The sequence below is a fragment of the Epinephelus fuscoguttatus genome, linkage group LG11 (assembly GCF_011397635.1).
Source record: "Epinephelus fuscoguttatus linkage group LG11, E.fuscoguttatus.final_Chr_v1".
Classification (NCBI taxonomy): domain Eukaryota; kingdom Metazoa; phylum Chordata; class Actinopteri; order Perciformes; family Serranidae; genus Epinephelus; species Epinephelus fuscoguttatus.
Window position 1 is genome coordinate 20,335,395 of NC_064762.1, and position 72,089 is coordinate 20,407,483.

Consider the following 72,089-nt stretch of genomic DNA (forward strand, 5'->3'; position numbering starts at 1 on the left):
GACAGAGAGACAGACATCTCTTTTGCTCATGCAAACAATCAAATTCATTGCATAAGAGATAAATGGTTGCATAAACTCACAGTATGGAATTCCAAACATCCCACTCACAATTATACGCAGACACCTTTCTGCTTTTCCTGGCAGACTAAATGGTAATTTTTTTTACGTATTCAAATCTTCTGCATTACTTTCAGTGGTTTCTCTTCCATGCCCAAATCCTTAGAGTGGTTTTAATAGACAAATACTTGTTACAAAGGTCCTCAGCATCTACAGTAAGCCCTGTACAAATCCACCCTGCAGTAAAATGTTGCCACCTAAGCCTCTGTAAAACCCAGGGAAAAATCTGGATGTGGACCAGCAGATAGAGCGTCAGTGTGGAAACATAAAGAAGGGTTTGATCTCATTTATGCCCTCACTGTTCTGGAGGTGATGAAACGAGGCCGGTCTTGAGCTCGGCGAGGTCAGTCCTCTACTCTCCTCTCCTCTCTTCTACTCTCCTCTCCTCCTTCCCTCTCCCCCATTAATCACGTCTGTACACATGAAAATGAGCTTAACCCTTTTTCCCGTGCCGTGCTCTACTTCCACTCAAGGACACGTCGCAATAGCATGTATAAGAAGCATCTCTCTGTGCATATATTCCCCCTGCATTACCCCTTAATGGACACCCCTCAGTCTTAGCGAAACATGCTACACAAGGCTTTATCCTGCCTTGTTAAAGCTGTCACTCTTCCTCACGTTGCCTCATAACAATTAACACTCCCATAAACCCTTTTGTCAAATGCTTAATAGGGGAAAAAATGTAAATGAAGGACTTATCCATACCCCCTTGAGTCTAACATAATTTCACTGGCAACTAAACTATGTGAAAGGAGGTTGGTGTATTATATACTGTGTGTATGCTCATAAAAAAGAGAGGGATGAAGTGAAAGAGCGAGTAGATAGCGAGAAAGAAGATAATGTCGCCAAGGGAAAGGAAAGTAAGAGAAGTAGGTAGAGAATGAGTAAGGAAGAGAGAGGACGGGAAAAAAGAAAATGAGCTTGGTTCCCTGTGTGGCACAGTGCTTCACCACTTAATCATCCCCTGGTCTATAAATAGGCCGTCACAGCCATGGAATATTGGGAGATTAATGGAAGAGAATGGAACACCATAATGCTGTGAAGCTTCAACACTTCTGTTGAACTTCAGTCGTGCAGATTTCATTTTACTTCCCCCTCTCAGTTTTATCATTAAAAAAAAAAAAAAGTAAAGAGGGGAAGTTCCCCAGATTGCACCCACTTTACCCTTCCTCCTCTCCCCTGTCTTACTGGGCGACAGACGTGCATACTCGAAGGCAAATGCCACCAACGTATATAAGCACAGAAATATTGATGCAGTGCAACCATGCAAGCATTAGCAATACACCCCTACAGCAGACAGTGGAAAAAGTTTTCTCCCCTCATTTCACATTCTGTATGATGCACTGCAGAGTTTCTGTTCAGCACCTATCACAAGTGCTTATCTCCTGAGGAAATGTTGACAGTGTTGATGTAGCAGGAATCACCTTGTATCTCCCTGCACCCCTCACTGCGTGCGTGTGTGTGTCTGTGTACGTACGTGTCTGTGTGCATAACTGTGTACATTCAGGGGAACTTGTGCAGGGGTAGACTCACATCGGGAGCGTTTGACTTTGAGGGAAAAATGACAGAGGTGTGATTTAGGTCAGGGAAGAGAGAAGGGAGAAGGGGTTATGAGGACACTAAAGCTGTAGTGATGGGCCAAAACGAAAGAACAAATCTTTCTGACCGACTCTTTTTACAGAGTCAGCTTGTCGAATGTCTGTGCACTCATAAAATTCCAACTTTCCCCATTCACCCACTTGCTGTTATCGTAGGGTATTGCTCATGCTGCCTTCTACTGCCTATACTAAAACCCAACCTAGATGGAAATGCACTGACCAGCCAACCTTATATTCATTAGTAAGATACTTGAAAAAATAATTTCAGTGCAAATAAATTCCTTTCTTAGAGAGAATAGTATCCTGAAGGAATTTCAATCAGGCTTTAGAACACACCACAGCACTGAAACTGCTTTTACTAAATTAATCAGCGACTACAGACTAAATTATGAGGAAAATAACGCCTCAGTTCTTGTCCTCATAGACCTAAGCATAGCATTTGATGTGACCGACCTTGGCAGGATAATCAGTCGTCTTGAAAAGTTGGTTGGTCTTTCTCACTGTGTGTTAAACTGGTTCAAAACAAACATCAAACAGTTAACATGTGTCTGAGAAACATGACCTCTGTTCTGGGGTCGCATAAGGGAGCAGCCTTGGTCCATTATTATTCTCACTGTACATGCTGCCACTTGGTAACATCATTAGAGAACACAATGTTTGTTTCCACAGTTACGGAGATGACACGCAACTGTACATCTCTGCTGAACCAAACAATGCTGCAGCCATAAACTCCATCACTACCTGTCTTTTGGCAATGAAGAAATTAATGAGCACTAATAAGACAAAACTGAAATCAACTCCCTGGATTAAAGCTATGGTCTACGTTTAGAAAGACGATGAGAAAGATTTGAAAAAAGCATCCCATAAAAACGAAATATTACCTGTTCAACAAAAAGTCCGTTGTATCAGCATCACTTTTCAGGCCCAGGTCTTGCCGGAGCTTTCTCCATCAGTCAAAGGATGACCTGATGTTTACTCTGCCTTTTCAGAGGCAGACTTATGGTTCCTTTCGGCCTTTGCCAGTGGGGCAAGCAGAGGCCGCTTGCTGCTGTTGTTCTCTTTATTTTCCATATCGAAATTCGTTTAGCTGAATCGCTCAGGGCCTTACAAACCACTCGTACTTTCAAATGCGGAGGGGGGTTGGGACGAGGCGGGATGAGGAGTAGAGGAGTGTCAAAATGGAGCGAGGGGATTGGACGGAGGGTAAGAAAGAGAGAGTGCAAATTTGAGCAAGGAGTAACTCCCATGCGGACCAGATGGCTGTGATTGGTCAGTTTCTCTGCAGGCCTGCAGCCGCCGGAGAGAATGGATTTTTTTTGGTTCCTTTTGCTCTTCACATTGTGTAGCTAGCACCATTGGGCCATAACCACCATCTAAATGATGTTAATAATAATGATCAATCTTTCTAAATGTAGACCATAGCTTTAAATCTAAGGTTACAAGTCTAGGTGTGATTCTAGATTCAGATCTAAACTTCATGTCCAACATTAACAAGGTGACGAAAACATCATTTTTCCACCTCAGAAACATAGCCAAGGTATGACCATTTCCAAATGAAAATGATGCTGAGAAATTGATCCATGCCTTTATTTCAAGCCGCCTCGACTACTGTAACGCACCTTTCACTGAGAGATTCAGCTCATTCAAAACTCTGCAGCTCGGCTATAACCAGAACCAAGAGGAGAGAGTGCATCAGGCCAGTCTGAGCTGCTCTGCACTGACTTCCTGTTGCATTTAGAATTGATTTTAAGCTCCTCCTCCTTGTATACAAAGCCCTAAATTGGCTAGGACCGAGTGACATTGCTAACTCCCTTTGCCTCCAAGAACACTGCTATCATCTGCTGCTGGTTTATTGGAGGTTCCCATCAACAGCTGGAGGTAGATCTGGGATGCAACCTTTATCAATTACACCCCAAAGCTATGGAACACACTACTTATAGATATCAGGGAAGCGAGCTCGCCAAATATTTTTAAAAGAAAGCTAAAAATGCGTCTGTTCAGTTTAGCCTTTAACTAGCCCTGACTTCCTGACACAGGTCTGAAACACTTTGGATGCTTTTACTTTCTATTTACTCGTCACGCTGCTGCAACTCTTTTAAATTCTTACATGATTTAATGATTTATAGTTTTCCAACTCTTTATGAATCAGCTCTGTTTTATGTTCACTCAGTGCTCATACTGCCCTCATTGTAAAGCACTTTGTGCTGCATTTAGTGTATGAAAGGTGCTATATAAATAAAGTTTATTATTATTATTATTATTATTATTATTACTGTGAGAAGTGATTGAATCAGACATGAGTAAAGATCTGTATAGAGCCAAGGCCAACAGTGCAGTTATGTGCCCCTCTCTCTTCTTCTGACTGGTGTGTTCATGAGCTTCAAATTGTAATGTGGAAACAACTCTAGAGATAAAGAAGATGTGTTTAATTTACCACTCGGGGCATTTAAACAACATATTGTTGATGAAAAGCAAAGAAAACGGATCAGAAGAGCCATGAAATGTGATCAGAAACAAATTTTTCAGATTATTCCCAAACCACATGAATGCAGCACAAGGCAGAGTAGGTAACTAGGACGTCTGTTATTTGTCCCTTAAAGAAAGACTTCTTCTTCCATTGCTGTTGAAATGATATCCAGCACCTCCTACTGTCTGTGTATCAGCTCCCACCATATGCTGAAAACACATGAGTCTGCATTACTCACGGCAAATTAAACCCTTATGTGAGAATGTGAGCTCATGACTACAGGCCTACTGAGCTGGGCAAAGTTGTTATGAGTAAAATGTAATGACAAAAGGGATTTGCAGTTTTATTGCACTTTTATTTACCGTTGATTAATTACCTACAATAAAAGATGATGATCACGATAGACTGATAAAGCACATAATAAGCCCCTGTGTTCACAGAAGACATTTTGGCATAGTAAAAGCGCAGGCGTAAATAATTAAAACAATTAGAGTTGAATTCCATATTTAGCTGTTTAGGTGTCACGGTCCTGGTATTACACGTGCTGGCTGAGTCACACTGTCATGGCTCACTGGGACACTTGAATAGAACAGAGCCATTGTTATTGTTACCAGAAACACCTTTGCTTTTCTTAGAAGTCAAAATGTCTGCTGTGAAAAAGTGGTGTACAGTGCTTCTGTCATCAGGCACAGTGAGAAATAACATGTAATAGGAAAGAAAAAACAGACCAAAATTTAAGTGATAAAAATTTGAACGTTGCCTCTTCTTAAGCTTCTTGTGTTGGCTGTGGAGGCAGGGCTTAATTACTTGCATGGGCATCCGAAGCGAACTTTGTAGTCACGGCACGTGCCAGATTTCTGGTCCGTTTTGCGGCAAACAAATCCCTGAGTTGGATTGTAGCTGCAAAATGATACCAAACAGTCAGTGTGATATTTAAAGCAAGGGAATACTGAGAGAAAACAAGAACTTCTCAATAATGGGTTACATTGTTAAAACGATACATGTAATTGAGCATAGCGTTAATTCAGGCAGGATGTGATGTCAAGCTCAGCTCACACCCCAGCTACATCAGCTGATCTCAAACAGCCTGATTGATGGAAGGGAGTCAGCTGATAGACCACATGATTCCTCTCTATGCAACCAGTTGGCATAATCTCATTCAGGACACCCTATTAAACTGCTCTGGTCTGCCTACTGTTGCTGCGTCCTCTGCAAGCCGCTTTGCAACCTGCCTCCATCCCAGCTCCTACTTTTCATGTTGTGTCTGACTTATCAGTAATGTTGGTTCTGTTCTGTTCCTGGGGGGGTCTTTGCTGCTGCTCTCCCTGCCTTTGCCTTTCCATGTAGGCGCATGGAAGGGCAGGGAGGTTTGCATTTCTGCCTCAGGCTTTCCTCATTTGCACATGGAAGGGCAGAGCAGTTTGCTCTCTCTGCCTTAGGGTTTCCACGTAGGCGCACGATAGAGGCTCATTGTGTAGGCCCAAGGAAAGGCAGAGAGGCCCCAGAACAGAGCCTTACTGCCAAATATAATTCTGCAAATGGAAAGAAAGGGTTTTTGCCACAAGTGTTTTTGACTGTACTATAAAATACTGATCTGCAGCAGTGTTTCTCAAATGGTGTGCCGCGGGATTTTGTGGTAATACCCCACATAATATTTGCAATATTCAACTGGGCCTATACAAAAAGTTATGAATGAATTTCGAATTGACTTTATCAGAATGTTGTGCGCACTCATTTCCTAATAAAGAGGCAAACTAGTTAAAAAATGTAATTTAATTAAAAAAACCTTCACAGGGAACCTATTGGTGGCTGTTCACGCGTGGGAATTATAAGTGTGTGACACATGAAAAGCCCTGATTGGCAGCCAGTGCGAGGGATGGTAACATTTAAAAGGACAAAGCTGTGAATGGGACAATGGAACGTTTTATTGTATGGATCAAATTACAACAAAGCACCTGTCCTTTTTTCTTATTTTTATCATCTTATGTTGTGATAAAAGTGATAACACATGTTATAGAAGCTGTTGTGCACACATATAAATACAGATGTTGAGATTTTGGCTTGCCCTTTGGTTTGAAAAGTTTGAAAACCACTGATCTACAGTATTGTTACTCGGTCAAATTACAATTAAATCTGTTCTTAGCCTATCTATTCTCATGTTGTTCTTGGTGTCAGGCGTAACTTCTTGTGAAATATCTCAGATATCCAATGAAAATAGAATAATTAGTCAGAAATAATGAACACCAATAAACTGGCTTATTCATGTTTCTTACTCTTTAGACCACAAAAAGCTTTGTTTTCTCAGACAAAGCTGTTAGCAAAAGAATAAAGTAAAGCTCAGACATTATGTGCCTATTACCCAGTTTCCTCATGGGGCTCATTAAAATTTCATCTAATCTAATGTAAATGTGCATCTACAAAGTTTCGATTCACTGTTTAAGCAGTAGCTCCAGGCAGTACATCTTGGTGATTTGGAAAGTTTGGGAAAGAGTTTTTAATGTTGAAAAGAATTGATTTATTGTTGGGTTGTTGGGAGAAAAATTAGTACATGCAAACTTTTAAATTGTTTCCCTGTGAGGCAACTTACATATGGAGGATCTCCCCTGTAGAGATGGCTGGGGTCATTGTGTCAGTAGTAACAGCCTCAATGTAGAGTGGGTGCTCACAGATCTGTCCTGGGTTTTCTTTCTTCAGGTTACTCAAAAGTTCCCAGTCCCCTGTTCCACTGGGATCATCCCGGTCATACCACTTGGTCCAGCACACTGCAGGGAGCAATAAAGGAGAGACTGGGTGACTGGTGGGGAACTGTGTCACCTAAGTATTATTCTAAATGGATGCTCATATGCACACGAACAATGAAAGAGAAAGGGAAATCCACTTTGCATTAGCAGCTTAACACTGCACAAGAATATACGCATACAGTACCTCCTCCACCACAGAAAGGGGGGTGGCAGCTGAAACGAACACGATAATCATTGCACATCTTTTTGGATTGGTCCTGGTTTCTGCAGATGAACCCTGAAGTTGTGTCACTCCTGAAAAAAAACAACAAACAAACGCAGAAGCACACTTACTAAAAGCGATTTATATATAGTGGCATAGCTCCAGGGATGGCAAAGTCAGGTTTGCCACTTTGGCCCAAATTAAAATATCTCCAAACATTTTGTACAGACATTTATGCTCCCCAGATGATGACTTTTCCTGGCATTGGTGATCCCCTAAATTTTGATTTTTTAATCTAAAGTAGTCCATACCCATTGAGTGCACAGTTGCCCACGTACAGTTTCATATGGTGTGCGTTTGGGATACAGGTCATAGGAAATTGCAGATTAAATAGTCAGCTGAACCCATTAAGAAGAGCAATGTATTCAGACAGAGTTTTTGTGAATTTGATAGTACGATTGCTTTATTGAAAGTACAGTAGTGCCTTTGCCAATAGTGGGATAGTTAGTGGGCTAAAACTGTACATTAGTAGTTGAGGTAGCACGTTGAAAGGCAGATAGTTAAAGTCATTACCTTATAGAGGCTAAGTTTTAGTAAGTTTTCCAACTTTTGCCAAGAGGGAACTTTAGATATTGGTCCCTAGATTATGTTCACCGAGTTTCATGCAGATCAGTCAAACTACCTAGGACGAGATCGATTTTAAGTGTTTTTCAAAAAAATCAAAATGGCGGAAAATCTATATGACCGGAAGTTATGGGTTCTTGAGGCAAATTTGTTCCTCATGAGGAGAGGCATCTCTGTGCAAAGTTTCATGCATCTACAACATACGGGGCATGAGATATGCCCATTTACAGTTTGCAATTTCAATCGGTTGCTATAGTGCCCCCCTTTGGCCAATTGATGTAATGCTTCAATTGCATCCTCCCATGACCCTCTACCACTGTGCCAAATTTCACATGGATTGACCAAGTCAGTGAGGAGAAAAACATGGAACAGACACACCCACAGACAGACAGAGTTTTCATCATTATATAGTAAGATATAGTAAGATGCGAACACCTGCAAAGCTTCTGCTATTCCCATCAGTTAGTGCTAATTGGGTAACATTATATGTGCATAATATCAGCATGTCAACATTGCCATTGTCAGCATGGTAGCATGCTAATGTTAGCATTTAGCTCAAGCCCTCCGCTGTTCCTAAAAACAGCCTAATGTCTGCAAATAGAGATGGACAACACGTCTCCACTTCCTCCTACTGAACAAAAATAAGACCAAAATATCCCAGAAATGGTTGCTGCCATCTTGTGCCGGTGATCATTTGGAGCCAGAGACTGCGCAGTAGCGACCCCGCAGCATCAGGTACCCTCCCAAACACTGCTGATCGCGAGCAGCATCATCATTACAAGCACATGGTTTGGCACATTGCTCTCAATCATGACGTAAGCCACCCTTTTATAGCATTAAATAACTCAGTTAAAACCAGATATATCAGAAAAAATGAACACTTGAACATCGACATGATAAGAACTGCTGAAAATGCCAGAAACCATCTTTGGGAAAAATCTGACTGGCATGTACTTTAACAAATTCTCACCCTGACCTCATCACGTATTGGTGTTTAGTCATGGACTTGTTGGTTGTTAATGTTTTGGGACGCTGTGTCAAGTTCTACATGTTACATGCATTGTCTGCTTTCAAGATACACTTCCATTTTCACAGAACATTTAAGTTTACATACATTATTTTTCAAGATAAAGACACTACATCAGTACAACACCATAAATTGACTTTTTTTCTTCCAACAACACACACATGGTGAGGTTTAGGCAACAAAAGCACATGGTGAGGTTTAGGAAAATGAACAGGGTTTGGCTTTAGAATCTTATGGGACATGAACACTGCACTCTCGAGTAAAAGCCACTGTTTGCTGGACTAATCAACCACCCAAGGCGACTTTCAGCGCCTTAACTTTTGTCTTTGTCCCACAGCGTTTCTCCCTGATGCCGCCAACACCATTACACTATAACACCAACCAGCCGTGTATCATGCCAACGTTAAACAATGCCTTATTTTGTTGGTTTCTGCATCACAAGTCACTGTCCAAAATGCCCGATTCTGACGGCTCCGGAGTGAGACCAGGCTTTGAGTTTTTAGTTTGGCACATTTCCCATACGCTATCATGGATGGGATGGGGTTAATCACCTATACTGCCGCCAGCCACCAGGAGGCAGTCGAGATATTTTGGCTTCATTTCTGGGGAGCTGTCACGTTGTCCATCTTTAAATACAGTTGATGGTACAGCCTCATAGAGCCTAGCATTTGCTTATTCTGTGTTTTTCTGGTGCTCATTGGTTACCAAGTGCTTGACTGATCAATAGAACAGAATGAATTGTCGAAAGTGAAATCAGTGGAAATATCTTCAGTCTCACCAGGTAAACAAACACATACAGTAGCAACATCAATGCAACACATTCAGTAGAATACAATATGAATCACTGCATCAAATGCATTCTAATTATTCACACTCCTACTCACTTATAAATCACATCCCCTGCTGCCGCCACACTGAGTCCAGACAGAGTTTGGGCCTCAATATCCTGTGGTTTAGAGCAGATCTTCCCTGGGTTCTCTTTGTGAAGGTTATAGAGGGTTTCCCAGTCTCCAGTTCCAGAGGGGTCGTCTCTGTCAAACCAGTCTGTCCAGCACTCTGGACCAAAGTATTCACAGCGGGATGAATTAATAACAAGACATTTGAAATCTGTCTGTAAATGCTGGGATTTGTCAAATGTCAGAAAAGATACAAAGGCGAATTAAATGTGAATGTAAAAACAAAAGGTGTAATCTGCTTACGAATGTGGGTGGGATAGTAGCAGGGCCACCCTGAATGTAGTTAAACAAACAAACAGTGGTTGTCAAACCTTTCTATACAAAGTGAAACACTTCAGTCTGCACTTTAAATGTCAGGATTGCGAGTGAAAAGAATCTCCAACCTGGCTTCACTGGAAGGAGGGAGACGGGCTTAGCCACAAGCTGCTGGTCGCTTTCTGTCAAAGGTAATCAGAAAGACGTTGTATACTGTGATTGCATTTATTCCTGATAACAGGGTCGTCAAAAGTTTACATACTATCATGAAGTTACTGAGATCAACCTACCTAAAAACAATCCTGCAACAATGGCGACACTTAACTGTGAGACAGAAGAAAAGAAAAAAGGTTACAATCACAGGATATAACATACTGCATACAGAACTGTAAATTTGTATTGAAAAATATGGCCATATAATACAAAGTCATATTACCAGTTTGATCATGATTGCAGATAATGGATGATCTTTAAAACTGTAAGGGAAGTTATTTGCATTTAGGAACAAATATGAATGTATAGTAACATCTTAATTTTAAATGCATTTTAATTTAAAACATACATTTACAAATATACCCAATCATAAATACATAGATAGTTGAATACCAGTATCTTTGACGGTACATATAATTCTAAAAATTAAGTTCAGAGTAGACATTATGTTACCTCTCTCTGCAGAAACAAACACACTCACCCACAGGACCGCTCAGTTGAACAGTATGGCTGCTTACACCTCTGTGTGGCTTAATGAGGCTCTCTCCTGTCTCTCAACTTAAATACACATCTGGAAAATACTTGAATACATGTTCTGCAGACCTCACCCCGAGAAAACAATGCACATGTTGGCACAATAATTTTCACATTTGAAAGGGTTAATTTAGAACAGAACGTGTGAAGATAAGGTGTCCGCCATTCTTCTGTGGTCACTTTAAACCTTCTCTGCATACCTGTTTCATGCAGACAAATGTAAATACAAAGGGATGCAAATGTGTCGGTTTCACAATAGGGTAAAAAACATATCCTGTTTCAAATTCTCAGATTGCAGCATTTAAGACCCTTAACTGCAAAAGAGGTCATTATGACACAGAGTACGTGTTGTGAAGTCGACCAGATCCTATTCCCAATTGGCCAAAACATGCCGTGGAAGCCCACATTTGCACAAAAGCTATTGTGAAGCGCATGTGAGCTGGAGAAACTTAATCTTGTTCCCATGATCTAGACATCTAATGATAACAATCAGAATGCACTAGGAAAGGTACCACCCCAAGTCTGCCGTGGAAGCCCACATTCACACAAAAGTTATTGTGAAGTGCATGTGAGCAGGAGAAACTTAATCTTGTTCCCATGATCTATACATCTAATGATAACAATCAGAATGTACTAGGAAAGGTACCACCCCAAGTCTGGGTAATGCAGTTTACCTTCATGTGTTCATCAGTGAGTGATCATCATGCAGCACTTGTTAGGGTTAGCACAAGAGCGTGGTTACTCACTTGCCTAACGACTAATGACTGAATAATTAACAAAATTAACTCTAGTGTCAAGAACACAGGTATCCCGGGCATACATCCCATGCTTGTTTGGCCCATCCGCTTCGCTCCCAGCCATTCTAAGTAGACTTTCTTGCTCATTATTCTATGTCTGTTGCTCTGTCAGTCAAATAATGACACAGATGGGTTTGTTGAAAGCCCAGTGTGTCTCATACAGATGCTAAATGGTATATTGTGCGTTTGAATCTAATGCATGGGGATGAGATCAGGCTGTATTAAAAAAAGGGGGGGCTTTAGACTGCTTAAAGGAATAGTGGGTAAGATTTAGGAGGATTAGTGGCATCTAGTGGTGAGGATTGCAGATTACAACCAGGCGAAACTTCTTGTAGTTAGAATTTTAGTGTTCATTGTACAGGAGGTTTTTACCAGGAGCTGAAATATCCGCAGAGGTTTCTTCCTCTCCAAAACAAACTGACCCGATAACAGAAACTGGTAAAAACACTGAATAAAGCAGTTTCACACTACAAATCAGCGTTTCTCATATGCTTTTGTCGTGGAGGAGCTCTTATCTCCAGTGGCCAACACAAAAGCGCAAATAGCCGTAGTTTAGTTTAGTTCAGCTTAGTTTAGTTTAGCTTAGCATAGCTAATTTTGGTTTAGTCTGGTTTAGCTCAGGTTAGGTTGAGGTTCAGGTTCAGTTTGGTGTATTTTACTCGTTTGGTTTAGTTTAATTTAGCTTAATTTAGCTTACCTTAGCTTATCTTATCTTATCTTATCTTAGCTTAGTTTATTTTGGTTTAGTTTAGCTCGGCTTGGCTTGGCTCGGTTCAGTTCAGCTTAATTTAGTTTAGTTTGGTTAGGTCTGGTTTAGTTTAGTTTAACTGTGTCAAATTTAGCTTAGCTTAGTTTAGCTTAGCTAAGCTTAGCTTAGTTTATTTTGGTTTAGTTTAGCTCGGCTTGGTTAAGTTCAGCTTAGTTTAGTTTAGTTTGGTTAGGTTTGGTTTGGCTTGTTTTGTTTTGTTTATTTTAGTTTAACTTGGTTTAATTTAGCTTAGCTTAATTTATCTTAGCTAAACAATATGAAAAATGTTACAGAGTTCATTACACATTTCTTTTGTAGTTAGGCTTAGTTTTCTTGTTTTCCCTCTTTAACAGTTGTAAACAGACAAGTCAAATCCATGCCAGTTCAGGGCAACCACATAATCTGTGTTAAATAAAAAACACAGAAACCAAAAACCCAGGCATGCTCACACATTAGGAGTAAATAGTAGTAGCTATTGCACATACAGGAATATAAGCCATATACTCATCACAAGAATTTAATGATCAAATGTGTGATTCAGTGCTAAAACCTCAGGCAAAGTTGATGCAATATAAAAGGACATGCAATTTTTAAAAGCACTACAGGCAGTAGTGACATATTTAGAACTATACTGTAACACAAGCAGGACATGCTGTCAGCAGCAGCAAATTCATGAGTAATTTGCTACTGCTATAAGGTGCTTTATGATTTTACATGTTTCTCTGTGTGCACTGTGTTCCACCCCATTGCTTGTATTCTGGTATTGTATGACAAGACAAGTATGGCTTCCATTTGTATGCCTCACAGTCTGCACTCAGCACTTTAAAAACCAGGGTAGTGCACAGTTGTGTCCACTGTTGCCTTATGTATGCTCTGATGAAGGTCAAACAGACCGAAAGCTCAACAATAAAGTGAAAACACTGCATAGATGTAGGTGTGCGGCAATGCAGCAGCAAAAAGAGTTTAGTGTGTATGCATTAATTATCATTGTCCATTCTGGGGTCCTGTAGAAACATGGCAGTGCAACATGGCTATCCCTGCGGACGAGGACTCTCTATGTAGATATAAATGGCTTATTCTATGGTAGGAAGAACACAGCTGATTATTCACTGAAGAAATATAATTATTATATTCAATTTCTGCCAATATATCCCACACACTGAACCTTTAACTGAAACTACAACAGTAATGAACAGCGGTACAGAACGGCGGGTGACAGCTGAAACTGCACAGCTGCTGCAGCGAATGCTATAATCCAGGCAAAATTTTGGCTGCCTCTTGCAGTTAAAGGCAGCTGTCATGCTATTTCTGAAATTATAAAAGGATGATTCAGGTGCAAGTGGCTGATAGGAATTAACGCATATCACCTGTACCAGCATTACAGTTATTTTAGAAAGTGTTTAGGTGTTGTGGTTATATAAGGCGGATAATTTGTCTCATAGTAACAGAACATCTTGACACCTGGGTACATCAACACTCGTTCTGTTTGGGAGGTTAAACTAAACTGGCTTTGCAAAGATCTTTTGGGGTTTTACTTTCAGTCATTGAGAATGACCTGTCTGTGTACTGTCCCCGAGTCATTTCCAACCAACTGTGTGTCTGTGTGCGTATGTGTGTATGTTCAAGGGAACTTGTGTGGGTGTTGGCTCACAGCAGGGACATTTGACTTTGAGGTAAACATGACAGAGGTTTGATTCAGGTCGGAAGGAAAAGAGACAGGCTGTGAGGACACCAAAAAACAAGCCATTATTTCCTTAAATAGAGGGGAAGTGATAGGTTGAGAGAGAAATAAAGAACCTTAAACATCGTGTGTGTTATAACTTTGCTTGATAGTGCTCCTACGTTAGTATGACATTCAGATTTACTGACACATTCCTTTTTACGTTCCCACTTTGCTGTTTAAATGATATCCAGCACCCCCTACTGTCTGTATATTAGTTCCCACCATCTGTTGAAAACACGAGTCTGCATTACTCACACCAAATCATAACTTCATGAAAGCCTGTGAGCTCATGAGTATGCTCCTAATAAGCTGGTCAGAGTTGTTATGAGTACAATGTAATGACAAAAGGGATTTGCTGTTTATTAGTGGTTTTATTGCCGCTTACAGTTGATTAATTACCAATACAGCACCATGATTTCATACTCAATAGAAATAAAAAGATAGCCTGATAAAGCACATAATAGGCCTTTTCCTACAGGGGATATTTTGGCTTGTCATGTTGAGAAAAGCACGGGCGTAAATAATACAGTTAACTATGGATGGATTCCATTTAGCTGCTTAGGCTGGTATCACACATGCTGGCTCGCACTCACTCGCACTGTTATGATTCACTGGGACACTTGAATAAAACAGAGCCGTTGTTAATGTTACTTGTAACATCTTTGCTTTTTGTATAAGTCAAAATGTCTGCTGTGAAAAAGGCCTGTTATACTTCTCTCATCAAGCACTGTAAGAAAAATCAGACAAATTTCAGTGAGATAAATTTGAGCATTGTCTCTTCTTATGCTTCTTGCGTCGGCTGTGGAGTCAGAGCGTCATCATTTGCATGGGCATCTGAATCGAACTTTGTAGTCACGGCACTTATGGGATTTTTGGTCCTCTTGGCGGCAAACAAATCCCTTAATTGGGCTGTAGCTGAAAAATGATTCCAAACAGTGAATCAGTATGATATTTAAAGCAATATTTAAATCAAACAAGAACTTCCTTTTAATGGGGTACATCACTAAATCCAGAAATGTATTAAAAATGTGACTGAAAACATGAATGCTTCACACACATCTTCACCCCGGCAGCACAAAAGATCTATACAATCAGTCCAGTTTTGAAGTGGGCACCCAAAATTACAGTCACCAATTCAGTATCTGACCACATGTAACCTCTTCTGTTTCTGACGTTCTGACGCTGCGAAATGGCCAGAAGTGTTTTTGCAGAACATTATGTTGTCAAAGTGAAGCTGACCTTTGATCTTTTGAATATAAAATCATTTATCATATATCCTATAAGACATTTGTGTAAAAGTTTGTCATAATTAGCAAATTAATTCTTGAGTGATGGCCAAAACGCATTTTTAAGATCAGTGATCTTGATCTTTGACCTTTTGAATATAAAATCATTTATCATATATCCTATAAGACATTTGTGTAAAAGTTTGTCATAATTAGCAAATTAATTCTTGAGTGATGGCCAAAACGCATTTTTAAGGTCACAGTGACCTTGATCTTTGACCTTCAATGATCAAATTATTTTTTTTTTTCCACATAATTTTTAATTTCCAAAATAGAGCAGATAGAAGACACAGTAATATTTGGTCAATCCAATAGTAACACAAGAAAAAAAGTTAAGTATTAAGTTTTACCGTTAAATGGTAAAAAAAAATAGCACTAAATACTAAAACGTAATATAACGGTTGTTGGTCGGACAACTGCCTGTCACATCACAATTTAATGTCTGTGAAATAGATGATCAGTCATTCAGGGATATCTGAAAAGTCCAGCTCTCGTACATACTCGAAAAAGGGATCCCACATCATGCAAAATTTCCTCGGGGAGCCCCTCATTATGCACCTGATTCTTTCCAGTCTGACAAAATGAAGGACTTCCCTTATCCATAAGGTGTGTGAAAGAGGTATTGGGGACTTCCACTTGAGTAACACCAAGCATCTGGCTAGCGAGGTAACAAAGGCTGTAACAGCTCCCTCATGGGAAGAGAGTAGTACTGTGGGTGGAGTTACACCAAACAAAGCATTAGGTTCAACAGATTTCCAGTAACCCTTGACAGTGATCTAAAGATTTCTCCACAGTACATCTGTAATGCAAGACAAGACCAGAACATGTGTACGTGGCTCACTGTTGCTTGGCTACACCTGTCACAAGTTGGGTTCACATCTTTATAGATCCTAGAGAGCCTAACCTTCCTGAAATGAGCATGGGGTACTCTTTTGCACTGGATCAGTCCATGTTTTGCACAGGCAGATGATTTGTGAACTTTATCACGGACACCCAATGACCAAATTCTAATCAGTACAATGCTGAGTCCACGTGGATGTTGGTGCCAAAGTTGAAGAAATTCCCTCAAGGTGTTCTTGAGATATTACATTCATGAGAATGCAAAGGGTCACAATAATGTTGACCCTTTGCTCAAAGACGTGAAATACTATCAAATTGTTTATTTAAACCATTATGAGAAGGACTTTCAAACAACAACAACAACAACAACAACAACAACAACAAAAAAAGGGCTATCTAACACCATATCAATTATGAATTATTATTTTGAATGAGCTCCAGCTGACAGTTTATCCACGCCAACCTTATACACTGTTAGGGAGGCGGAGAGGGAGACTGGCAGACACAGGCAGACCTGGCTGTGTCTAGAGAAGACAGGCTGCGTCAGCTCTGTCCTCAGAGACAGGTGGAGACACAGCAACATTTCCTGCTACAATGCAGCACATATGAAGACATCAGAACAATGTTCCTTACAAAAACTAAATGTATACTCCAGGATTTTGATTCACTCTCTGACCAGACTGAAATGCAACATCTACTTGGAGAAAATAATGTCAGCGCCACAGATGCAGCAGAATATGTCAGTGCCTAATGTGACCAGTGCCGCAGCCTAAGAAACAACCAACACAACAACATAGAGCATCTCCTCACAGTTCACACTCTGGCTTTTATTTACTCCTTCACTTAATGAGTTTTTTTTTCCTTGAAATTTATGTCTATAATTTTGTATCAACACATTGTTGTTGATTGTTTCAGAATTCACTGTCTTAAGCAAGATTTATACTTGTGCGTCAGCTTTATGCAGAGCCTACGCCATAGCCTACACACTTGCTACACAAGCCTATGGCACTGTATGCATGTATGTATGTATAAATGAGCCTAGCGACAAGCAGAGATTTCATATGAAGTCAGGATAAATCACACACAAGACTTAAAATGCTATTTTTGTGAATGCTTTATTGTCTTGGCAATTTATTGTTTCTCATCTGTAAAATTAAAATAAATAAAGGCTTCGTTTCCACTGAGGGAAATGGTTTCAGCTTACAAAGATAGACAGGAGGTCTGCGTTGCTGCAACGTGTTTGTTTCTGGGGAGGTGCACGTCAGGCTACGCCGTAGGGTACGGCTTCAGAGGTTAGGAGTCACCCCCTTTTTTTCTGCTCTCTTTTTACCATGCTGGTAAATCTGAATGAATTATACTTTGGTGCTCATGGTTTCAGTGTTAATGAACTCAACGATTAAATTATGGAGAATCTAACCAAGCTAATGATGTCTAGCATGTCAAAATTGACAAAAGTTTAAACTCTAAAGAGTTCAGCTGACATATTTGTATGCACGATCTTAGCAGCTACTGTAGCAAATGTTAGCTCATGCGGGTATATAGCTGACAACCCAGTGGGCTTTAAGAGGTTTTATGTCCAAAGAAATAACACAAAAATAAACTGCTTTACAGCACCAATGGCAACAAGACCTGGCGTCTAATTGAGACATGTTGCCAAACCTGGTTAGTGAAAGGAGCTTGACATTTAATTGGGGCTTGGCTTAAATCAAAGTTTTACAATAGCCATAATTCCAACATTTTGGTGGTATCTCAGCACACTGATATGCAAACTCCATCAAATAACACCATGTTCGACTTCACCAGACCCCTGACACGTAAAGGGTTGATGCAGGTATCACTGGACTGGATTTTTCAATACTACTTGGTATTGTTTGGTTGATACCTTATAAGGTATTGAGTACCAATACCTAGCCCTAATAAAGACTTTGAAATACTGAAATGCCCATGTATTATTTATTAATCTATTTTTAGGCTTGATTTTTTCTCTTGACCTGAATCCCTATTACATGACTCCTAGGTGTCTTTCTGTGATAACAAAAAAATGGTGGACATTCATGTCAATTTCAGTGGAAAATGCAATGTTTTAAGAGTTTCAATATTAAAATGCCTTTTAGAAAACATTTCTAGTGAGAAAAGTGCATTTTGTTTTCATAATCTTTATTCAGTGAATGCATATCCTCCTAAGACCCTGTGTCCTCATATGAGTGCATTAGACCTGCTGTCCTCCTTTGTGGACACTTCATTGTGCCATCTAGTGGTAGTAAGAACATAATACACTCATCCATGTAAAAACAAGATGGCCACCATCTCTACCAAGTCAGTCTGCAGCTGATCCCGACACAAAAGTGGACAAGGTTCAAAACTTGATCACATCTTATGGTTGAAACTTGTATATTTATGATTAATTATGCATGTAGTTTGATATGGCAACAAATTTGACCAATTTTAGCAACAGTAACAAACTAAGACACTGTTAATTAGGAAGTACTTGTTTGAAGACACTGGAACTTTATTATCAGCTCATTTGAGGACACTGAGACTCAATTATCCTTGACAATGTTTAGTTTTTTATGTACTCATGTACTATGTAATATGAAGATTATTTCAGTCTCACTAGAAAATTGTTGTAATGCAACATTTTATTTCGTCTTTAAGTAGAAGCTATTTATTATTCTTATTATATTATTACTTCCCTGTGAGGCAACTTACCTGAAGAAGATCTCCCCTGTGGAGACGGCTGGGGTCATGTCGTCAGTGGTAACAGCCTCAATCTGCAGAGGGCTGTCACAGATTTGTCCTGGGTTTTCTTTCTTCAGGGTACTCAAAAGTTCCCAGTCCCCTGTTCCACTGGGATCGTCCCGGTCATACCACTTGGTCCAGCACACTGCAGGGAGGCTGGATGACTGGCGGGAAACTGTGGCACCAAGGCACCATTCTAAATGAATGCTTATATGCACACGGACAATGGAATAGAAGGAGAAATCCATGTTGCATTAGTATCTTAACACTGCACATGAATGTGCTCATACAGTACCTCTTCTATCACAGAAAGACGAAGGACATCTGAAGCGAACACGATAATCATTACACTTCTTATCCTTAGACTGGTCCTTGTTTCTGCAGATGAATCCTGAAGTTGTGTCACTCCTGAAAAAAAGAAACACAGAGTGACACTTACTAAAAATGAACTAATAGATTCACCAACCTAAGTGGTTGCTTGTTTAAGCCATGATGTTGGCTTGGCTCTAAGGATGGCAAAAATAACAGAAACCATATCTTGACTTTTAATGAAGTGTCAATATCACATCAAAATTAGGTTTGAACACCTGCTAAACTAATTCAGTACTTACTTATGAATCACATCCCCTGCTTCCTCTACACTGAGTCCAGATAGAGTTCTGGCCTGAATAGCCAGTGGTTTAGGGCAGATCTTCCCTGGGTTCTCTTTGCGAAGTTCTGAGAGGCTTTCCCTGTCTTGATTTCCAGAGGGGTTGTCTCTGTCAAACCAGTCTGTCCAGCATCTTGGACCAGGGCCTTTCATTGTACATAAAATGGTCATGAGACTCCTAAAGTCTTTATGGAAATGCACACTTGTTGTGATTTGTCCAATTGCAAATAAAGAGATACAAAGACCAATCAAATGAGAATGTAAAAACAAAAGGTGTAATCCAATGAAGACTGCACATCAATGTGTTCATACAGTACCTCCATCATCACAGAAAGACGAAGGACATCTGAAGCGAACACGATAATCATTACACTTCTTATTCTTAGACTGGTCCTTGTTTCTGCAGATGAATCCTGAAGTTGTGTCACTCCTGAAAAAAAGAAACACAGAGTGACACTTACTAAAAATGAACTAATAGATTCACCAACCTAAGTGGTTGCTTGTTTAAGCCATGATGTTGGCTTGGCTCTAAGGATGGCAAAATAACAGAAACCATATCTTGACTTTTAATGAAGTGTCAATATCACATCAAAATTAGGTTTGAACACCTGCTAAACTAATTCAGTACTTACTTATGAATCACATCCCCTGCTTCCTCTACACTGAGTCCAGATAGAGTTCTGGCCTGAATAGCCAGTGGTTTAGCAGATCTTCCTGGGTTCTCTTTGGTTCTGAGAGGCTTTCCTGTCTTGATTTCCAGAGGGGTTGTCTCTGTCAAACCAGTCTGTCCAGCATCTTGGACCAGGGCCTTTCATTGTACATAAAATGGTCATGAGACTCCTAAAGTCTTTATGGAAATGCACACTTGTTGTGATTTGTCCAATTGCAAATAAAGAGATACAAAGACCAATCAAATGAGAATGTAAAAACAAAAGGTGTAATCCCCTGAAGACTGCACATCAATGTGCTCATACAGTACCTCCATCATCACAGAAAGACGAAGGACATCTGAAGCGAACACGATAATCATTACACTTCTTATTCTTAGACTGGTCCTTGTTTCTGCAGATGAATCCTGAAGTTGTGTCACTCCTGAAAAAAAGAAACACAGAGTGACACTTACTAAAAATGAACTAATAGATTCACCAACCTAAGTGGTTGCTTGTTTAAGCCATGATGTTGGCTTGGCTCTAAGGATGGCAAAAATAACAGAAACCATATCTTGATTTTTAATGAAGTGTCAATATCACATCAAAATTAGGTTTGAACACCTGCTAAACTAATTCAGTACTTACTTATGAATCACATCCCCTGCTTCCTCTACACTGAGTCCAGATAGAGTTCTGGCCTGAATAGCCAGTGGTTTAGCGCAGATCTTCCCTGGGTTCTCTTTGCGAAGTTCTGAGAGGCTTTCCCTGTCTTGATTTCCAGAGGGGTTGTCTCTGTCAAACCAGTCTGTCCAGCATCTTGGACCAGGGCCTTTCATTGTACATAAAATGGTCATGAGACTCCTAAAGTCTTTATGGAAATGCACACTTGTTGTGATTTGTCCAATTGCAAATAAAGAGATACAAAGACCAATCAAATGAGAATGTAAAAACAAAAGGTGTAATCCCTGAAGACTGCACATCAATGTGCTCATACAGTACCTCCATCATCACAGAAAGACAAGGACATCTGAAGCGAACACGATAATCATTACACTTCTTATTCTTAGACTGGTCCTTGTTTCTGCAGATGAATCCTGAAGTTGTGTCACTCCTGAAAAAAAGAAACACAGAGTGACACTTACTAAAAATGAACTAATAGATTCACCAACCTAAGTGGTTGCTTGTTTAAGCCATGATGTTGGCTTGGCTCTAAGGATGGCAAAAATAACAGAAACCATATCTTGACTTTTAATGAAGTGTCAATATCACATCAAAATTAGGTTTGAACACCTGCTAAACTAATTCAGTACTTACTTATGAATCACATCCCCTGCTTCCTCTACACTGAGTCCAGATAGAGTTCTGGCCTGAATAGCCAGTGGTTTAGCGCAGATCTTCCCTGGGTTCTCTTTGCGAAGTTCTGAGAGGCTTTCCCTGTCTTGATTTCCAGAGGGGTTGTCTCTGTCAAACCAGTCTGTCCAGCATCTTGGACCAGGGCCTTTCATTGTACATAAAATGGTCATGAGACTCCTAAAGTCTTTATGGAAATGCACACTTGTTGTGATTTGTCCAATTGCAAATAAAGAGATACAAAGACCAATCAAATGAGAATGTAAAAACAAAAGGTGTAATCCCCTGAAGACTGCACATCAATGTGCTCATACAGTACCTCCATCATCACAGAAAGACGAAGGACATCTGAAGCGAACACGATAATCATTACACTTCTTTTTCTTGGATTGGTCCTGGTTTCTGCAGATGAATCCTGAAGTTGTGTCACTCCTGAAAAAAGGAAATACAGAATAGTACATACTTAATATGACCTAATAGATGCATCAACTTTAGTGTTTGCTTTTTTAGCCATGATATTGGCTTGGCTCTAAGGATGGTATTGTCAGTCCGTCAGTCCCTTTGGTGGTTGGTTGGTCCATCAATTTGGTGCAGACTGAAATAACTCCACAATCATGGGACAGGTTGACATGAAATTTTAAAAACTTGAAAAAAGATGGAACGCCACACACTCAGCTCCAAGTAAAAAAGGAATTTTATTTCGGACAACGTTTCGGCACAGGGCCTTTGTCAAGTCTTAACAGACATGAGACACCAAAAGGAGTGGCTGATGAAGCCTTCTGTGAGCACACCTGGTGTACACACCTGGTCTGCATTTGACACTAATCACCTGCATGTTTGACACCAGAGAAGTGAATAAATCAGCTGATTGCAAAACTCACATCAGAGATCAAACATCACAATCCATATAAATACAATCCTATCAAAATATCCATTTCAGAGAAGAAAAAGGAAGTATGCCATACAAAACATTCTGCACAGGATCCCAATATACAATATTTACAGAAAAGAAGAACAGATCAGCTGCACATCAACCTATAAAAAGGCATCATTAGCAATATAAGCTGTACCTGGTCTCTGTCACTAGAGCTGACACTATTTATCTAGAGCAAAAAGTTATAGAAAACATTTCAAATCGTAATCAACATTCAGACCATTTGGTGCCAGAGTGTTCAAATAGTGTATGTACACTACTCCATCGCCAGCACCTCAACAAGACAATCTGCAGTGTGCGTTACTCTTCTCCTACGTATTACGTCCCCAGTCAACTGCACCCGACCTCCAAGATGCCAAATGAGACACAGCCTGTGTCGGACTCAGCAATTGCAGGCATGAGACAAGAAACTTTTGCTTTCAGTCAAAGGGAACGAGATGACATTCTCACCACGGAATCGCTGTTTGATGTTCCGTTTTGTGGAAACTCTGAAATTGAACTGAACAATCTATCTAAACGGAGAACAAGAACTTTTCTACACATGGTAACACTCAGTGATTATGTGCGTCAGGGCATCATCCCCCGTGGCTTAAGATGGCAAAAAGAACCAATGTTGGGGAGCAGAACCACTGACTTTTGTGATCGTTGGTGTGCCATCATAAATAAATGCTCCTTGGACTTAATGACTTTTATCATTGATCAATTAAAACGGGATCTGAATGATATTGATAAGGCCATTGATGATAAAACTGCATCCTTACGCCTTGCAATGACTGAGTCTGAATTTAATGGCGTAATTAAAGCCAACTGTGAAATGCAGGACAAACTTTCCAGAGAAATTAAAGAAATCAAAATCAAGAAGTTCAACAGAGACAAAAAAGACTCAACGAAGGGCTATGTCTATGTTTGGAGAGACCCTGAACGACGAACACCCCGACAACGGCGCAACGAGATGACTACCAATCCTCCTTTGATCAACTGTCATCTACCTCCAGCTCCAGTTCTTTAGACAACAGTCGATGAGGAGCTACAAAACAGCGAAGTCGAGGCCGTCCACGAAATGCCGCATCCGGAGAGGAAACAAGAACCCGCCGGCCGTTGGAGACCACAATCAACGCCTCAGAGGCCGTCGACCCGGTCCCAGAACAAACAACAGAGGATCTGATAGTCTTCAATCTCTCCAGTAAGACATTAAATGCCTCACACTTGTCAGTTTCGAATAAGGGACTATCTTACAAGTTGACCTTTTTAAGTTTTTCCGTAACATTAGATTATGAGAATATTTCAGTAGGTCTAATTCTGACACATTAGAATCAGCAGAGCAACAAAATTTTCCCTCTTCAACAGCTATACAGACACCATTTCGGGCTAAAAGTTATTTTAGTCCCCCTATTAATCGTAGCCCTTCAATTGAAACAACATTGTAATCCCTACAGTAATCTTACAACAGATGAAATTACTGCTTTAAAAGATCTACAAGCCAACACTTCTATTATAATCAAACCAGCAGATAAAGGAGGAGCTACTGTTGTTTTGAATAAGTCTGACTGTGCTGAAGACCGTTTAAGACAAATTTCTGATGACACTTTCTACAAGAGACTGTCTAGCGATCCCACACAATTATTCAAGGAATCTGTTTACAACACTCTGGACCATTTTTTTCAAGAGGGTGAAATAACCAAAAAAGAACTTGATTTCCTAAAAATTGAACATCCTATAATCCCCACTTTCTACACTCTACCTAAGGTCCACAAGAGTTTGCAAAAACCCCCTGGCCGCCCGATTGTGTATCGCTGACGTCATCCATCTCACAATATGTTGACTTTCACATCAGACCTCTAGCTGAATAGGCTCCCTCTTACATCAAAGACACTGATCACATGTTATCTATTGCTGATTCTCTAAACCCTCTTCCTGAGGATGAACTGATTCTCGCTACTTTTGACATGTCCTCCCTCTACACCTCTATCCCTCATGATGGAGGCATGGAGGCATTATGGCCATGGATCATTTTCTGTCTAAAAGGGACTGCAGCTCTCTTCCTTCATTAACTTGTCTTGTAGAATTTGTAAAATTAATTCTCACATGTAATTATTTCATTTTTCAAGACACCTGGTTCCTCCAAAACAGAGGTGTAGCTATGGGAAGCCCTTTTGCACCTTCTTTTGCTAATTTGTACATGGCTTTTTTTGAAGAGATGTACATTTACAATAATACCATCTTCAAAAACAACATAGTGGTATGGAAACGCTTTCTTGATGATGTGTGGGTTCTCTGGCGAGGCAGTGTTGACCAGTTGAAAACATTTTTCAACTATTTAAATAATTGTTCTGATTTTCTTAAGTTCACCATGGATTTTGATTCCAATCGTATTAGCTTCCTTGATTTGTGGATCATACGTGAGAATAACACACTTTACACTGACCTTTTCATTAAACCTACAGCACGCAATAGTCTACTTAGAGCTGCTTCGTGTCACCCTCTCCCTTTAAAAAACAGCCTCCCTTACAGTCAGTTCTGCAGGGTTAAGAGGCTATGTAGCAGACAGTTTAATTTTGATAAAAACATGACTGAGATGAAGAAAAAATTCGGTGCAAGAGGTTACAAGTCAACTCAAATTAATTCAGCTGTGGATCGTATCAACGCCAGACCAGATCTGTTTCAGAGGAAAATAAAAAATAAAAAATCTTCTATTATTTTTTCCACCAAGTATTCTAAACACAGAAGATTGAAGGTATCATTAAGAAACACTGGCACATCCTTCAGTCTGACCCTAATTTTCATCAAATTTATACACATCCCCCTCTTGTGGTCTTTAAACGTGGTAGCAATCTAAGAGACTATCTACTAAGATCAGATTTGGCCCCCCACTTTGGAATCTAGCCAAAGATTACTTATACCTATCCCGGATGGTAACAGATGCTGTGGGTCTTGTGCTCAATGCAATTATACTTACCGATGTAGTACCTATAGACATCCACATTCTGGTAAACCTATCCCCATTAGAGGGGTCATCACTTGCCACACAAAATCTGTGATTTATCTGATTACCTGTCCTTGTGGTAAGACCTACGTAGGCAAAACAAGCAGGGAATCGCGGAGCATCGTAGTACCATCAGATGCAAAAATCTTAATTATCATGTGGCTGCTCATTTTGTGGAAGCTAATAATCCTGTTGCTTCATTGAAATACATAGGTATTGAGAAGGTTTCCCTCCCTGGAAGAGGTGGTAATTTAGAAAACCTCTTAACTAGGAGAGAACATTTCTACATACACTATTTGAACACTCTGGCACCAAATGGTCTGAATGTTGATTACGATTTGAAATGTTTTCTATAACTTTTTGCTCTAGATAAATAGTGTCAGCTCTAGTGACAGAGACCAGGTACAGCTTATATTGCTAATGATGCCTTTTTATAGGTTGATGTGCAGCTGATCTGTTCTTCTTTTCTGTAAATATTGTATATTGGGATCCTGTGCAGAATGTTTTGTATGGCATACTTCCTTTTTCTTCTCTGAAATGGATATTTTGATAGGATTGTATTTATATGGATTGTGATGTTTGATCTCTGATGTGAGTTTTGCAATCAGCTGATTTATTCACTTCTCTGGTGTCAAACATGCAGGTGATTAGTGTCAAATGCAGACCAGGTGTGTACACCAGGTGTGCTCACAGAAGGCTTCATCAGCCACTCCTTTTGGTGTCTCGTGTGTTAAGACTTGACAAAGGCCCTGTGCCGAAACGTTGTCCGAAATAAAATTCCTTTTTTACTTGGAGCTGAGTGTGCGGCGTTCCAGTTTTCTACTCCATCGCCATCACCTCAACAAGACAATCTGCGGCATTATTCTTCTCCTACGTGACATGTAATTTTAAACAAAAAAATCCTAGTCCCCAGAGGATGAATCCTCCTAACTTAGCTGGTACCTTGGGGTTTCCTGTGCCACCACCATCAAGTTGACATTTGTTGTTTTAAGTGAAATGTCTGCACAGCTATTGGGTAGATTGTTGTGAAATTTGGTTCAGACATTTATGCCCCCTCAGGATGTCGTGTAACCACTTTGATGATCTCCTCACTTTTGATTTAGGGTCATTATCAAGTCAAAATGTAAATGCAACGACCTGCAAAACTAATTCAGTACTTACTTATGAATCACATCCCCTGCTTCCTCTACACTGAGTCCAGATAGAGTTCTGGCCTGAATAGCCAGTGGTTTAGGGCAGATCTTCCCTGGGTTCTCTTTGCGAAGTTTTGAGAGGCTTTCCCTGTCTCCATTTCCAGAGGGGTTGTCTCTGTCAAACCAGTCTGTCCAGCATCTTGGACCAGGGCCTTTCATTGAACGTAAATTAGTAACAAGACATTTTAAATCTTTATGGAATTGCACATTCTGATTTGTCAAATATCTATATCACCACAAAGATGGATGAAATGTGAATGTAAAAAGGCAATATGTAATCTTCTTAACAATGCACATCAATGTGCTAATACAGTACCTCCTCCATCACAGAACGAAGACGGGCAGCGGAAACGAACACGGTAGTCATTGCACATCGTGTTTTTGGATTGGTCCTCATTTCTGCAGATGAATCCTGAAGCTGTGTCACTCCTGAAAAACGAAACACAGAGTAGCACTCAAATAATCTAGTGGATGCATCCACTCAAGGTTGTTTTTTCTTTCTCAGCCATGCTATCTGCAGGGTTGTAAGGATGGCAGTGTCAATCTGTCAATCTTTCTGCTGGTAGTTTGGTCCACCACTTTGGTACAAACTAAAATATTTCCATATTCATGGAGTGAAATTTCATACAAACAATTGTGGTCACCAGATGATGAGTTCCCCTAATTTCGGTGATCCCCTGTGTTTATATGTACCACCACCATGGAGGAGACATTTGTTGTTTTAAGTGAAATGTCTCTTCAACCATTGGGTGGACTGTCATGAAATATGATTCAGACATTTATGCCCCTGTCACGATGTGGTGTAATGACTTTGGTGATCTCCTGACTTTTAATCTAGTCTCATCATCAGGTCCAAATTTAAATTTAAACACCCGCAGAAGTGATGACATTCCAATCAGTCTTGGTTGTATTATGTGTTTAGTGTGACTAGCAAACATTAGCACTCTTACACACTAAATGAAGATAGCGAATATTGTAAACTTTATACAATCCCAATTTCAGTATGTTCCCACTGTCACATTTGCAGATGGGGCAAACAACTGCTGTTCATAAGCACAGCTTCACAGAGACTAGCATTTACAATGTGCTGTGATTTTTTGATGCTCATTGGTACCTAGCACATGGCTGATCAATAGAACAGAACAGAATGTGAAAAGTGGAAACAGTGGAGACATGTTGGGTCTCACCAGATAAACAAACACATACAGTAGTAAAGCCAATGCAACCCATTTTGTAGAATGCAATATGAATCACTGCATTAAATTCATTCAAATTATTCATACTCATTCAAAACTCACTTATGAATCACATCCCCTACTTCAGCTGCACTGAGTCCAGATAGAGTTCTGGCCTGAATAGCCAGTGGTTTAGAGCAGATCTTCCCTGGGTTCTCTGTGAGAAGATTGGAGAGGTTTTCCCAGTCTCCATTTCCAGAGGGGTTGTCTCTGTCAAACCAGTCTGTCCAGCATTTTGGACGAGGATCTTTAATGTGGAAAAAAAAAAATAAAAAATAGCCACAATCTTTCTAGAATTGCACATGTTGAGGTTGGCCAAACATAAAAAAAGGTCATGGTAATCGTAAGCGCTAATATCATAAGCAACTGGACTTGCTTGCGTTTCTTGAAGACGTTTCGCCTCTCATCCAAGAAGCTTCTTCACGTGACCCCAACGACTCTGCAAGGGTTCCCACCCACACAGGGTTTATAGCCTGCAACTTCGTACCAGTCATTTAGAACTAAAGAGGCTTCTTGGATGAGAGGCGAAACATCCTCAAGAAACGCAAGAAAGTCCAGTTGCCTACGATATTAGCACTTACGAAAGGTAGATGAAGTGTGAGCGTAAAAACAAAAGGTGTATCTTTCCAAACATTGCTCATACGTACCTTCTCCATTACAGAAAGAGATGGGGCAGCTGAAACGAACACGATAGTCACTACACCCTTTCTTCTTGCACTGGTCCTTGTTTCTGCAGATGAATCCTGAAGTTGTGTCACTCCTGAAAAAAGAAACACAGAGTGGCACTTACTAAAAATAATCTCATAGCTGCATCCACTTAAAGTGAAAGTTTGGATTTTTTGACATGGGGCTGTATAAGGTATTTATCAATAGTCACTGTATTTCAAACAGTAGAAAGCTTTTGTGTGCTTCCCGTTTGGAGATGCTAATGAAACTAGCACCCCAGAAACTCAGCAATGAATTGGATGAGGGTTTTCCACAAAACTTGTTTTTACCCCTTAAAAAAAAGGTCTTACCTAAAAAAAATCTGTCCAATTGGATGCTGTGTTTAGAATATTATCACCACTTTACCTTGCTGTCAGACAGCCCTGTCCTTTGGCACTACATTTGCTCAACCATTTAATATCTGTATTCCTATGCATAAGCGCAGTTGTGCCGCATACTATATTACGCCACAGGTCAGCAGTGTGGGTCAGGCTTTCAGCGGGTTTATAAATGAGACAGCAAATACAAAATTAAAGCTGCAAGCAGCTGTGACCGGGCCCTCGCTCTCCCGCGTCTACGCAGGGGGCCAGCAGCACGCATCACTGAAGTGGTTATGTGAAAACTCAGAGTAAGTTAAACCTGACGTGGTGTGACGTTTCATCTTCCTACTCCAAGAAAATTCCTATGGGGAGGGGTTTTTGAAAATTTCAAGGGGGACTATAGAGGCATTTTGTCCCCCCCATGGGCGATGGCCCTATCAGATGTAAGAGCTTGCCATTCTTGACCTGACCTAATATTTTGTCCTCCTCAATTAGACAAAATTAGGAGGCCACCTCAGTACACCACCACCATTCACTATGACCTCAATAATAAACAAAGTAGAGTCACCACTTTCTAGACGATGTCAACAATAACCGAAAATTTGTAAGCTTCAGGGAAAAAATCATGGTATAGTTGTTTTACTGGATTACATTAGATTACACAGGTGTACACAAAGTGGCCAGTGACTGTATGTTACATACATACAGATTTCCTCAAATAGTAGCCGGGGCTACTATTAACAAAATAATAGTTTGGGACCAGGCTACAAATAGGGGCAGGCTACTATTTGAAGGAGGCTTTCAATTAAAAAAATTAAAAAAAAAAAAAAAAAAAAAAAATCACAGCCAAATTTGAAAATACAAATACTGTATTTTTTTTAATTTAAACAGCAGAAATATTTATGTAAACCTGTATTTACAGTAAAAATGAATATTTTCTATATAGTATTACAAAGAAAGTACTGTATTATTTATAGTAACAACGTTTACATTAACAGTAAAAATAGTTTTTGGTGTTTTTGTAAATCACCAATATTTACTATTGACTACACCACAGTGTACTAGTTGTCCTGCCTTGAAACAGCGAATCATCTCATCCTCTGTCCCATCTACAGCCACCGTGATGCCACACACCTTACAAGACAACATGCCACAAATTAATTTTAAAACTAGGCTACATTAGTAATAATGACTTTTTCTCTCACAATTTTGATTAGGAATAGCAATTTCTTTTTTTCCATTACTGGCGAAAATGGGCTTCCATAGATAAAGATGGTTACACACCCTAAGCAGGCGTCATATGCCAGCTGTTTCCACTTGCCACACAATAAATATTTGTGCGCTGAGGTTTGTGCCAGGCGGACATGATTGCCAGTATTTTTTCATTATTGCAAGAAATTCCATTGACTCATTCACAAGTCAAAAATGTGATTTACCTGAAAGAAACATGCAATATTTACATCTAAGATCATAGAAAAATAGCCAACCAAGTACAATGATGTCCTCCAAGATAATATATGCCACTTTGTTTGCAGTAAACAAAAATTTTGGGGGGGGGGGGGGGGGCACGTGTCCCCTTGAATGTATATGGTGACTACCCTGTCAGACATGCATAATTAGGCTACAGTTGTCTGGGTGCGCAAAGGTGAAGTGCGCTGGTCTTGTCATACAAAGTTTGATGGAGTGTCAACTGGAGCCTGTATCACAAAGCAAGATCAACCTTTCCTGGGTTACCCAGACCTATCCTGGGTTGACTAACCCTAACAATGGCAATCAGGATAATCGGTATCACGACGCTGGATATCAACTCGGTAACTCAACCCAGAGTTGCCTTATCAAGAGCCATGAACGCGCACGCAGTGGACCAATCACAATCATGAGAGAAGCGCAACGTCACTGGGCGTCACTCAACGTCACTGAGCGTCCTCACAGAGCGCCGAATGTGAGGAAAAAAGTATTTCTCATGTGAGGATCAGAAATTAATTCTACTAAAATATGAGGAGGAGAAAAGCAACATTACAGAAAAGGCCAACACTGTGGCAGCTGCAGGAGGAGGAAACATGCATGGCAACGCATAACGGGATGAATAATGTTTAGTTTTAGTTTAGATTAGTTTATTTGCACATAATGTTAAAAACAGACAGTATAACATTTACAAGATTAAAAAAAGAAAAGTGCCGTAGAGGTTAGAAGCCACTAAAAGCTTATCAAAGAAATCTCCCGTCAAAACATCATTGAAATCACATAATAGAGAAGAAAAAGAAACAGGTAAGGAAAGAAGAAAAAGAGGAGGAGAGAGGGAAAAATCAAGACAAAACAAGGTAGCAAATAAATTATGTGTAGGTTAAATGACTCATCACTGGTTCAAGTAGCTACAGTACCTGTACCTGTACATCTGACACTGATCACACCCTTGAATCCCATGAAATCAATTCTGCGCAGATGAATTGCGTGTATTACAATTATCGTCTAACATCATTGCGTCTGATAAATTGGTCTTCTTTGCCATAACGTTATATATGCTACAATAAAGCTTAAAGCTGACGCCACAATTAAATCACATCTACACCAAATTGAAAGTCTGAATAAAATCATCCTGATATTGAGCTGTGTTAAATTAACAGCTGCGCAAAAATATACCTAGTCTCCCTCTTTAAAAAACAAAAAGGAAAATCCCTCAAACACCATTAAGTGTAGACATGATAGGCTACTTTCAACATTTCCAGCAGCAAAGCTGTCAATTAAGCCCATTATCTTTAACAGGGATCATTTCCTCCAACAAAACAAAATGTTGGCACTAATTAATGGTGCTATTAAGTGTCCACAAATGATCAGTTTCTTTCTTATGAAATTTCGACTTCTTTCCACTCCTTTTTGAACAATCTTTTCATTGTCTGTTGTTGTTGCTTTCTCAAAATAAACTTTCAAATCAAAATCAATCAAATGAATTAAACTTCCCGTCATGACTGGGCTGCATTTCTGTCAGCAGAGTTATTTTTTTTCCAAACACCTTATTGGCCAGTGGGTGGTGCATTTTATAGGATCAGATTCAACCCTGACCTTACCCTGCTCCGGAGCAGGATAGCCGTTCAGAGTTAGTTAGCATGGTGATCTACCCTGATAAGAACTGAACCGGCTTCGTGAGACCGAAAACCCAGGGTTAACCCTGAAGTTACCTGGCTAAGACTTTAATCCTGCGTCATGATACAGGCCCCTGGTGGCAAGATAGTTATCAACCAGTGTTGATAAACAAAAGAATATTGGTCATGGCCGAAATAAAGATTACGGTTTTTTACGGAAGTACGGTTAATGCGTTCAAGGTCTTCTGACTCTTCAAAAGTTGACATGGTGCCTCTAGCTCAAAGTATGAGGGACAAGAAGAGGTTGAAAGTCGATGAGTTTTGAAGAGGATTTGAAGATTTTCCAATTTACTTCCATTCACACTAATTAGACTGCCACCAGAGCGCCACCTATTGGCCGATTTGCACCAAATTTCGCACAAACCCTTGTCGGGCCATGGAACACAATTAGCAAAAGTGTTGTGGTAATCCGACTGTATTTGGTCAAGATATGAAAGATTGTCTGTTTTGAAAATAATATGCAGGAATTTGTTGTTTTATATTTTGGGCGTTTTCTGGACAAACAAAATTCTTTTAATAACTTTTTGTCAGGAGGGTCCACAGATGCTTCATGCAAAGTTTGATGCAAATTAGTCAAATCGCCTAGGAGGAGTTCGAAAAAGTAGGTTTCTCATTGTTCGCAATTTTGCAAATGGAAATTTAATGCAAAAGTGAGCGTGCCTTACATCACACAATTCAGCTGAATTCAGGGAACACTGAGATATAAAGTTTCAAAATGTGCGACATGTTATGTGGGAGTTGTGGGCCAAAAACGCTTTTGCATTGAAAATAGTGCCACCTGCTGGTCATTTTTGGTGTGTGAGTTACAGGAGCCAGTCTTTACCACCCCTATCAATTTCATTTCCATAAGTGTTATGGTGTTGGCACAGTGCCAAATATTAAGTTACACTGCCACCACAGCGCCTCCTAGTGGCAGATCAGTAACTCCTTTGTCAGATATCCTCAGGAGGGCATTGACAATAATTGTTCTAAGTTTCGTGTTAATCCGAGCAACTGATGTGGAGATATAAAATACTTCAATTTAAAGAGCGCCACCTTGTGATCATCGCCTGACATTTTGCACAGAGCCTCAGGGGCTCATGGGGAAGTACTAAATTGAGTTTCATATCATTCCAACACACCATTGTGGAGATATGCAACACTTCCTGTTTTGTACCAAATCTGCAGGAAGCTGCTATTTAATAACTTCAGTATTCTTTGGAATATCAAAATTCTTTTAATAACTTTTTGTCAGAAGATGCTGTGTGCAAAGTTTCATGCAAATTGGTGAAATTGCCCAGGAGGAGTTTGAAAAAGTAGGTTTGCGACATTTTGCGAATTTGCAAAAAAAAAAAAAAAGTTAGGCGGAAATGGGCGTGGCCTATGTCACGAGATTCAGCACAATTCACTGAAGGCGTGGATACAAGGTTTTTGAATGTGCCACAAAGAATATGGGAGTTATAATCCAAAATGCACTGTCCTTGATTATAGCGCCACCTAGTGGTGGAAATTCAGGATGACAATAGATTATAAAATTTTTCGCCAGACCAAACGCGTGTGCCATATTTGATGAGTTTTTGAATTTGGGAAAGGGGCCAAATTGGGGATTATATGCGCAGAATAATAATAATAATTAAAGCTACAAGCAGCGATGAACGGGCCCTCGCACCTTCACGCAACTCGGGTGGGCTGGCAGGAAGCCTTCTGGCACGTTGGTTCATTTCTGTCAAAGTTAGACATCGCATGCATGTGTGACTTTGCATATCCTTGATACAGTGCAGGAATGACATATTTTACATTTTGTATCACTTCCTCTTTCCACTAGAGGGAGTTGGAGAATGCACTAATCATACATCATGTTTTTATACATCAAATATACACCACAGCATGTAACTTTCAGATAAATCTAAAGATAAGTGTTTGATGAGACCTACTTCCTGTCGCCACTAGGTGGCACTATGAGTATCAGGAAATATGGCAATGAAAATGTGCTCAGGGCGGGACTAATATGAATCATGTGAAGTTTGGTGGAGACTGGACCATTTATGCTAACGCTACAGCAATTTAGTTTTTCATGGCGAGACCTCAAGATTCAACGCTCGGCAGTGGGCGCGCCATTCAACATTGGGCAGATCCTATGATAACTTTTGGTCACAACATAGTCACGCCTACATACACCAAGTTTGGAGCAAATCTGATTAAATTTGTAGGACAAGTTTGTTAATTTACAAGCCCTGGAAATGGGCTCAGTGGCATAGGTAAATTCAAAATAGTAGACTTCCTGTTGGGTTTGGAGCATGGCTTCAAGAGGCTTTTTTGTATGTAATAGAGTGTTACAGGTGCCTACCAAGTTTCATACATGCAGGTCAAACCAGCTTTGGGGGCTGCTTAATTGAAAGATTCTAGGGGGTGCTGTTGAGCCATCTTGGTGCATCAAAGCACAAAAATCACATCAGACAATAGGATTTGTGACCTGTGATGTGTATGCCACGTTTGGTGAGTTTTCAAGCATCCCTTGTCCCTTCAAAACAACATCGTGTTTGATGGCGAACAAGGCGGCGCCACGGTGACAGCGTTTGATGAAAACTCAAAAGCTTCATTTTTAAGCATCATCAAGGTCTAAGGACTTAGACCAGCAAGTTTGAGGTGGGTCTGATTAACCTGCTAGAAGAGGGACATCAAACAATGTATAAAGTAGCTTTCTGTTGCCAGTAGGTGGTGCTATGGCGGTGATTCAAAATTCCTCTGTAGATGTGTTCAGGGCTGGACTGTCATCATATGTGTGAAGTTTTGGCAAGATATTCCCACATGGAGTCAAGTTACAGCAACGTTTATCATCATGGTGAAACATCAAAGTTTGCCGCCAGGCCGTGGCCACGCCCTTCGATGAAAACTCACAGTTTCCACAATGAAGTGTCATCAACGTCTTATGACTTTTTTCACCAAGTTTGAGATGGATCTGGTCAAGTCTGTAGGATATGTACATTAAAGTCTAAAACATGACATTTCCTGTTGCCAGTAGGGGGCGCAATATTTATCTCTAATTATTGACATGTAGATGTGTTCAGGGCGGGACTGGCATCAATCCTGTGAAGTCTGGGAAATATTGGACCATGTATGCTGGAGTTATAAACTACTTCCTGTTTAGTGGCGAGACCCCTAACTTTGACGCCATCCCACGGTCACACGCATTGATGAAAACTCAAGCTTTTGATAACCCTTAAAATATCACCCTTAAAGACCCTTAAAATATCAAATTTTTCACCAGTTCTGATATATCTGCAAAGTTTCATGAGTTTTTGGGTATGTTAAGCCTCCCAAAAAGGCAATTCATTTGGAGGAAGAAGAATAATAATAAAAAATCGTTGCATTTCAATAGGGTCCTCGCACCGCTAGGTGCTCGGGCTCTAATAATAATAAACAGCGCGATTTCAATAGGGTCCTCACAGACAACTTTGTCGTCACTCGGGCCCTAATAATAGTAAAAATAATAATAATCATAAGTTCTCAAAATATTCTCAAAACATAATCATAGTCTTTCAAATATGTGGGTTATGTATGACTTTGGGATGCAGTACTTTTTGTAGGAAAACATACAAAAAGAAAAAAGAAAAAGAAAAAGAACAGCCTGATTGGCGCAGCTCCAATGATGCCAATGTCAGTCTCTCAGTCTTTCTGTTTGTCGGTCAGTCCACAACTCAGTCTGAAATATCGCCAAAAAGTTTGAATGGGTTGCCATGAAATTTCCTACAGACAATCCTGGTTCCCAGAGGATGAACTCTTCCAATTTAGGTGATCCCCTGGGTTTGGTGATCTCCTAACTTTTAATCATCAGGTCAAAATTTAAATTTCAACACATGCAAAAGTATTTCAGTCCTTACTTGTAAATAATCTCCCCTGCTGCAGCTGGACTGAGTCCAAGTAGAGTTCTGGCTTCAATACCCAGTGGTTTAGCGCAGATCTTCCCTGGGTTCTCTTTGCGAAGATTGGAGAGGTTTTCCCAGTCTCCATTTCCAGAGGGGTTGTCTCTGTCGAACCAGTCTGTCCAGCATCTTTGAAAAAAGTACTGACTTTGAAATAAAGTAACAACAATTCGTCAAATGTCAAAGAAATACAAAGACAGATGAAATGTGAGTGTGAAAATAAAAGTTGTAATCTGCTTAACACTGCTCTTTAAGTGTTACAGAACATGACTTGTGTGTCATTCAGTTTGTTTAACTGCATGTAACAGAGACTTGCTCTGCTCATTCTCTGGAGTTACAAGGTTTTATTTTTTCCACACTCACAGAGATAGTGCATGTTGGGGTGTGAATATTATCAGACTTCATTGACTTACTGTGTACTGTAAGTCGGTCCCACTGCATAAGGCACACCATTGGACTGCTGGTTGCTTTCTGGCAAAAGTAATCAGAAAAATGATAAAGCCTATACTGTGGCTGTGTATATTTCTAATTAAAATGTGATAAAATTGTATGTGTCATCATGCAGTTATTGAGAGGAACCTACCAAAAAACAGTCCTGCAACAATGGCAACACTGATCTTTTAGAGAAAATGGAAAATAAAAGAAGTTTCAATGACACTGAACATACAGAACATGTAAATCTAATTTGTAGAAAAGTCATACATTACCAATTTCATCATGATTCCAGATAATGAGGGACCTTTAAAAGTTACAGGAAAGTATAACATTCATCGAGATGTACATAATATTTAAATTATTTACTTTTTTATTTAACACATCTGGATTTAAATTTGCAACATAAACTTACAATAAAGTGCCACATCATAATAACACTAAGTGTTAAATACAATTGTATGAAGTTAAATAATATTCTCAAAATTAAGTGTAAAAGAGACAATATGTCACCCTTCTTCTATAAAAAACATGAGAGACTCACCCAAAGGTCATCTCAGTTGAACGGTACGGTTGCCTGTGTGGGTTAATGTGCCTCTCCTGTCTCTCACATTAAATACACCTCGGGAAGATATTTAAATATTGACACATGTAAACAGTCATGTACAACAGTGTCATGTGCTGCAGACCTCACCCACAGAAAACATTCTCCCATTCAAAGGGTTGAATGAAAAAACAATGTTTGGAGATGAGGTGTAGACCTCCACCAATCTTCTCTGATTACTTTAAATAAATACTTTGTGCATACCTGTTTCACATGGACAAATGCAAATACAAAGGGGATGTGTCCGGTGAAAAGTGCTGAAATGTTATACTCTTTACTTCACTATATCTATTCAATAGCTATAATTAGTAGTTACTTTTCAAATTAAGATTTAACATACAGAATATAGAGTATGATCAGTTTATAAAACATGATCAATTGTTACAGACCAATGACAACATTTAAGTACTGGTCCATAATGTAATAGTAAGGTTAGGGTTAGGATTAGAATTTGGGTTTCAATTTGGCTGGACTGGTCTGCTGATCTGGTGTGTAACATGGATGGAGAGGAATGGTGGTGTGGAAAAGTTTTGCTTCTCCGCTCAGAGGACCAAGGTTCAATCTCCAAGCAAAGGGTAGACCACTGGACCAGAGGGCTTATCGTGGTGGAGGAGTTTGAGTGCCCTAATGACCCTAGGAGCTATGCTGTCGGGGGTATTTTGCCCCTGGTAGGGTTTCCCATGGCAGATTGGTTCTGGGCAAAGGGTCAGACGAAGATCGGTTCAAAAGACCCTTCATGATGGATACAAACAAGGACACGTGTACCCGGCCCGGAGGGTTACCGGGGCCCCGCCCTGGAGCCAGGCCTGGGGTTGGGGCCCGTGGGCGAGCACCTGGTGGTCGGGCCTTCGCCCATGGGGTCCAGCCGGGCCCAGCCTGAACCAGCTACATGGGCTCGTCCCCCTGCAGGCCCACCACCCGCAGAGGGATCCAGAAGGGTTCGGTGCAATGTGGATTGGGCAGCAGACCAAGGCGGGGGCCTTGGCGGTCCGATCCTCGGTTACAGAACTTGGCTCTTGGGACACAGAATGTCACCTCTCTGGCGAGGAAGGAGCCGGAGCTTGTGGAAGAGGTTGAGCGCTACCGGCTAGATATAGTCGGCCCCACCTCGACACATAGTTCCGGCTCTGGAACCCTAGTCCTTGAGAGGGGTTGGACTCTCTCCTTCGCTGGAGTTGCTCCGGGTGAGAGGCGGAGGGCTGGGGTGGGCTTTCTGATAGCCCCCAGACTCTCTGCCTGTACGATGGGGTTTACCCCGGTAGACGAAAGGGTTGCTTCCCTGTGCCTTCGGGTCGGGGAACAGGTCCTGACTGTTGTCTGTGCTTATGCACCGAACAACAGTTCAGAGTACCCACCCTTTTTGGAGTCCCTGGGATGGGTGCTGGACAGTGCCCCGATCGGGGACTCTATTGTTCTGCTGGGGGACTTCAACGCTTAGTGTGCAATGACAGCGGGACCTGGAGGGGCGTGATTGGGAGAAACGGCCTGCCCGATCTGAACCCGAGTGGTGTTCAGTTATTGGACTTCTGTGCGGGTCGCAGTTTGGCCATAACTAACACCATGTTCAAACATAAGGATATCCATCAGTGCACGTGGCACCAGGACAGCCTAGGTCGCAGGTCAATGATCGACTTTGTAGTCGTATCAGTTGACCTGCGGCCATATATTCTGGACACTCGGGTGATGAGAGGAGCAGAGCTGTCAACTGATCACCACCTGGTGGTGAGTTGGATCAGATGGTGGGGGAAGACGCCGCGCAGACCTGGCAGGCCCAAACAAACAGTGAGCGTCTGCTGGGAATGCCTGGCGGAAGAACCTGTCCAGATGATCTTCAACTCCCACCTCTGGGAGAGCTTCGACCGCGTCCTGAGGGCAGAGGGGGACATTGAGTCTGAATGGGCCTTGTTCCGCCCTGCCGTTGTCGAGGCGGCGGTTGTGAGCTGTGGTCGCAAGGCCACTGGGGCCAGTCGTGGCGGTAATCCCCGAACCCGCTGGTGGACACCAGAGGTGAGGGGAGCCGTCAAGCTGAAGAAGGAGGCCTACAGGGCATGGTTGGTCTGTGGGTCTCCAGAAGCACCTGACGGGTACCGGCGGGCCAAGCGGAGTGCAGCGGCGGCAGTCGTTGAGGCAATAACTCGGGCGTGGGAGGAGTTCGGTGAGGCCATGGAGGAAGACTATTGATCGGCTCCAAAGAGGTTCTGGCTAACCATCCGGCGCCTCAGGGGGGGAAGGCGGCAACTTGCTCACACTGTTTACAGTGGGGGCGGGAAGCTGCTGACGTCAACTGGGGACATTGTCAGGCGGTGGAAGGAATACTTTGAGGAGCTCCTCAATCCCACCAACACGTATTCCAGTGAGGAAACAGAGACGGGGGTCTCGGGGGCGGGTCGTCCAATTTCTGGGGCAGAAGTTGCTGAGGTAGTGAAACAACTCCGAGGCGGTGGAGCCCCGGGGGTGGATGAGATTCGTCCTGGATATCTCAAGGCTCTGGATGTTGTAGGGCTGTCCTGGCTGCACGCCTCTGCAACATTGTGTGGACATCGGGGGCAGTGCCTCTGGAGTGGCAGACCGGGGTGGTGGTCCCCATTTTCAAGAAAGGGGACCAGAGGGTGTGTTCCAACTACAGGGGGATCACACTCCTCAGCCTACCCGGTAAGGTCTACTCCAGGGTGCTGGAGAAGAGGGTCCGGTCGATGGTTGAACCTCAGATCGAGGAGGAGCAATGTGGTTTTTCGTCCCGGATGCGGAACCGTGGACCAGCTCTTTACCCTCGCCAGGGTGCTAGAGGGGGCATGGGAGTTTGCCCAACCAGTCCACATGTGTTTTGTGGATTTGGAGAAGGCTTACGACCGTGTCCCCAGGGGCATCCTGTGGGGGGTGCTCCGGGAGTATGGGGTTGGTGGCCCCTTGCTAAGGGCCATCCAGTCCCTGTACCGAAGGAGCATGAGTCTGGTTCGCGTGGCTGGCAGTAAGTCGGACCTGTTCCTGGTGAGGGTTGGACTCCACCAGGGCTGCCCTTTGTCACCGGTTCTGTTCAGAACTTTTATGGACAGAATTTCTAGGCGCAGCTGAGTGGTGGAGGGCGTCAGGTTCGGTGACGGGAGGATCTCGTCCCTGCTTTTTGCGGATGACGTGGTCCTCCTAGCTCCATCGAACAGTGACCTCCAGCTCTCGCTGGGGCGGTTCGCAGCCGAGTGTGAAGCGGCTGGGATGAGAATCAGCACCTCCAAGTCTGAGGCCATGGTCCTCAGCTGGAAAAGGGTGGATTGCCCACTCCAGGTCAGGGGGGAGGTCCTTCCTCAGGTGGAGGAGTTTAAGTATCTCGGGATCTTGTTCACGAGTGAGGGTAGGATGGAACGGGAGATTGACAGGTGGATTGGGGCGGCGTCAGCAGTGATGCAGGCGATTAACCAGTCCATTGTGGTGAAGAGGGAACTTAGCCAGAAAGCGAAGCTCTCAATTTACCGGTCAATCGAGCGAGTACAAGCGGCCGAAATGAGTTTCCTCCGCAGGGTGGCTAGGCTCAGCCTTAGGGATAGGGTGAGGAGCTCAGACATCCGGGAGGGACTCGGAGTAGAGTCGCTGCTCCTCCACATCAAGAGGAGCGAGTTGAGGTGGTTCGGGCATCTGGTAAGGATGCCTTCCAGACGCCTCCCTTGGAAGGTGTTTCAGGCATGTCCAACCGGGAGGAGACCTCGGGGCCGCCCCAGAACACGCTGGAGGGACTACATCACCCGGCTGGCCTGGGAACGCCTCGGGGTTCCCGCGGAAGAGCTGACGGAAGTGGCTGGGGAGAGGACTGTCTGGGCTTCTTTGCTGAGGCAGGCCCCCCCGCGACCCGGATAAGCGGAGGACGACGTGTACGAGTACGAGTACTTCACATGAGTAAATGTTGTTGCTGATACTTCTGTACTTTTACAGACATTTTGAGAACTTTTAATGTGTAGAGTATTTTCATACATTTTACTTTTACTTAAATAAATTATTTGAATACTTTATCTGGGTAGTGGGTAGTGACCTGTGGTCATAAGTTCTGGGTAATGACCAAAGAATGAGATCGTGGATACAAGCGGCCAAAAAGGAGTTTCCTCGGTGGGGTGGCAGGGCTCAGCCTTAGAGATTGGGTCAGGAGTTCAGACATCCAGAGGGAGCTGTGGGTAGAGCGAAAGGGGCCAGTTGAGGTGGTTCGGGCATCTGATCAGGATGCCTCCTGGGCATCTCTTGTTGGAGGTATTCCAGGCACGTCCCACTGGTAGAAGGCCCTGGGGCAGACCCAGAACACATCAGAGGTATTACATGTCTCATCTGGCCTGGGAACGCCTCGGGGTCCTCAAGGAGGAGCTGGAAAGCGTTGCTGGAGAGAGGGACGCCTGGGGTGCTTTGCTCGGTCTGCTGCCCTTGAGACCCAACCTCGGATAAACGGATGAAAATGAATAGATGGATAGTATTCATCTATCAGTGTTGCGCAGTCGACAGCTGACAGCTTGTATTAGCTTTCATTTTACATTTTTACAGTACATGTATCTCCAGATGTATTGATTTTTGATGTTTATGATAAAATGAAGAGTTCCTTTATGTGTTGAGAAAATTCTCTGACTTCTCGAGCTAAATAAACTTTTTGAAAACCATCTTGGATCAGCTGGAAAATGCATTGTCACAAAGCTGAAAACAAGGTTGACTTTTTAGAGATACATGGCTCTCACAGGACAACACTGCTGCAAACATAAGATGATCTTGTAGAATATGATGCATCGCTGTGAATTAAATTACCCCAAAGTATAAAAAGGCTTTAAATACTGAAATAAATGATTTAAATACGTTACTGTGGGGCAGCTGTGGCTCAGGAGGTAGAGGTCATCCACTAATTGGAAGATCAGCAGTTCAGTCCCCAGCTCCTCAAATCCGCATGTCGAAGTGTCTTCGGGCGAGAAACTGCACCCCAAATTGTGTGTGTGCATAGGAATGTTTAACTGAGCAGCATGTATGGTAGCCTTTAAATGTAGTGGTAAAGTACCATGAGTGATCAGACATATACAAATACAAGTCTGTTTACCATGCACCACTGGTAGGCACACAACAGGATCTGTGTCCAAAGCTAACTTTCTTTGTTATTTCTTTCAGTCATGTGTCTCTGTATTAGTGCATCCTACTGTTACTGTGTCACCTGGCACTTGCTTTAAAAGAAAACAAAGTCTCTGCCATTAAAATTGTGTAATCGCACGTTAAACAAACTTTGCCACAGCAACACTCAGTCAGGCAGCAGTGAAACTTAGATTGGGTGTGTCTTAATTACATAGACAAACCATGACATGTGAGAGTCGTTTTACCCATACGTCACAGTGGATGATCCACAGTCACATAGTCAATAGTTTTTAGTGTCTTAGGTATGAAATAGTTTCAATGAAGATCTGCATTGTATTGTTGGCATTGTTGTTGATGCTTTTTGTTTGTTTGTTTAGGCAATTTGAGTTTGGAATATTAAGAAGCATTACAGTTTTACCTTTTGCTAAGCCCCGCCCCTTGTGATGGTCCGACAAGCTGTTGCAGTAAGCATGGAGCCCACACGGTAACTAACTGCACTCCCCGAAGAAATATTATCATATTTTTGGAAAACTGAAAGAGTGATTCCAGAGAGAAGCAGACAGAGGGGTCTACAGTCTGTGTTTGAAGGATATATCCAGGATGTCAAACTGACTCAGCAGCAACAACAGGTTAAAAAGACAAAGATAGTTAGAAGCTAAAGCTGAACTATAGGCTACAGATCACAGTGTAAAAGTGAACCACCACATCACTGCTGATCGCCACACAAGACAATGAATATAACCAGCTGTGTGGCATCGCAGTGTGTGCAGATGAATGTTAAGCTGTGCCACTGCCACCACCAAGAGCTCCACTGCTGGACAGGCAGGGATCTCCAGGGGAAGTCGAACAACGTTCATCTGCGCACAATGCAATGACACAGAGCTGGTTGAATATCAGCAAAGTTTCCCTGCTTCCCTTCACTACAGCAGGATCGGTCTTTATTCACTGTTATAATCATTAAAAAGCAAAAGCAGCATATGTATACATCAGGGCAGTAGTCACCATATACATTGAGGGGGACATATCCCCCCAGTGTTCAGATATGCCCAAAATGTCCCCCCAGTATATAACTGAAACTGAAAAACAACAACAAAAAAAGTTTTTTTCCCATTGCTATTCTACGGCAGCCTTGTAGCCCAGGTTCTGCTGTTTAATTTGAAGTGCAACATCAAACGTTTATCTTTTTCCAACCTCTCCAGGTAATGAGTATCATTAATACACGATGTGCCCCAGGCACAACATTTAGCTCCAAATCCACAAAACCAGCCTGAAAATGAAGGAAATCTGATACTGTAGTGTAATGTTTACTGAAGTGTGTATACTGTACCTTTAAGTTGACTTTTAAAGATACGTGTTGAAGCAATGTACTCTGTGCACTGACACCCACTAGTTTATTATTTCATGTATTCCTATGACACACACACACTCACTGAGCATTTAAGTATTGTGGTGGAGAAATACCTAGGCATCATTTCTAAAATAGCATGAGGATGAGCTCAGAAACACTGGTGGAAAGTTAGGGGAATTACAGCTTGTCCTGAGAATGACCCTGGTAAGAGGAGGCAGTCTTAGATTGTCCAGGAAAACATTACGAGTACAAGTAAAGAGGTGGAGTTTAGGATGAAAGGAGGAAAAGTGAAGGCTCAGCAGAAAATATGACACCGTTATGGTGATAGGATGAAAGGGAAAAAGTAGAAACTCAGCAGAAATGTGACATCACAGCTGTGTTGTTGTCGGACCCTGGTCTGAACTCATAGGTGAATATACTGGATTTATTTGTTCCCTTTGTTTATTTCTAATGTGACAGCTGCACATTCTACAGCTCTTTAAACACTACACACATTTAGACAAGCACTATATTTCAAGCACGTAAGCACTATATGTACCATCCCATAATGAAGGACACGTGGAAATCATTTAAGTTTTGGGGCAAATCAAAGTGAAATTAATTTTACTTAGTGAATAGGCTATTCTCTGTAATAAATACCAATAAACTAATCAATTTCCTGTAACACTTTACAATGGCACACAAAAAAACGAGTAGTTACTAAGGAACTAATAAGGAACAAATGAGTTACAAACCATTAGTTAATGGTCAGTTCTTGAGTACCTCCCAGTCAAATGTGACAGAGTAGCTAATGATTAGTTAATTCATAATGACTGAGGGAACTAGTCGTTTTTTGTGTAACCCAATTTTCGAAATCAAAGGACTTCAGCAAATCATGACCAAGCATAAAACCTAACCCAATGCGGTAATGTTATGGTAGTTTGAAGGAAATATGTCACATTTCATATGGATGTAAACCTCATCCTGATTAATGATATCGTGAACTGTATGATATCTTTGATGTTATAGATGGCTTATTTTAGAGCCAGTGTGGCCCAATGGACCAGAGAACAGTGAGAGCAGCTACAGCACTGCAAAAAAAATAAAATGGTGTAACTCAGATTTTCAGCATCAGATGGACTTTAGCTTCCTGTGGAAAAAAGTAAGTGCAGTAAGTGCTACTGCAATTGCATGGCTGTGTTCGGGGGCATGCATGCAACGTTACGGCCGTAGAAGTTTAACAGCTGTTATTCTATTTTTATGGTTATGGCTAAACAAGTTGGATAAAGTGCATTTATAATGTTTTCCCTCAGCTGACAATCTGTATCGCTCAGAGATTGACATTGACCATAGAGTGATGCTACACGCTATAGAGCGGTGACGAAGGGCACTTCTTAGCCAATTTCAAGATGAAACTTGGGGCCTGCTGCGTAAGTTACCATGGTGATCTAGCCAGGTTAAAGGGAAATTTCTGTTTATTTCAACCTGTCTCCTGTCGTCCTAAATTTGTTTCAAGTGACTAGTGACATAGAAATAATAGTTAGCATGTTAGCCGTTAGCCTAGATACAGCCGTAGCGTCAGACCTGTTAAAACGTAAGTGAACGGGCATACCTTCAAGTGCAAAGTTAGTCCACTAAACAAGCTTTTTTTCCACAAATACTTTTCCACGTTAGGATAAATGTCAGAGAACATATAGAAAACGACATGTAAACGTGCTGTCTTACCTTACCGGTGTGGTGTCATGTTTGTTTATCCCTCTAGCTCTGCTTTCCAAAGCGCAGCCGAAATCGAGGACAACAGGTCTTAGTTAAGCAGAATTAAGTATAAGGTAAAGGAAAACCCAAAATGTAATGTCCTCATATGAGGACGCAGGGTCTCAGGAGGCTATTCACACTTCCAGCACATACAGAGCAACATACAGTAAGTATTCATTTGGCGCCATGTTTGTGTCCACCTGACAAATTTATACATCTCCTTTTAAGCTCCCATTCAGGCAGGTAGTTTACCATACATGTGGATTTTAGATTTTTTTCACTGCAAACAGCTGCCTGCTGCTGCGGAAAACGACACAATGAGCGCTGTGAAAGTGAACCAAATCAGTACAATGGCCGGCTGTAAACCCAAATCAATGACGCTAAAGGATGCTAAAAGGCTCTGTATAGCTGAGAGAAACTGCAGAGTCAGGCTTTAATTCTGTCTGGGTTTATTATCATGACTGACCCCTTTTACACTAAATGTAGTCATTTCATCCATTGCACAAATAAGATTACATCCCTGTCTCCTAGAAATTACATTTGTAAACTGCTTCCTTCATTATGTTGTTATGGCAGTTTCATCGCTGCCTGGATTATGTTCAGAGATGTTTCTTTCAGATAACAAACCCTACATTCAAGTACCGTGCAGTCTTCGCAAGGAGGTGCTTGGGGAGGATATCTGGCATACGAGAGCTTCAGGTTTGCGTCCAGACTCCTATGTAAGGTTTAGGGAACAAAATCACTTTGGTTAAGTTTAGAGAAAGTTTGTGGTTTTGGTTAAATGTTAATAAAAAGGTAAAACAAAATATCACTGTGGTTACTACGACTGACATTGCATAACAAGATTGCCTATTTTGGTGGAAAAAAACCCAATATGTTATCTGTGACCATTTTGCTGGTATGTTCAGTGAAATTTGGCACAGTGGTAGAGGGTCATGGGAGGATGCGAATGAAGCAATATTACATCAATTGGCCAAAGGGGGCGCTATAACAACCGATTGAAATTGCAAACTTTGAATGGGCATATCTCATGCTCCGTATGTCGTAGAGACATGAAACTTTGCACAGAGATGCCTCTCCTCATGAGGAACAAATTTGCCTTAGAACCCATAACTTCCGGTTATAAAGATTTTCCACCATTTTGAATTTTTTGGAAAACACTTAAAATCGATCTCTTCCTAGGAAGTTTGACGGATCTGCATGAAACTCAGTGAACATAATCTAGGGACCAATATCTAAAGTTCCCTCTTGGCAAAAGTTGGAATACTTACTAAAACTGAGCTTCTATAAGGCAATGAATATTGCGGAGGGCGTGGCTCATCACATAAAGGTGTATAACATGTCAAGGGTTTCACCTATGCTTAAAAATGGCTAAAATGCGACCGATCGCTGTGGCTCTCCCTGTGGCCGAATGTTGTTGGGGTTTTTTCTAATTTTTGGTATGACTAAGTCATGGTATGGTATGCTGTACTCAATGGGTATGGACTAGTAAATGTAATTTCTAGAACAGTGGTTCCCAACTGGTGAGTTGTTGGTCCATTCTGAATGGACCGCAAGTGACCTGAAAACATGTTTGTAAAAAAACAAACTTAATGTTTGTTAATCTCCAAAATAAAATTGAAGCTGGTGAAGATGGCTGCAGTACAATGTCATCACTGCTCTGGACATGGACGCCATGATGAGTAATGAGTGACCTGTGCATGGTTGGACAACTCAGTGAAGTTCGAGAAGTGTCATGGCATCAGTAACACCCTGGATACTGAGATCGTCCCAAAGTTTGATCATAATGAGGAGAAGGAGACTCACATCCATACTGTGGAGGGCTTTCTGCTTTACACCTACAGACCTTTGATCGACATGCTCAACCATCGACGTGCTTATCTCCATCCTGTACCAAGAATGCCAAGAGAGGAGGTGGTCTAGGAACTACAGGGTGCCAGGACCCCCCCCCCCCCCCCACGTCTGGCCCATGTATTTCAAACACAAGAAACACAAGAACATCAACAAGAACTGGATTTCCAGGTAGGAGCTTTTATTTTGAAGTGCCATTTCCTGCTGTAGAGTGAATAACAGACAGCTATTTAACAGAGACAGCAAACTAGCTTGACGACATGGCAAAACACAAGTGTGACGCTGAATGTATTAAACTGTGTGGACCTTGAACTGATGACTAAGGTGAAATCTGAACCCCGTGGCTGGACCAGTTGGGAACCACTGTTCTAGGAGACAGACATAGAGCCCGTTTAAAAAATGTTGCTCTCACAAATCAAATATCAAATGACCTACAAGTTATTGTAGCAGCCACTGCAAATGTAGTAAACACTCAGACAGAGAGACAGACAGAAAAAAGGGGGGCTTTAGACTGCCTAACTGAAACTATGATGATAATGAACATTTACAGCTGGAGCACTTACCTTCTTGTCCTTTACAGAACGGCGGGTGACAGCTGAAACTGCACAGCTGCTGCAGCGAATGCTGTAATCCGGGCAAAATTTTGGCTGCCTCTTGCAGTTAAAGGCAGCTGTCATGCTATCTCTGAAATTATAAAAGCTTGATTCAGGTGCAAGTGGCTGATAGGAATTAGCGCATATCACCTGTACCAGCAGTTATTTTAGAAAGTGTTTAGGTGTTGTGGTTATATAAGGTGGATAATTTGTCTCATAGTAACAGAACATCTTAACACCTGGGTACATCAACACTTGTTCTGTTTGGGAGGTTAAACTAAACTGGCTTCGCAAAGATCTTTTGAGTTTTTACTTTCAAAGACTGAGAATGGCCTGTCCATGTATGTACTGTCCCCAAGTCATTTCACACCAGTCTGTTAATCTGTTTGAACAAGGAGACCGAAGAAGCCATTACAGTGAGACAAACTGAGAAATTAATGTAATAATTCAAATTAATTATATTATTCAAACTTGCATAAATATTCTGGCCACTTGGGGCAGTTGAACCAGCTGTGAGCACAACTTGGACATATTATCATCTACTGAAGCACCTTACACCATTACATGACACCATGAGGCCCCAAAAACTTTTTCCTATTGACTTACAATGTGAAAGAGACACCTGAGACATCAACTTAATACTGTTCTCTGTCTCTCAGCTCTTTTCTTGGCCCTTGTTGTGTCTATTTCTCTAGTGATCACTGCAAATCCACTAAGGCCCAATCCCAAACCCCCCCCCCCCCTCCCCCTCCTTGTCCACTACCCCTTAGCCCTTGCCCACTACCCCTTGGCCCTCAAAATGAAGCAACGAGGGGTAGGGGTAGAAATCTTTCCCTAGGAATTGGGAAAGATTTCTACCCCTACACCACTCACTACGTCACCGCGTTACGTTCACGCATATGTAACTATTTTAAACAGGAAGCTGCGAGCCATCTACATTTCCAACCGGCATCTACAATGGAGTCTCATTCATCCGACCGATCGCGTTTGCCGCATTCATCATGCTTCGTTTGATGAACGACAGACGGCAGGGGACTTGTGCTAGCTATCTAACAGCTAACATTACGAGGCAGCATAGTTATACTAGCTGGCGTGTTATGGTAATGTGAAAAGTCTGACAATTTTGCAGAACAGGACAGATGACAGATGCCAGAGTAGGGCAGACCTTGCTAAGAAAAGCCAATAGGGAAGCAGAAAGCAGAATAAGCTGAAGGATTAGTATGTGATGTCATGCGGAAGTTCTTCCCTTGTCTACTTGCATCAGTGTGGCACTGGCATCAGTCACATTATTTAACCCTTAATATCCCTACTTTTATCCAGACCTTTGCAGAAAAGAGTTTGCTGCACTTTAGAGCTTTTCCCTGAAAAAAGAGCTTGTAACTTTTGTGGACACTACCATGCTACTAGGTCAATCAATTAACTTTGCTACTGAAATGCTATTTGAGTCAGAAAGTTGTGACGTTACCATCACACTACTGAGAAATGCTACTAAATTTGTAACGTAAGTTTAATCTTAAGTTTATTTATGTTATACTTAATGTGTGTATACATCAAATATATATGCACAATATAAATGCAATTGTATTTATCAAAAATTGAAATAATGCTGTTTTTGCAAGTGATTGCATTGAAAACAGAAAACATCGTGGGTGATTTTTCATAGAAGTGAGTTGAAAAGAACAAATAAATAATGATTAATAAACATTACGCTTAAACTGTTCTGGAAATTTCACACAAAAAAGACTGTAAATCAACATCCTCTACTCAGGTAAATTATAGAAATGTGTGATGCATTTGTGTTAAAATGGTGTATTTCATCTGTGTTCTCACAAAGCCAGAGCCTCTTTTGGTTCCTGCTCCCTCTCAGGTGTTCCTAATCAACTCCATTGACTTGTCTGTATTTCACTGTTCCACAACACCAGAGTAATGCTGCCCTTTTTCAGTGTCCATCCTCTGCAGTGGTTGTGTGTACACTAATTAATTGCCCTTTGAGAAGAATAGCTACCTCCCTCTGTTCAATAGCAGCTGGGGATAGTCTCTGTCTATTCATACATCAGCATTAAACTTTGTCATCTGAAGGGGCCAGCGTAATATTTTACACTAAATTGTGCTTTGGACTGGATGCCAAAGTACAAATGACAGCATGGTGTAGACTCATTTATCATCCCCCCACCCCCCCAACGTACACACACCTCCTTCTATCTCTCTCCCCCCCACACACCCTCAGTTTCTGTGTGTGTATCTCTCTCTCTCTCCTTTTAACTGTCTCCATGGAAATCATTGGTGTCTCCATCCTCCTGTGGTGAAGGAGCCGACTGCAGACTTTCTGTTGACCATCAGCCCTATTTACTCACAAGGAGCTCTGAGAAAACATAATTTCTAGAGCACACACACACACTTTCTTGTTCACCTATCTTTGCGAGAGCTTTCCGCTGACCACTTTACTACATTCATTTCCTAACAACAAAGAGGCACACACCTAATGCCCGCCACAATTATTATGCAACTCTACCAGTGAATGCAGGAAGTAGTGACATGGTCATAAAGTGGAGTAATGGAGTAATGTGTCTCGCTTCTAGTCCAAGTGTTCAACGGTGTCATAGCAACAGTCAGTTAACCCTATGGGCCCTAGGCGTTTTTGGGGTATTTTTACTGCCTTTACTTTTAAGCTCATATCACAGTCATTATAAAGGCTACATACACATGCTATATCTTGTTTTTTCAGGACAATGTTGGCTATCCAGATTTGCCATCATTCCATGTCCTACTATGTGCCTGTATTTTATATTAATTTCTATATCAATGAAAAAAACAAATCCATGTGACTAAATTCTTACATTTTTACATGTATCTCAGCATAGCTAGTTGGAAGAAGACATATTCTGCCATATATGAAGAGGGGAGACTCTCTGGAATCTGGCAATATAAGAACCATGATGGTGGGACATTCTGTCACTTCACAGCTGTCCAAAACATGTGGTTTGTGCCAGGCGGACATGATTGCCAGTATTTTTTCATTATTGCAAGAAATTCCATGGACTCATTCACAAGTCAAAAATGTGTTTTATCTGAAAGAAACATGCAATATTTACATCTAAGATCATAGAAAAATAGTCAACCAAGTGCAATGATGTTCTCCAAGATAATATTTGCCACTTTGTTTGCAGTAAACAAAGTTTGTTGTTGTTTTTCAGTTTCAGTTATATAATGGGGGGCATTTTGGGCATTGGTGGGGGGGCACGTGTCCCCCTCAATGTATATGGTGACTACGGCCCTGTCAGCATGCATTAGGCTGCAGTTGTCTGGGTGCGTAAAGGTGAAGTGCGCTGGTCTTGTCATACAAAGTTTGATGGAGTGTCAACTGGACAATATGGAGATATTTGCATGTTGAAAGCTGGACTACAAATGTGGATAGACAGGGAGAAACACACGCAAGCCTAAGACGTGGTAAGATACGATATTCCTCATTATATGAAGTGACTGACAACAAGATCTGTATAATGGATTGTAAAGAAATTCGTCAGGTTTTTATTTTGTAGACAATTAATCTGGAATTATAGCGTGATGGGATGACAGCACAATGATGTGTGTGGTATCAGAGTTCTAGTCCTGCACTTTCATGTGATATGTGTGGCATTTCTGTGTGGCCCTGCATTCACGAGTAATCCACCCAAGAGTAATGTGTGTGCAGAGCTGTATGAAGGCTCTGTTATTCATGATTTTAGTGTAACTTTATCATTTTTTTTGCTATGAAAACATTGGACTACGTGATATGCGTGGCTTCTCGCTATGACACACAGTCGCGGAGAAAATCCACAGAGAAGAACAGGTGTGAATTTGGACGCACTATGCGTCATTCGGGCCCATACTGTTAATACTGTCACACAGCAGTTATATTTACACAAGGTGTGTTATAATAGAGGACAAACAAAAGTTGCTGGTAAAAAAAACAACAAAAAAAACAACAGGGCCTTGGCACCAAGTATGTGCACACAGTGCACCCGTCACTGTCTGTTTGAGAAGCATCAGGCTCTGAAGAAATTCCAGTGTAAACTCATCCGTGTTTTTATGAGATGGTCAGAGCGTTGACGTCATTTAAAGTGCACTCATCTGTGATAATACACCTAGAGAGATTATACAGTTATACAATAAGAATACTGGACAAAAGGTCAACAAGATCACATCCTGGAAAAGCAAGAGTTTACATGGCCGTGTTCTTCAGTCTCTCTGCAACATGGTGGGACCATTACAGGCATTTGGATTATCCACTAGGATTATTACTGCAGAGAACTGTATCGTACCAGAGGACCCTCTTTGGTTTGATGTCCTTTTCTGTAAATTCAGCTAACATATGCCTGTTAAACTCAAAATCGTCGCCATTTTAAAGTGGGGGCACAATCTAACATAGGGTAAATTGTAACACAGACTTTTTCAGTGGTTACACAGAGTCAACTCTTTTGTGCTTCTGGCCAGTTGACCACAATACCACCAAAAGACTGGGGGATTTCCCCTCCCAGAGACTGGGAGTGTTTCAGCAGAGTTCGGGAACAAAAGCCCGTTTTACACTGCCAGATTTTCCACAAATGTTGGGCCGTTTTGCCGGCAACCTGCGAGCATTTAAACACACACAGCCGGATTGGCGAGTTGATCCGAGGTGCCCAATTTTCCGTCTCGTAGGGTAGTCATATTGGCGGAACCCTTTTAGTTTAAACAGACCGAGGCGACCTTCCGCAATGGGAGGGGCTGTTGATGACTTGTGGAAGGAGCTGTTGATGACGCCACATGTGCGACCCACTGGCGGTGGATAAACAGGAAACAGCTGATAGCAGGAATTAGCGAGCAGCTAGTAGCAAGAGGGAAACACAAACCTGACAGACACACTAAAGATGAGCAACTGGGGAGACAAGGAATTGTGCGCCCTCCTTGTCCTCGCAAATGAAGAGGCCATTAACCGTCAGATGACAGGGACAGTGAGGAATGGGCCAACGTACGAGAGAATTGCCGAAGAACTGACTAGCCGCAGCTTCCCTCCCACACGCTCACGCTTCCTATTGCCCTGAAAAAGGCACATTTTGTATAAACAAAAGTAGGTAGGCGGCATTTTGCTGCACTTCCCGATTTTGTTTTTATACTGCCAATGCTGAAAAAAGACTGATTGGACTTTCCTGCAAATTTACACAATTCCTATCTAAAAAGGGCTAAAGAGTGTTTTCAGCCAATCTAAGTAAATGTCTTTGTCATACTTATTTTTTGATTATTGAGCTGTCTATATAAGTCGCCCAATACAACCATATATCACCTTAACAACTGTCTTGGTGCCTAAAAATAGCACCATTCTGAACCATGTAACCAACTTCCAGCAAGTGTTAGCTAAGGCTTGACAAAATTTCCAAACAGCAGGGTTTGTTGAAACGTCGTGTTACAACTAAGCTGCCTATGGTGCATTTTCCCTCGAGTTCTCATGTTCTGAACTCGTGTTCAGTTTGAACTAATGTCCTTATTTAAATGAGATGTACTTTGTATTTCTAATTTGTCAGGTATCACACAAGTTTACAGTTCTGTCAGTATTCACAAATTCAGTACTCATTAGGGTTTCCCCCTAATAGTCGATCAATGGTTAGTCGACCAGAGAGGTTATTAGTCCGCAAGATTTCATTGGTCACCGAGTCCCTGGAAAAAAAAAAAAAAGTGAAACTCTTAGGAGCTGCGCTTTGTCAAAATAAATCAAAACCTATATGACTGGACCATGTGGGAATTTAATTTGAAAGGACAGACACAGGAAGAGGCCACGCTCTCACGTTAATTTGCAGGGCTGGTACCTGCGGTTATTCCACAGGCTAGTTAATAACATGTCGGGCAGGAAATCCAAAGTGTGGGATCATTTTGAGAAGGTGAAGGACGAACCCAAGGTGATATGTAAACTCATCTTCATTGGTCGACTACAAACATGACGCATCATCTGAAACATGGAAGTAGCTACATGCCCATTAGCCCACAGCATCATTAACAGGCAGCTCGCTCAGTGTGTGACGTGCACTTGTAGATAACATATAGGCCTATATTAATGAAGGTTCATTAGTACGGTTTTGTATTTCTCTGTAATGCAGCACAGTGTTAACAATGTTACTGATACTATTCTTTCTCACACCTTTCTCAAACCATTGTGTTGCCCCACCCAAAATATATCATTTAATAAGTAAATTAATATTATAAACATGTGGACGACTAGTCGACTAATGGCCCTAAATGACGACTGTTGGTCGACTAGGAAAATACTTAGTCGGGGGCAGCCCTAGACACTTTAAACATAAAGGGCTCTAGTTTCGCAGACTGGGCGAGGCGGGGGCGCAACTGGGTGTGGCCAGGCAGATTTTGCAAGTTTGGCACACCGTGCGCCTGGCGCAGCTACTCCTCTTTCCCACCTCTGTCCCTCCTACCTGCGCAAGTCAGAAAGAGGGAGGAGAGAAGGCGTGGAGTAGGTTTGAGAGTAATGAGAGATTACTCAATTCGCCATGGCAGAAGAGAGCAGCAGCGTCAGACGGCCAAACTTCTCCCAGGAGGAAACTGATGTTTTGGTCCGGGAGGTCCAAGCTCGCAGTGTCCGAATATACGGAACTGCGAGCAGACCTCCACGGGCTGATGATGCAAAGGTAGCCTGGGAGGAGGTCACCACAATTGTAAATCAATGTTGCGTTTTATCTCGTGCGTGCGCTCTCTCTTTCTCTCTCGCAGTCTCACTCTGTTTCTTTTCTTTTGACTTTTCTAAGATGACAGTTGCTGAATATATACTCCCTATCTGATGCTGTGGCTGTTTGTGGTTGGCTGAGAGGGATGTGAACTTATTAGTTTGCTGCTGTGTTAATCAGATCAGGTTGGGTTTCCATTTTGCGTGCCAAACGTGCCAAACGGTGCCAATCCCCTTTGATCTGAAATCAGATGTGACGGGACAGTCGGTGTAGAGATACATTTATGTGCTGATTGCAGGTAGTTGCATTGAATAGTGTTTTTTTGGGGTATTTATTGCATTGTTAATGTGCCTGATATTCTGGAAACCTGCCTGTGAGGTTTTGGTGACGTGTGCGCACTGTCCGCCGGTCAGCCAAACTTCGGCTCACACCGGCTGCGCTCCGCCTGCGCTGACAGTAGACCTGGTTTCAGCTGGCGAGCTTTTAGCACACCTTCGGCGAAGCCTTTTGGCACGAAACTGTCATTGCGCCAAGCTGCATCTGTTGACACCTCCCCCTGCTGCGCCGCCACACCCATCTCAGCGCACCTTGGTCTGCCAAACTACCAAACTGAACGCGCCTCGGGTTGCGCTGCTTGAAACTAGCTCTGCGAGGGGTTCGCCATCCTGCGCTACGCCAGGAAACTAGAGCCCATACTGTCAATGCTTTATGCAGCACAAATGAAATTCCATTTACTTCCACTGTATGGGCAGAAATCCCAAACCAAACCTATCTGCATTTACTAGATGCCACTAGGGGCAAGTGACAAAATGATGTGTTTGGGATATGTAGGGTATCAGAATATACAATTCTGCTTCATCCATCTTCACTTCAAACCACTAAACTTGAATCAGCTACTCAGTAACGTACAAACCTTGGCCACACATTGACGAATTTCTGCAGAGGTCTACAACTCAAGCATATTCCTGTCAGAGTAAGACTAAAAGCACACGCAGACATACACTTCACACCTTTGTATTTACTGAATATCTCAGGTCCTTCAGCACTAAAGGCAGCAGGAGGGTACAAGGCTATTTGTAATGTCTCACAGCTGAAATGTTTCTCGTGCACTCACGATGCATTAAGACCAATATGGTATGACTGCTGCGTGTGACCTTTCGATGCTCCACACTCACCTCTAATGAAACAGGCTGTTTAGTGGGTCATAAACTTAACCACTGCATTAGTGAACCACTCATGCAATTGGGCTTGCACTACTGCACTTAGTGATAGTACAAATGGATTATCTGAGATACGGGGAATATCTGGTGCTTTGGACTGTTTTGTTTTCCCATTTCGCTTGTAATTCTCTGTGACAGTGTCCCTAGATGTTCGCCAGAATCGTAATGACCTAATAACAGAAAGAGGAGAAAAAACAGAAGTGCATGTTGTATTCACATTATGTTGGCTTAAGAGTGTAAGTGTTATAATCAGCTAATTTAATCTGAACGGTCAAAGTGCCATAATTAATGTCCATATGCCTAATTTGTTCAGACGTGCCTGTAATTTTCTCTGTATAGGTATTATACTCTCTGAACGTATAGCTTTGTCTTCAGTATCCAGCTGTTCAAATTCCATGAAGTAGAAAAGTGGCCTGAGGATAATTATGTAAAGTAGAGGTAAGAAGATGAAAATGTGGAAAGGCTTTAATTATCGCCGGAAATGAACTTCACGTTGCATAAAGGTGAGACAGACAGCACTTATGAGACACACATTTTGATAATGGTGTCTTTTAAGATGTAGCTCTCGGTGCCTGGTACATGATCAGGTTGCACAAAATGTTCACCCACTGTTATCTTGTTGCTTATTTATGGGTATTTGCTTATTAGTGAGTGTGAGCAAGACGTTGGCAAGAAGCAGCAGGACGATACAGACTGCTACCAGAAATGACAGCAATCTTCTTTTTTTTTTCAATTTGCAGAATGTTGTTATTGTTAAAAGGGTGTTATTGTGTTTGTTGCACGTGGAAATTGGTAGTGCAGGAAATATCTATTACATGTAGATACAGTGGTGGAATCTTATTTGATGCGTACGCTAATTCAAAGAGAATTCACAGCATGAAATATGCATGTGTGTATTTCCAGGATGAGGAGTGAGAGTGTGAAGACTCATTGATATTTTTCTCAGGCCAGCAAAAATGCTTCGAGACCCCCCGATGACCTGCTCTTTAATACATGCTGTATACACACACACACACACACACACACACACACACGCCTGCACTTGTGCACTCACACACACACAAACCTTTTATTGCATTTAACTGTGCCTCTGTGTGATGCGTGGCTGTCAGAAAGGCTCTTACACGTCATCATTCGTCTTGCATCTTGACAACCATTCAATCAAACACTGGCCTCCGGGATTGAGCCGGAACCCTTCTCCACAGGGACGGCTGTTACTATGGCAACCGAGGAGGTGTGTGACCCACCAACAAGCCGAAGAATGCAGTGTTGTCTTGTTGGTTTTTTTTCCCTGGGAAAACATCAACTTTGTGTTAGTTTATCTGTCTCGCCCTGTTTTCTTTCTTTCTGGTTTCTCCCCTGTGTGGAGGCATGTATGCGCCCCTCGTGCTTATACTTACCATTCCGGGGGCTTGTGGGTAATCGGGATGTGCCACAGGTGTGTCAGAGTACAAGGTTTCAGTTGTCAGCCCATCAGTTGTCAGTCGGGAAAATCTCAACACTAGTTTTCCCAGACAGGCTGGTGCAGCAACATATCCACACGGAGCTGTGCAACATGATGGTAACATTTGATTACTTCACATTACTGTCAAAATTTCATGCTGTAGTATGATCATAACTGAGTGAAAATACTCTTGAAAGAGTGTGCATGCTGTTCACAAATATAATAAGAAGGCAGATTACGTCTGAAGCATGGTTGATGTTAATTACTGCTTGGAACTAAATGCTATCATCGACATGCTAACATGCTAACATGCTCACAATGACAATGTTAGCATGTTGATGTTAAAAACAACAATGAACTTTGTATTTGTACTCATGTACAGTGTAGCACCATCGGGGTACAAGCACCAAATGTATTCAAATATGTTATATCATTCATTCCCGTGCATGCAGTGCAGAATAATCACAATCCATGGCTCCTCTTCAGGCACAGGGCGAGAGGCGGGGATGCCGCTGAGCATCCTTCGTGACTTAGCTCCCATTGAGAACTGTTTGTTATCAATCTTACACTCCCAGTTTCGACAGGCAGACAATAGAACCAGCCCAGCTAGGTCAGTTCCAGAAGTCACACAATAGCACAAACTAACTACCTGATCAAGGGTTAGGGGTTTTTTTAGACCACAGGCCCATAGAGTGTGCCAGGACTGACGTCAAAACCCAGAAATTTAGCATCGTGCTGGTTCCCGGAAGAGAAAGTGAATGTGATTTTTGCATTGCGTTTTGGATTATGTCAGAAAATAAGCTCTGTGGCTAACACAAGTTTATGATACTTACAGGTTTTGTTCAGCGAGATAATCTTCACAAATGAACACCTTTCATATCGCATTAAATGCGATCGCCAGAAGTAAAAAGCTAACATTAGGCTTTAACGGACTACACGACTACTCCACGGTCACATGACTCTTGACGTCACCGCCACTAAGCTTTCAACTGATTTCGGCCGCTTTATTTTAAAAACATTGTATAATGGGGAAATCGGACTGTTTAAGCTAAATAAGAAGCTGTAATGGCGGACTGCCAGCACTCTCGTCTGTTCGGGGGTGATGACGTTTACTGTCCCCGACAGGGTTTGTAGTCGTATTGAGCAACTTGTTAGCAACTGCCTTTTTTTACAACACGTAAAAGCTTCAAAATTCACAAGTAGGGTATTTACTGACGTGTTTTATGTCGTAGAACAAAACCTGAAACTCGCTTAAGCTTTTGTTAGCCAAAGACCTTATTTGAGGCATTTTACCAAAATCCCATTCAAAAAACGTATTGACTTTTAGACGAGAGAACTGGAAGTGCTAAAAGCACTAACGGAGTTCCGGGTTTCTGGCACACTCTATTGTGTTCTGTGGAGTAAAAAGAGTGTTTCTATCACTGGAGTCTGGTGGTTTTGAAGAGAGCATAATGTTGCGGTGTTAGTTTCCCATTGTAGAGGGCTGTCTGATGGCAAGTTAAAGCTGTGAAAATATTACAAATATAGTGTACACATAAACTGATGTTTATTTATTTTAGGTAGTCATATTTTTTTTGGGCTAAAAAATGTCTTGCTGCTTCCTCCGTCCACAGTCACCAGACACTTTTGACAAAACACAAATTTGTTGGAGGAAGAACGTAAACGTTTCCTCCAAAAAACTCCACAAGTGCGCTCTCTTGTTCTTGTTTAATTGTTGTTATTGACTCTATTTCTGCAATAACTTCACTAACTGCTGTGTTCACTCTGCTAACGTTAGAGTTAGCGCTTGCTGCTATGGGAGCCGCCATTACTGTCCACAAAGCGACAGCACTTGATTGGCTGTCTACGTTTTCAACTACAGTGCGGATCCCTGATTGGCCCGACTGAATTGTAATTTCTGGAAAGTGTTTAGGGTGGCAGCAGCGAGTCCAGACTGACACAGGATCGCCTTCCCAGGCTAATACTATGCAGGATTTTCCTTAAAAATAATATATTGACTCATACCCCCCTTGACGGCGCCACTGGCCGCGCACATGTGAGTTGTCGGCGGTGACAACGTGTGTCAGCTTTGTCGAGTGTACCAAGTGCTGCGATGCTGGTATATGACAGCAAAAAGACGGGGACCTCGACACTTAAGAGGCACATGACGAAGGCTTGCCATGGAAAGAGAGACGAGAGTCAGCCTTCAATGCCCACGTTCATATCCTCAAAAAAATGCCGGGTTTAAACCAGGCTCGGACTCATAATTACAGTTAAAGGGATGGGCCAGGCCGGATCTAAGCTCTAGGTTGGGACTCCATAAAAAGGTAGTGACGAGTAGCAACAGGAATCCAAGAGGATGAAAATTGCACTCACAGCACCAGAAAATAAAAAATGCATGTATACAGAGGTGAAACGCCAAGCAGACAAAGCTCTTTCCAAAACAAGAGTAAGTCTGGGGTTGGCTTTCAGTCTTTTGCTGGTGAGCACTGAAAGAGAGGATGAAGAGCCAGGCAGAGTTGGACTGTGTTTTTTCTCACATGTGCCAGTGCTTAATTTACTTAGCTTGCTAAAGAATTGGCTTTTCCATTAGGCTCCAACAAATGTAACATTCCCACAATAGTGGTGTAGTTTGCAGTGTATGTACAAGCAGTGTAAGGAGGAGGGGCCAAGTTTGAATGTTCCAATTCCTGCACAGTATACATTTAATCAGGTATAATGTTACCATGTTCACTATTTAAGTTAACGTGTTAGCAGTGGCGGATCTTCCTATAGGTGATATAGACCTATGGTGCTGCCTTGAGGGGGCAGTGGTTTTTTTGCAACATTAAAAATACATACTTATATACTGTATTCTTTTATTGTTTTTTGTATCATTATTGTTTGTTTGCTAAGTGATTGATTTCTTATTAGCTGTTTTTGTCATAATAAATGTAACAGGGTCAATGATACAGCAGTAATATGTGTAACAAAGTCAAAAGTACATTTATAATATAATAATATAATATAATAATTATACAAAATTTGTTTCAGTTGTTATTACCTGACTCATTTGGGCCCCCATAGTCAGTATGTGGAACATTTGATACTCAGTTTCTGTTCCCCTACGTTCACCTTTGGGGGTACCCCACCTATAAAGGGTGTCTCCTGCCTTACCTCTCCCTTTTGCTGTTGTACTCCATGGGAGAGGTAAGTGACACTGCTCTCGTAATAATTTCCGTGTTAAGCTGTTTATAAGTTCATTTTCCAGCCTGTATGTGTCACTTAATTTGTGTAGGGACTTGAGTTATATGGTCATAATTGACAGAGGATTTTGTTTTTACCTCTTGCTGTCAGGTTTGTTTTCTGTGTTTTATCGTACTGAATTAAACGTGACATGCGGGCCGCCCTTTTTTCCTGTTTTTCTACATGAGAGAGGAGCTTGAGTTTATATGGTCGTAATTGACAGATGGTTTTGTTTTTACCTCTTGCCCTCTCTCTCTTTGTCAGGAGTAAATGGAGATCACCTCCACAGATATCCACGGTCTGGGCCTCTTCATATCAACGCAACACAGACAACACTAGAGTCCACCAGTTACTTACTTACTTAAATACAGTAAATATACAAGACAATAATAGTAATTTATATTTTGATTTATTTATTTTTCTTTTTTTGCAGAGGGCGCAAAATGTGTTCGGCCCGGCACTGCATGTTAGCATACCACGTGCAACATTTGCAAATTAGCACTGAACGCAATGTACAGTTGCAGCTGATGGCACAGTCATTAGTTTTGCAGGTATTTGGTAATGAACCAAATTACTGGACAAATGATGGCGCTTAATGAAAAGTGTGGGGAGTTATTACAGTTTATGCAGAGGGGAACAAATGTGTGCACCAAATGTCGTAGCAATCCATCCAATAGTTGTTGAGACATTTCACTCAAAACCACAAATGTTAAGCGCATGGTGGTGCCAGGAGAAGTCGGTGAGTCACTAAAATCATCAGGATGTATGATATTGGGACGATGAATGACTGCACAAGATTGCTGAGATATTTCAGTTTCGACAAAAGTTGTGAACTGACCGATGTTGTGCTAGTATGGCTAAAAATCTAAATGATGAAATAAAATAAAAATAACTTCTGATAAGATTCTGTAATTCAGAATTCATTCCTTGATCATTAAAAACCCTTTATATGCTACAGCCATAATTATTATTTCAAAGTTGCGTTCAGTCCTGTGTGATGGATTGCGTGTCTACAGAATCCTTCCCAGTGCTGTAGTATGAATCTCTGCTGCCCCACAGCAGAAATCATCCAGCATATCTTACACGGAGCCTACTTACTATTTTCACTTGACATCCTCTTTTCTCTGTGAGTAATTAAAGCGAGGGTTTGGGCCCAGGCAGTGACAGGAGGTCCGCTGAGATAGCCAGTGGTCTAATTAGAACCACATATCTCCATTCTCATCTATAAAAACACTCGTCACCCATGCTTTTACAGCAGCTGCGATTTAAGTATCCTGCTGCAGAATGGGTGTTAAACGAAAGCCTTTTGCTGCAGGAGTTTCAAGGGTGCTGAACAGCAAACAAAACAACACTCAAGAGAATTAAGGTGCTTTTTTTCACTTCGGTGTTATGTCTAAAATTATGATTAATCACCTTGGATGAGGAGACTTGTAGAAAACAAGCTGTGCCTCTCACAGACAGTGAACAACAAATGTGGAACAACATATGGTCACCGTTCAGATGGATGCTGGTTCATCACATTTGGTGTTTCTTGTAGATGCAGGGCGGGTATAACTGATTAAATATTAACCAGGGAGAATATTTATGCATGTGTTTTCATTTATACCCGACAGGCTTCTGTTGTCAAGGAAGTGCTATGAACTGATTCATTTCGCCGGAGGATCATGTTTACTCAGCTCGGCTCTGTATTATTTCTCATTCTCCATCCCCTACGGTGCCTATGCCCGTTCACGTTGAACGCCGTTACAGCCAACTGCCAATCTGTACTCTGTTGTGCGGGGCTTGCCTGCTGACAAATGGCCCGGAGGAGAGGTCCAAGGAGAGTCCTGTCAGAGCCAGTCAGTGCTGTGCTGCTGCAGCAATCTGAGGAGATAATGGGTGGGGAGGGGGGAAAGTAAGAGACAGAGGGAGAGACGGAGGAACAGAGAGACGGAGATGTTCACAAAACAAACCCTTAAAAAGTTCACTAAAAAGCTCAGACTGCATGGGCTCCGTCCCTGCAACAGACATTCAATCAATTTCTGTCAAAACATCCCTTAACGAGACACTGACTCTCTGGATGTGTCTGAAAAGGGATTTGCAAAAAACAGATGCTCAGAATGGATGCAGCAGGCAGCACACTGCACTACAATAAGAGCAAAAGATGCAGACTCCTCGGTGATGATCACAACTCAACGTCTACACAACTCAATCTTTATAGCAAATGGATCTGCCTGGGGGTTAACCAGTGTGCAATTGAAAAGCCATCCGCACCAGCTTGATTTACAGTTTTATTGACTGATTATTCAGGTCAAAACTGCTGAGTCTGGTAATAATCCACGGAGAGGGAGAGAAAGACGGAGAGACAGCAAAGGTTCAAATGGAGACCTGATGTTTGGCACAGGAGGAGTAAAGGCTCTAATAATGCCATAATGTGAGTGTGAGCTGTATTCCTCAATCGTTGATTTCAATCTGGGGAGTATTAGTAGAAGAGTAGAAAGAGTAAAAGGCTGGGCTCCGATACAAAAGATTCTACTGCCAAGAAACAGCACAGCTTTCACAGGCAATTTGTTTACCCACCAATGATGTTTAATTTATCGACCTGATGTTGGTCCTGATGTCGGTCTTAAGGCCAATTTGGAATGCGTGACTTTTACTTGCAATTAAATATTTTTACATATTTAAAGACATGTTTTAAAGTATTTAAAAATGCTAATAGCAATACTAATATTTTGTTTAACATTGTTTCAAGCATTTACCTCCGGGCAGAAGGTACAGACTGCAGAAATTTAAACTGAACTGTTTTAAAATTAATTTGTGCCAAAATCAATTAAGATTTTAATGAATGTCACTTGATGCTTAGGGGTTGTGTTTTGCTTCTGGTGCTCTGTAGTGTGCTGGTGTTACGTGCAACACATGAGTGGTTGATGTGCAATACTGTTGGGGGTTTTATGGGGGAGGTTTCACGGTGTATGCTTTTCATTTCTTCTGGACTACTATTGTAAGGCAGCAATGCTTGTGCAGCTCCTGAGCCCAAGACAAATTTCTCTGTGTGAACAATAAAGTATATCGTATCGTATTGCATCATATCGTATCACACCGTATCGTATCTCGTATCGTATAGTATCGTATCATATCGCATAGTATCTTATCGAATCGCATTTTGACACATAATAGCTGAAAAAAAAAAAAAAAAAACGCTCTGAAAAGGGGCTGGAAGCAGATCTACTCTTTATCCCTCTCTGAGAAATTTACTTGCAGTAACTTTCGCTTTCCACTTTCCCCAGGTGAAAGAGCAGTGTGCTTCAAAATGGCTAGCATTTGCATTTGCGGAAACATCAGGTAAGTGTTAAGTGTTAGCATCTTGTACTTATATTATTTGTTAGCTTGTAGGCTAACTAGCAGTGGCTGACAAAGTGTTAGTGTTTGTGAAATGTAGAAGGATATCTGCTATGAGGGAGTATTTTATGCTTGAATGAAGGGCCCAGTTTACATCCAATATTGTTTATAATGCTCTTTATAATGCTCTTGCGCTCCATACTGACCAAGCGGTAACCTCTGGGGCTGAACAATGAAGCCACCATTAAGTACCAAAACCTGCAGCTCTTTGAATGACCACTTGAGGCTCCAAAATAGAGTCAATCCCCATAGACCTCGATGCTAAAATGGACAACTTTACAGCAGAAATAAACATGTTTACAGCCTGTGGCTTAGAGGTAGATTGCTAAGCAGCAGGTGACACCATGTATGGTGTGTGTGGATGGGTAAATGTGACATGTAGTGTAAAAGCACTTTGAGTGATCAGAAGACTAGAAAGGGGCTTTTCAAGTGTAGACCATTTGAATGAATAAATAAATCAATGAACTTTATCTATAGGGCACCTTTCATGGACAGAATGCAGCACAACATGTTGTACAATTCAGCAGCAAAGCCCTTCTGTGCAGAGTTTGCATGTTCTCCCCATGTCAGTGTGGGTTTTCTCTGGGTACTCCGGCTTCCTCCCACAGTCCAAAGACATGCAGGTTAATTGGTGACTCTAAATTTTCCGTAGGTGTGAATGTGAGTGTGAATGGTTGTCTGTCTCTATGTGTCAGCCCTGTGATAGTCTGGTGACCTGTCCAGGGTGTACCATGCCTCTCGCCCAATGACAGCTGCTCCAGCCCCCCTGCGACCCCTAACATGGTTCATGGGAAATTCATGAATGAATATTAAAAATACTAACAATATTTAAAGGCGGGGTGTTCCATATTTTTGGGGCGTAGTAGCTAAAACAAACATCCCCAAAGGTTTTTGTAGTGACAACAGTTAACAGAGCAGTGGTGGTGGATCTCAGGGTTTGTGGAGGGGCATAAGGAGATAGGGAATCTATTATATAGGAATGCCAGTAAGAGCCTTAAAAACCAATACAAGGATTTTGAAATCAATTCTGAAACCTACTGGGAGCCAGTGTAGGTTACATAAAACAGGAGTTACATGGTCTCTCTTTTTAGTTTTTGTTAAAACCCTGGCAGCAGCATTCTGAATGGTCTGTAGATTTGCAATGGCATTTTTATGTAGGCAAGTGTACAGTGTGTTGCAGTAGTCAAGATGACTGGAAACAAATGCACGAACAAGCTTCTCAGAATCTCGCTGGCTCATTAGAGGTCAAACCTTAGCTATATTGTGTAAGTGATAACATGCAGTTTTTGTTAATGAATTAAAATGAGCTTTAAAATTCAGATCAGAATCTAAAATGACACCCAGATTTCTAGGCACAATAATTTTGGTCTCTGTTGCTAACTTCAACATTCATGACAACTTTACAGGGGGTGAATTTTTATATAATTGATGCATTCACATTTTAATGAGACTTAATGTAAGGGTGGGGCCACTTGAGTGTCAAGATGTCTGTGAGGCGTTGCTAAAGTCTGTGAGTCAGGTCCACCCCTCTCCACATCTCAACACTCTCGTCTAACCCAGCCAACATTTGTATGTGGGGCCCATGTGGGTAGTAAATGGACTTAAAAATAGGCCCTATATGGCACTGTTCACGGGTTCCATATTTACTCCATGCCAATTGCCCACATGTATGGGTTCACCCAAGTAAGCCCCTGATAGGATGCCCATTTTGGGCCCATCATAGTTGCTATAGCCTTAGCATTACTGTAGCGGAGCCAGTTATTGGCATGGGGTCAATATGGAACCCGAGGACCATTCTATATAGGGCCCATTTTTCAACCCATTTCGTACCCACATGGGAAATATGGTCACTTCTGGCTCCATAAAACAAGATAGCGACAGCAGAAATGCTGAACTTGAGGCTTCAAAATGGGAGTCCACAAACCAATGGGTAATATCACAGTAGCTACGTCTATTATCTATACAGTCTACAACACAAGTCCAATCTGTGCTCAAGGTTTTAGGTTCCTTAGCTGGTGTCGTGTTGAAGTCTGTTGATTGGCGTTACCTGTATTACACAGCGACATACCTTTTCTAGCCTTCCCGCCTTCAATTTGAATCTCAGATTTTAGGGAAATGCACAGCTAGACGTCAGTATAGTCAAGGTCAGATATTTTAGGTGGCATAGACATTAAAGAAACACATTTTTTAATGGAAGAAACAACAGATTGGAATACTTCTGTCACTGTGGCTGAAATGCTACTAAAATGTACATTTGTATGCATACTGGTTTATTCCTAATTTTTTCTACTCTGGGTCGCAGGGTGGCAAAGTAAACAGCAAAAACAATCCTTCATTCAGTCCAAGCTTCTGCGGCTGATATGTCCCAGACACAGAATCCCTGCAAGGCAGAGGCAGAGCTGGAAAGTCACGCAGAAGTGAATCTGTCCTCTGGGAATCAGGCGAGTCTCAGTAAAAAAAAAAAAAAAAAGAATATACAAAATATTTTTTTTTGAGGACATTTCTGCCTCATCACATAGAGCCCGGCGAAAAGACGGGACGTCCTACAGCAAGGACTCACGTTTTTAAATCCACGATGTGCCGAGGAGAGTGCTTTCACCTTAATATTACTGCTCCACCCTGATATTGCGCATTATGAATCATTTCATTGTAAACATCCCGCAGTGGTGCTCCAAATTCCAGATTTGGTACAACAGCCTGAAGTGGTTTGTGTGTTGAAAGCGCTGCCTTTGTACAGCGTACTACTGAAGCTATTCTGGTGGGAAAAAGCACATACACTGGCAGCAATATCACAGTCAATGTTTTATAATAGGAACAAGGCAGGGGGAGTAATACATCCATAAACCCTCCCTCTCTCCTTCAAACAAATGTGTAAGTACACAGGGACACATGCACATGAACACTCGCACACACACTCAAGTATCCCTCTCGGCTTGCGTTGCACCTCTCTGATAGAAAGATGTCTCACTCCAGGGGTGCAGTATTGCATTGTCAGAGGTGTGTGACAGATATTAATGTCATGGAGGAACATGATGGATGGAATTCCTTTATGATGTTGCTTTCTATCTCCGGCTCTGTCTCCCAGAGCCTGGCATGCCGCAGACAGCCCTTTAATGAGCTCTGGAAGCATCCATATCCGCTGACAGCCTTTCCTTAGCGGCCTCTTTGCCTAAAAACGGTCTGACGGGCACTGACTCCGAGGGAAATGGGGGAAGTCTTCGACAGAACGCTCAGACGTCTGGTGCACGACAACAGGAAACAGAGTGGACAGTTTCCTGTTAATTATGAATGAGCATGTGATTGTAGAAGTTTAACATGTTGTATACAGACAGAAAAAGGCAGGGCAAATTACAACCTCACCTATATCATGTGTCATTTTTCATTATAATATCTCAGCCCTGCGTCACATTCCCATGATGACAGGAACATATGACAGAGCTCTCTGATGAAAAATGATGACGCCGCCCGTTCATTTATTAGACACAGATAAGTATCATCATGTGTATCCTGTCTCTCTCTGTCTTGCTCATATCACACCCCATAATATTGATTTTGTAATACTCTTACGCCGGCATTTTATCCATAATTCATGTTAATTATGCCGAGAGAAGATTGTGAAACTGCTGGGTGATAGACAGTGTTTATAATCAGTTGTTGTTAAGTGTTGTCTGTACTGATTACCTGTCCATTAAATGAAAATGTTTACTGATTAGAAGAAACCAAAATTGTTCTGCGGCTGATTGCTACCTGCGATGCTTCTAAATATAGGCAACTGCATCTGACAAACATGTTTACATAAATACAAACATGCTGATTTATATAATTAGGTCCTTCAGAGAAAAACAATATTACTGTACATGACTTTTGTCTCTATTGTTTTCACTGTGGCTGATTATTACATGAAGGAATCCAACATTTAGAAGCTCTTTACAAAGATTCTGGTGAGCCAACGTGAGACAAACAGTGACTGCAGACACTTGAGGCAAAGAAAGAAAGATAAAAAAAAGTTTTAAAGTAAAAAAAAAAAAAAAGGGTGTGTTAATGTGTATAATTACCAAACAACTCGTACAGCGCATCATTACACTGGATTTAAAGTGTTTATTCCTTGTGAGCCCTAAAGCAGTCATTTCAGGATTCTTGCTGCTGCCTCTGCAGTTCTACAGTAAAACTGAGCTGACACCTAGTGGTGGGAACAGTCACCAGCTGCTGCACAGTGCTTTGCTCTTTTACCTCAAGGTACTTTATTGATCCCAGTAGGGGAGTTTTATCCTGTTTGCCACCCTCCAGGGTGATCAGAGGTCAGGATTAATTACAGAACAGCTTCCCTGATCTTGTCGAAGGACAAATCAGCAGGGCTCGATGAACCCTGGTTCTGCGGTTGAAGGACGAATCCCCCGGCAAAAACGTCCCCCTGGTGCCTGAGGAATCCAGCTCTGGTTACCGCATGTAAATTAACTGTTCTTTTACCATTGCCACTGCTTAAAGCGTTTCTGCTTCATTATAGTTTGAACATTAATGGTATAATGACATACAGCACACAGTTTTATAAATGCTGAAAACATAATTGTCTGTATTAGGGATTGGACTAGTCTGACTGGGTTGTTTATGAACACTGTCAGACACACAAACAACTCTAAGGCTCAGCCTTAGAAACAGAGTAAGGAGCACAGACATAAGGAGGGAGCTCGGAGTAGAGTCGCTGCTCCTTCGCATCGAAAGGGCTCAGTTGAGGTCGTTCAGGCATCTGATCAGGATGCCTCCTGGGCGCCTCCCGTTAAAGGTGTTCTGGGCACATCCCACTGGTAGAAGGCATGGGGGCAGACCCAGAACACGCTGGAGGGATTACATATCTCATCTGGCCTGGGAACACCTTGGGGTCCCCCAGGAGGAGCTGGAAAGCATTGCTGGGGAGAGGGACATCTGGGGTGCTTTGCTTGGCCTGCTGCCCCTGCAACCCAGCCCTGGAAAAGTGGATGGATGGATGGATGGATGGATGGACAGAAAAGAGTAAGGTTGACATAATGTAGATTTCGTAAGAATGCAGGGGACATGTCCAAGTGGCAACCTTGGGGGCTAAAAAATTAAGCCAAGACTGGCTCCGAAGCTCTGAGTTAATCCTCATAAACCCCCATGTGCCCAACTTTACAGCAGAAATTAATGTGTTTACAGCCTGTTTACATCCGTTTATATTTACTTGAGACTTAAAGTTCCACATAGTTAAGGAGGCTACAGTCTTTGAGTCGGATCCACCCCTTGCCTCTCCACAGCTTCAACCTCTCATCCAAATATGGTCACTTCTAGCTCCAACAAAGATGGCGACAGCCCAAATGCCGAACTCGAGGCTTCAAAACGAAAATCAACAAACCAATGGGTGACACCATGGTAGCTGTGTCCATTATTTTATACGGTCTATGGATACATCAACCTAAATAGCATAGCATAGCAGAGGACTTTTATTATGACAAAGGTAAAGACATCTCCACCATTAATTGATGCTGAAAAGGCACAAATTAGTGCATAAAAATTCACCAGAATGCAGAGAATGACGTGAATAATGCTCAAAACTTTCTGCTGGAGAATTTACCTTAAAATCCTGGACCATGGGTACGAACAGGCGAATATATCTATAAAAACACAATATATCAGACTTTGTCAGGAGTAGAATGATTAACCCTGGATTTATTTCCATCATTGTCCACGGTCCATCAACCTGACGGAGACAGGTATTCAGAGTTGGACAGTGAGATACCAGGTATTAAAAAGGTATTAATAACGGTATCGACCTGACACTTGCCCAAAACACTGGATCGGATACAAGATTCAATACGATAAATTTGTCTAAATTATCATGTAAATGCTTAACTAAACTTTGCATGACATGCTGTAAAGAGACATGTTACATGATGAGCAGCAGATGCCATATTAAAAAAGAGCTAACACTGCCTACCCTTTGACATTTTTTCAGTGGAGCTAATTTGATATCAGGAAAGATAACAGCCTATTCAGTTTTGAGCACCTTAAAATGCTGTGTCAACCGTACTGTGTCCCACTGTACATTTTATACTGGAGATGCTGTTATTATTATCATAACATTATTATTCTTATATTAAGTTATAGTTACTTAAGTTATGGCTTGCATTGCAATGTGTTTATTGCTATGTCATTGAGATATAGGCCACTGAGTGTTGAGTTATATTCAGTACTTTATACTGGAATTATAATTCCTTTGTTACTCTAAATACTCAGATTTAAACATCTGCACAAAGTTGCACATCAAATTTCACTTTGAATGATTAAATGGTGTTGACCAATCAAAAATGCTGCTAAAAGTTCTGTGTGAAAAAGTTTAGACAAAAAGAAGAAGGTTATGTATTTCTTCCTTCATATTCGTTTCACGATTTGAGCATGTTTTTTAGATGGCCAGGTTAAACAAAGTGCATTGACACAAATGTGTTACAAACAGCTTAGCTGTTTACGAGAGAGAAGAAGACAGTATTGAGATTGGTTTCAGTAGTGGCAGATAGTCAAGGTGGCAGGATCAACATCAGACACAAAACAATTCAGTTTCACTTTCAGTTTATTTATTTACAAAAGGACAGTACACATTAATCAACAGTGTTACTGTAAATGTGCCAGTTTTAGCCAGCCGGCTAATTCGCAACTGCAGTCCTTTGGCAAGATGTTATAGAGAACCACAAACCTGAAAGATAAGTAGACAGCATCATAGTATAAAATAACAATGACATAACACAAAACAGAATCCAGTCCATCAATGCACTATAGCCATATTGAATGCACAACACAATGACAAATAAGGTGCAGAAGCAGAGCAGCACAGACAGTAGATATCATGAGCAACATAGTAGTAGAAGCATAGTAGCACAGATAGCAGCAGGCGCAACAATTCACAAGAGTCATGCAGAAGCACATAATAGCAGAAGAAAGGCAAGCAGCACATAATCAGCCATGCAAATCAGAAGATATACAGAGAAAGAAAGTTAGATGCAGAGCTAGACATGGCGGGTGACAGAGACACAGTAAGACTCCATTGGGATGACAATACATACCAAAACAGCATGAAAAACTACACAAAAAGATTGATATAAAGACAATGGTTATGAAGCAGGATTCAGATGCAATGACCAATAAAATGTAGTTACACCATGGTGTGGGTGAATACTCGATTCTAATTGCATGCAGAGAGTCCATTAAAAACTGATCATGGACACCTACTAAGTAGTTCCGGTGAAACTGCTCACTAAATTAACGCACCGGCTAAATTAAAGTGTCAGTATCTGTAATCTGTTTACAATTAATAATAATGATAAAAATAAACTTTATTTCTATAGTGCTTTTCTAGCCAGTGTTACAAAGTGGTTTACATTATAATACCATACAATATGAAAAACAAAGAAGTAAAAGAGTATCATTCACAGAAAATGCTGCTAAAGAATTATTCATAACTATAAAATATAATATACACATGTACACGTATGTCCATACATACACATATACACACTTACATACATACATACACGTCTTTACACATACATACACCTATAGGCTTTACATAAGTACACGCACACACACACACACACACACACACACTCACACACACATACATACATACATACATACATGCATACACACAGACTAGATCACACAATATTATATAAATGCCAGTCTGTACAGGCGGGTTTTTAACAGCTATTTAAACTGAGGAACTGACTCAGCTGATTTGATGGTAAGGGCGAGTTTGTTCCATAACTTTGGAGCTAAAATAGTAAAAGCATGATCGCCCTGTGTTTTAAGCCTGGACCGTGGGACTTTTAACATTTGCAATAATTGCAATGATTTTCCAACAGCGAGTCGATGCCTCATCCTCTTTACACCACAGGAGGGAAACTTTAACAGACTTTAACTTTTGCTTTTAAAACACACTGCAAGTAGCTGCTACACTGGCTCTTTGAACTTAAACAATCACCTCACATCCCACCCACTGGCCAACTCACTACTTCGGCTGCAGCCGACAGTAACATTACACATGGCGTATCGTTTGTTCGTGAAAATTTTGATACTGATTTGGGGATAATGACTGCCTGGATAGCTGACCAGTCTTGTTTTAAAATATACTGTCAAACTGTATTTGCTGTTTGTCAACTGTGTGCAGTGTTGCTGGAATCTTGCTAGCATAACATTAGCTTTGTGGCTAATAGCTGGGCAGACTAGAATATCTCCCATTGCTAGGTCATATCTAAGGTTCGTCCTATTTACTAGAGATGTGAATAACGTTTCCATTGCATAAGAGGCAATGGTTTTTCCAGGTATTAGGTAAACCCTCAGGCGCTATCAAGAGTTACCAAAAAGCACAAGCATAAATATGAATGAATATTTTTACTTTTTTTTTTTTTTTTGGTAAGCGACGATAAGGTATGATAGTATAATGCCCTTTGTGGTGTCCATCATCACTTTTTAATTGCCTTTGCAGAGGCAACTTTCCACCTTCACGTCAGCCATTAAAGTGATAATGGACATCTCGTTGGGCATTATCCCTGACATGTTGGATAGCCAGAGAGATACACTCT

General features: G+C 41.5%; 2 protein-coding genes across 12 annotated transcripts; both read right to left on the reverse strand.

The window, feature by feature from the left end:
- Window positions 1–4,717: 4,717 nt before the first annotated feature.
- On the reverse strand, window positions 4,718–10,129 carry LOC125897135 (cartilage intermediate layer protein 1-like). The gene is made up of 4 exons (XM_049590214.1): window positions 9,661–10,129; window positions 7,108–7,217; window positions 6,770–6,944; window positions 4,718–5,082 (listed from the first exon to the last, which is right to left on the reverse strand). Exons 2-4 carry the CDS (start codon window positions 7,163–7,165, stop codon window positions 4,986–4,988), a joined length of 330 nt encoding a protein of 109 aa, XP_049446171.1. The 5' UTR covers window positions 7,166–7,217; window positions 9,661–10,129; the 3' UTR covers window positions 4,718–4,985.
- Window positions 10,130–14,353: 4,224 nt separating this feature from the next.
- LOC125897487 (uncharacterized) lies at window positions 14,354–41,802 on the reverse strand. 11 transcript variants are annotated; one of them, XM_049590836.1, is made up of 17 exons: window positions 41,788–41,802; window positions 36,905–36,982; window positions 36,636–36,667; window positions 36,512–36,545; window positions 36,342–36,399; window positions 35,887–36,057; window positions 28,509–28,621; window positions 27,925–28,108; window positions 26,943–27,055; window positions 26,595–26,778; window positions 21,836–21,948; window positions 20,812–20,995; window positions 20,496–20,608; window positions 19,479–19,662; window positions 19,163–19,275; window positions 18,838–19,042; window positions 14,354–14,917 (listed from the first exon to the last, which is right to left on the reverse strand). In XM_049590836.1, the coding sequence occupies exons 3-17, from the start codon at window positions 36,645–36,647 to the stop codon at window positions 14,821–14,823; spliced, it is 1,878 nt and encodes a 625-aa protein (XP_049446793.1). In that variant the 5' UTR covers window positions 36,648–36,667; window positions 36,905–36,982; window positions 41,788–41,802; the 3' UTR covers window positions 14,354–14,820. The 11 variants fall into 11 exon arrangements, with proteins under 11 accessions (XP_049446793.1, XP_049446797.1, XP_049446796.1 ...); XM_049590840.1 differs by lacking the exon at window positions 20,812–20,995 and adding an exon at window positions 21,481–21,664; XM_049590839.1 differs by lacking the exons at window positions 20,496–20,608; window positions 41,788–41,802 and adding an exon at window positions 19,834–19,946 and having other exon boundaries at window positions 36,905–36,996.
- Between the last annotated feature and the right edge of the window lie 30,287 nt (window positions 41,803–72,089).

Bases quoted from the DNA above. Each gene is read 5' to 3' on its own strand.
- LOC125897135 (XM_049590214.1), bottom strand. From the start codon at position 7,165: ATGTGCAATGATTATCGTGTTCGTTTCAGCTGCCACCCCCCTTTCTGT. The intron at 6,945-7,107 runs GTACTGTATGCG...TGCTCCCTGCAG, and splicing joins CCCTTTCTGTGGTGGAGGAG to TGTGCTGGACCAAGTGGTAT. The intron at 5,083-6,769 runs GTAAGTTGCCTC...ATCATTTTGCAG, and splicing joins ACAGGGGAGATCCTCCATAT to CTACAATCCAACTCAGGGAT.
- LOC125897487 (XM_049590836.1), bottom strand. The intron at 20,996-21,835 runs GTACTGTATGAG...GTACAATGAAAG, and splicing joins GTCTTTCTGTGATGATGGAG to GCCCTGGTCCAAGATGCTGG. The intron at 19,276-19,478 runs GTAAGTACTGAA...TCTTTTTTTCAG, and splicing joins GCAGGGGATGTGATTCATAA to GAGTGACACAACTTCAGGAT.